This window comes from Patiria miniata, unplaced genomic scaffold (genome assembly GCF_015706575.1).
Source record: "Patiria miniata isolate m_02_andy unplaced genomic scaffold, ASM1570657v1 HiC_scaffold_7, whole genome shotgun sequence".
Lineage (NCBI taxonomy): Eukaryota > Metazoa > Echinodermata > Asteroidea > Valvatida > Asterinidae > Patiria > Patiria miniata.
Window position 1 is genome coordinate 1,969,423 of NW_024037074.1, and position 72,089 is coordinate 2,041,511.

The 72,089-nt window shown below is 39.7% G+C and overlaps 1 protein-coding gene, 1 long non-coding RNA gene and 1 pseudogene across 4 annotated transcripts; 1 reads left to right on the forward strand and 2 right to left on the reverse strand.

The window, feature by feature from the left end:
- Positions 1-18,267: 18,267 nt before the first annotated feature.
- Positions 18,268-20,092, reverse strand: LOC119718886. Its single transcript, XR_005269858.1, has 2 exons — positions 19,937-20,092; positions 18,268-18,357 (listed from the first exon to the last, which is right to left on the reverse strand). It is a non-coding gene; the product is annotated as an uncharacterized LOC119718886 (long non-coding RNA).
- A 9,843-nt stretch (positions 20,093-29,935) lies between these two features.
- Positions 29,936-53,237, reverse strand: LOC119718814 (tRNA (uracil-5-)-methyltransferase homolog A-like). Of its 3 annotated transcripts, none has more exons than XM_038188234.1 (6): positions 53,010-53,237; positions 36,378-36,453; positions 32,600-32,749; positions 31,092-31,140; positions 30,709-30,772; positions 29,936-30,032 (listed from the first exon to the last, which is right to left on the reverse strand). In XM_038188234.1, exons 3-6 carry the CDS (start codon positions 32,647-32,649, stop codon positions 29,956-29,958), a joined length of 240 nt encoding a protein of 79 aa, XP_038044162.1. In that variant the 5' UTR covers positions 32,650-32,749; positions 36,378-36,453; positions 53,010-53,237; the 3' UTR covers positions 29,936-29,955. The 3 variants fall into 3 exon arrangements, with proteins under 3 accessions (XP_038044162.1, XP_038044161.1, XP_038044163.1); XM_038188233.1 differs by lacking the exon at positions 53,010-53,237 and adding an exon at positions 49,020-49,060; XM_038188235.1 differs by lacking the exons at positions 36,378-36,453; positions 53,010-53,237 and adding an exon at positions 49,020-49,061.
- Positions 53,238-55,894: 2,657 nt separating this feature from the next.
- LOC119746121 lies at positions 55,895-61,241 on the forward strand (annotated as a pseudogene).
- The last annotated feature ends 10,848 nt before the right edge of the window (positions 61,242-72,089 follow it).

Genomic DNA, 72,089 nt, shown 5'->3' on the forward strand with positions numbered 1-72,089 from the left:
TGAAAGTGATATTTATGGGAGTATGCACTCTGTATGCCTAACAGCAACAGTGACAGGTCCCTTGAATATGGCCACTTGGTCATTTTGTCAGGCAACACAACCTACATAATGACACACTAGTAGGGCAGATTCATCAAGGCAACAGAAAGGGACATAGGGGGAAAAAGTGGCCTGAGTAAATCAAAGAGGACCAAGCTCTCGGTGAAAGATTGATTCAAACAGGAAAGAGGTACAAGCATATGAGGGCAGCCAGCTTCCAGACTGGACAAAGTGCTGGGTGGAAAGGTACATAGTTTACGATGGAAAAAATATCATGTTTTTACTGTTTACATGCCAACTTAGTTGGACGGAAAATGAACGAACATAGATATTGACTAGATGCGTATTGTGATTTGCAATGTTTCAAAGTCACGACAAGTAATCCACAGGACCAAGACAATTAATCCACAAGACAAAAACAAAAGTACAGGCCAACAAGCACTGTGTTATTCAGATGAGTTTTCACCATGGGAATTACACATTTTTCTTTCGAGATATTTTCTTTTAAGAATGATTAAAAAGTATGGCACAGTCTTACCTATAGCAACTGCAATTGGGACAAGCTCATGTTTCCATGACTCCTGGTCTCCATTCTGTGCATCATCAGTGACAGGAGATGCTAATGAGACGAGAGAAGCTGGGGCTATCCTTGAGGGCTGGATGACTCCTGACTCCTTGGCTATGGAGATGCTCCTCACAGAGTACAGTCAATCATTACTGCTCCTCCAGTGAAGGTAAACGAAGCAGGTCTATTGTCCCTGGGTCCAGCACAGGAGTGAGATGCCATGGGTATAGAAGACCCGTAGGCTTGCTAAAGTGGGGAAACATTGCTATGGGTGCCGAGTCCTTGGGTATAGGTGACCCATTAGACTGTCCAGTGGGGATGGGCCAAAACAGGGATCTTTATTCACCGAGTCTCGCATTGCATTTCACCACATTCGCAGCAGATTCTCTCAAAGTCTGCACCTCAGGTCCTGCTTGTCCTTGTGGGATTGTAAAACGCTGTGAATACTGATTAGTGTGCCCTTATAAAATAGCATTGCTAACCACCAAACAACTGGCCAGTGGTAAGGTGGTCTTCCAACTGACATTCAATGTGGCACAATGCAAAAGTTTCATTGGAGTCAACATTGATTTGAATTTGTTGACTCTCAAGCAATTTGATTGTCAGAGAAAGCAAACCCCAACTTAAGTATCCTGCGTGTATATATTAAGACCTGTTCTGTATACGAATACTCTAATACAGTAAAATGCCATTTTTAATATATTTTCAAAGAGGCAAATTGTTTTTAATTCATCAATGTTGGCAGTAGCTTTAATCCTTCATCATTGCCTTCAGTATTATTCCCATGAAATATTCACATCCTACTCGAAATTTCAAAGTTAAGCTGATGATTATTGATTCAGACATAATAGAGTTGACAAAGTATGAAAGGTTACACATGCTATGAATCATCAATAACATATGTGTATGAGAAAAAACTGTTCTAAAATCACTTGAGTATATATTATTGAAACATTTCCCGAGCTTTCTTATTTAAATGAATTAAATTCACAATTTACTGGTATTTTTAACAGTTCTTGATAGTCATGAAAACACAGAGTAAAATATCTTTGGTAACAATGTTGGCATCACATCCATATGTCACAAAAATAATAGATAGCCATTTTTATGTTTCAAAGTAGGCCTATATCGTGTTTAAATGAAATTAATTAGAGAACAGTTTCCAAATTACATTTTGATGAAACACTGAAGCACACAAAGTATGGTGGCATTAATGTTTAATCATTTTTTTGCAGTTACTTTAACCCTTCATTGCCAAAGGTATTATTCCAATGAAAATTTCAAATCCATTTGCAAAGTTAAGCTGGTGAGTACAGAATATTGATTCCGACACATTAGAGTTGTATATGACTTGAAGCTTTGCATGGCGAATGAGATAAAATAGAGCAATTTTTTGGGTAACACCATGTGGAAAGAAATCTCTTCTTGGAAGAAGTGTGGTTCTGAAAAGAACCGGTTGGTTGAGTGTAGAACTCGACATTTTGGACAGTGTGCTCTGTCCGTCCTCAGGAGGGTGAGTGATGAGATGTGAGTGATGAGTTCTTGGAAGAGTTGAGAGCATCACCATCGAGGCTGCAGACTTGAAACAAGACATACGACTACACTATAAGTGGACAACTCTTTCGTAGTGTGGCCACATGGCACAGAACAACTCCACACCTTCCTTGACCACATCAACCAGCAACACCCCCCTCATCGAGTTCACCATGGAACAAGAGCAGAACAACACCTTAGCCTTCCTCGATGTCCAAGTCACCCGGGAAGAGGATGGCTCCATCGATCTCCCACACAATTCACTGCAAGCCAACGCACACCGACTGATACCTACACAAGACATCCTTCCACCACCCACGCTTCAAGTCAGCAACACCCTCCTCCGCCGAGCCTACAACACCTGTGACCCAAGCCCATCTCAAGCAAGAGCTCCATCACATTAAGACATCCCTCAAGTTCAACGGCTACAAGAACATCAGCACCGACACTTTTGTAGTGTGGTCACCCTACCCTACATCAGCCACATAATAGCTACGAGTCTTCAGCCAAGCCAACATCAAGGTCTATCACACAGCTCCACACAAGATACAAGCTCAACTACAGACACACAAGGACAAACAAGACCTGAATACCATGGCAGGAGGCTACAGTATACCATGTGAATGCGGCAATGTTTACATCGGAGAAAAAAGACGTGACCTCAAGACCAAAATTAAGGAGCATCAAGCACACGGCAGAAAAGGAGAAATCGACAAGTCAGCCATCATCAAGCACTCACACGAGCAAGATCATCGCATCCATTGGGACCAAGCCCGCATCATCGCTCCAGTCACCCACTGGCACCCAAGACGCATCAGAGAAGCCATCGAAATTTACTGAAACAACACAGTCACTCAAGACATCGGATTCCACATCAAAGACATCTGGGCACAAATCATCAAAAAGTTTGCATCCAACACAGCTCAGCACACCAGCAACCAGCAGCATGCAACCAACAACACCTCAGTGCATCCAGCATCCTACATCCAACACCTTCTGATGCACCCCACTGCACACGCACAGCCATATAAAAACCTCCTCCATCATCCACATCTCATCACTCACCCTCCGGAAGAACGGAGTGCTGCATACACGTTTGTACTCAAATTGTGGTAGTAGCACATACTGTAAGAGGTGCGCAATCACTTCATGGTAACGTGGCTGTTTTTATTAACTTAAAGTTTGGGTATGTGTTCTCAAAGGGAGATGATAGCACTTTCATATGCCGAATTTATTCCATTGGTGCATCCATCTTTTTTTGTGTGCGTTTATATCTCATTAAAGTGGTCCTCTTGTTCGATAAGTCTTGCATTTGGCCGTGATTTATTCATGTGGCATCTCTCGTTAACTACTATAGTAGTTATGGTGGCGTGATGGCAGCATGTTGTTGTTTTAATAATTTATTATTTGTTATTTTGTTATTTATATTTATTTGGATTATTTATACTATTTGTTGATTAATTTAATATTTTTCCTTACTCAGTTTCTCATTATTGTTATTGATTCATAGACTCATTGTTCATTTCGTATAATAATCTGCAATAAAATGTTTTGTATGAATGTATGAATGTGTCACAGGTCAGCCTGATATTTTACGCCAAGTGTAAGTTCCTTAGGATTTGTTTGAATTACGTGTGGCGAAGTTTGACCTAGTTCCTTTTATATACACATTTTATGCAGATTAAGGTGTGGCCCTGCATAGTTTACTTTTGTGTGTGGCATGTGCAGGTAAACTTTCTTAAGGTTAAATTAGCATACTATACTGGCTCACTGAAGTGTGCACATACATGCATTGGGTGCAGTTTTTAGTCAGAAGCAGACAGGCTCGTGTTGCGATAGCACACTGTAGAGCGATAGCTCCAACATTTTGAAGATTCAGCTACTTTTTTGCTGAAGTCTTACTACTGAGTGGATGTTTGAGAATCCAGAGAAGGCGATAGCCTACCCTTCAGCAGCGTTAGTTGCAGATAGATTTTTCCTGCCATTTTGGCTGGAAGTTTGCCTGGTCTGAAGAGCTGTGTTTTAGACAGCGAATTTTGCATCCTCTGACGGTGGTCCAAGTTTTAGGAGCCAGTAATATACTGTAAGTTTCATTTTAATATTTGTTTCATTAGTATAAAGTAATTAATTCATTTAAACATCCGTGAATGTATCAATTTTGCTGTATTGTACCTTGTGCATACTTGAATGCGTTACGTTGCAAATCTGCTTTATGGGACACGCCCCTTTTGGGCTGATAAAAATATTTTTGTGTGATCAGTTGATTCTATAATTACAGCGTGAAAGTAGGGTAGGTGGTTATTATTATATTTAATATTATTTCAGGGCTCCTTTTTTGTGGAGTTGAGTCCACACGCCTTTCATTGTTGGATCCACCCATTGGTTGGGGACTGCGCCGATACATCCCACCGGCCGATACATCCCTGAGGCCCTTCCGCTCAAGACCAAGGTCGCGGACATCTGACCCTCCAAGCCCCAAGAATCGTCCATCCCTTCCTAGTCAAGCAAGGACCGATTTGTGGACCGCTGGAGAGAGACTCATCCTGAAGTGAACTCTTAGCTTTTAGCCTTTCAGTGATGTATGTATTAAAATTGGTCCTATAGGTCATGAAAATAGAGTATGAATCTGGTGTTTGCATTTTATCATTTACTTAGCTGAATTCTCCCCATTTGCTGATTATGATATATTTGTGTAGATAGTGTAAATAAATAGTTGTACCCTATAAATTTGCCTGCATTTATTATTTTGTCTGAGCGTTGTTATGATGAGACCGGGGACACATTGCGTGTGAGAGGGTAGGGGGGACCCGGGTTTGTGACAGAATGAATAAATGAATGATGAACAGGTACAGCCGACAAACACTGCACGGCTAAACAAAGAAATAACCATGATCGAGCTCATGCTGGGTCAATTACTGCCCAATCATCTCAAGAAACACAACTGTTAAGAACTCCACATCCACATCCAGTATTTGGCAGTCAATCCCATTACACTTCGGTTTCCAGTACTTACTAAAAGTCTTGAATGGTAAAACTGACAATCACTCATAAAGCTTTAAGCCATCACACTCATAAAGCTGATGCTGCAAAGCCTTCAACAATTGAGGGAAACAAACCAGGCCAATTTCAAGACCAAGCAAGACCAAGCTATTGAACAAATCAAGGGGCATCTCATCAAATATCAAGACATCCAGACGGGTCTCAAGATTTTCCACCACTTCCTAAGCAGGAAAACACCAATGAAAGGACAAAAGAGAAAACGGTGAAACAGTCAGTGGGTCAACAAAGACACAAACGGCTCTTTTCAGAGCCACTACATCTTCAAAAAAGAGACTTAATCTAATCTGTAACATATGATGGCAAATAGAAACTGACCAAAACCTGTGAGGCAAATAAAAACATAGCTCAAACTACAAGCTATACTCCCCACAACTCACAACTCCACTGAGTAAATAAAACCCAATCCCGAGCTTATTCGGCCAAAAACAAAAACAAAAACAATAAACATGTTATATTCAACCTATCGTAAGCTATCCACCTCTACATCAGAGAAAACAGCCCTGAGTAAAGGTTAAACTTAAACTCCCACTCCGGCCAAACCCGCCCAATGCTCACTCATTGATAATATTAACCACTACCAAAGACGAATGAGAATTGCATACCTCATGCAAAACAAACCCCTCAAACATACAAAGACCATTCAAACCTTTGTGAGGAACTTTTCAAAGTCTTCTTCCTACTGGAAGAACGAGATACACTCACTACAAGCACAGCCACTACGTACACTGTTTAACCAAGAAGAATCGTGATTTCATATGGGACGAGTAGTGTGACAGCTCTTTCAACACCCTCAAGACAGGATTGCAGGAGGCCCCTATCCTGGGTTACTCTCAACTGGAGGGCCAATACATACTCGATCTGATGCCAGCAGGGATGGGATCAGTGAGTTCTCTCACAAGTTTAGGAAGGGAAAGAAAGGGTTATCGCCTATGCAAGTCTTGCATTGTCCGAACCAGGTGCCTACCTATGTTGCCCAATACCTACATGTTCCACAACCCTAACCCTGGAAGCATCTGCATGTAACCCTAAGCATCTAACCCTAAGCATCTAACCCTAACCTAAACCCTAACCATCTAACCCTAACCATCTAAACCTAACCATCTAAACCTAACCATCTAATCCTAACCATCTAAACCTAACCCTAACCCTAAGCCTAACCCTGAGGATTTTGGGGAACATATATAGGTATTGGGGAACAGGTATTGGGAACATCGGGTAGACCCCGTCCAAACCCAAACCTTATTACTGTGTAACAAGGCGTAAATTGCTAGCTGTTGTCCAGCTTCCTCAAGCATCGAACGCAACACCTCTAGGGCCGAGTCACCTGTAGAAGAAGCCATGCAGGCGGGATCTCTACATGCAGAGCCAATCAAGACATGCAGAGCCAATCAAAACAAGCGAGGCCCAACTAAAGAACGACACCATAACCTGGGTTCTGAAGGAGAAAAATGCAGCAGTCGACCATACCAGAGTGCTGTATCAATAAATGGTCCAGCATCAAAAACTTACTGGTCCAACTGGGACCAGTTCGGGTGAGCTGGTGCCAGACATCGATCTTGAGGAGACATTGAGCTGGACTGCTACCAAGATGACAAAAACGTTCATCGTCACCAAGTTTCAGTCCGGCATAGCAACCAAGATCAGAAAAGGATGTGGATGTTTGACATCATCTTCAATGCCAAGCTTAAGAAGAAATGAACCATTAGGTTCCAAAATTTAGTTTTGTTCGTTTGAGCGACCAGAATGATTCAAGGTGTAACCATCAATGCTTGGAATGTTAAGGTGTGGCTGAATCACATTCCGTTCTTTATATTGTTTCCATTGAGATTTCTCTCCTCGTGTGCATTGATGCGTATTCTGATATAAAAGCGTCACGAAAGTCAAGCCTTTTCATTCAGGCTTAAGCTTCAACGCTGAGTATCTTTGCTAGACCAATGTGCATTACCACTTAATGTTCACGTGAAGTTACATGTAGAAAGATTCTGAGGCCATGTCTACCCAAGAAAACATACCACAAGCGTCAAACGTGAATGCTGAAGTTTTGTTTCAAAAACTTCAAACCTACTTCGATGAGAAGTTTGACAATATATCTAGTTCAAGTTCCAAAAGAGATGAATCCTCGCTGAAAGAACTGAGAAATAAATTGGACGCGCAAGAGTTATCCAGGCCGGGCAACACAGCGCAGTTTGTTTTTTGTGGGGACATCGAGATTGTCTTCGACAACATCAAGCTCGCTTTACTAAAAAAAAAAAAGCAGACGTACAAAAAGCAATTGACGCAATTCAAAAAGGAGAGGAGCTAATAGCTGCAAGAAAACGACAAATAAAGATCGCAGATACACTGTAGTAGCAAAGCAGGTTGGTTGACGATCAGCCAATTAGAAAAAGGAGACAAAAAACATCTGACAGCTGACGAGCACTAGAAAGTACAAATTGCAGAAGAGGCTGCCCTGAACATGCTTAAGGAGCTGGAAGGTAGAAAGTGGCAAAAGAGGTCATCCAGCGAGCGACACTATCAAGATGGTACTTTTATCAATAACAAGATTGGCGCTGATCGCAGTCTTTTTCAAGGTAGAGTTTCACTTCTTATGCTTTGTCTTGTTTCAGAGTGGCCTGAATCATAGCCACAATCCCATGCTTTAAATAAATATCAATAAGAACATTATCAGAAATGTTTGTTGTGTGATTTATTGAGGTTGTCACGTTAGAATCAAACTGCTTTTCATGCGGATGAGCGTAGCGAAGGAGCATGAAACTATTCTTTCCGAGTACTGCTCCCATTAGAGACGTCCAATAATTTAAAAGTGTTATTAAAGTGCTCTTAAAATATTCTAAAAGCATTCTTAACTTGTTTGGAAAAGGTTCTTAAATGGTTCTTGTGGAGGCTCTCTGTGGAGGCATGCAATCGAAGCACGAATCAATTTCCTACCCAGGCTGCTAAGGATTGCATCCATCGTGTTTTTAGCATTACGTTACTAATAAATGTGTTGAATCTAGTAACTGCTGTCACTATCTTTTTATTGTATTGTTCACTGACTCATTCAGTTTTCTTGCCTATAGATGGGGATATGTTTTCTCTAAACGGTGAGGATTACTGGTCACCAACTTAAAAATACTAGTTTCCTAATTCGTGTAACTGGAGGAACATAGGGAGCAAATTGCTAGTTCAGGAATATTTTTCAAGCAAAATAATCAATTGAAATAAATCATGTTACAGCCTAACATTGTACTGAATCATTTCTAAAAAGTCAAACAAACCCTTTTGAAATACTGTGTGCCTCAGTGTTTTATCAAAAGATATTTGGAAACTTTTTTCTAAATAATGATTATTCAAATGCTCATGTACGTTTACTGTTTTCAGGCATGCAACTGGGACTTTAGTGAAAAAAAACAAGGAAACTCCAAAAGTAACCACACAAGACTTTGTATGGTATTTTCAATTTGTAATAGCATTCACAAAAACTTAAAAACAAGGAAATCAGCAGATCCGAGGAAAACTTGTATGCCTGGGTGTTGACTTCTGTTCAATTTTTTTTTCTTGAATTTTAGTACCAAAATAAAATGGAAGACAAAGTTAAGTAATAAACTGCTGACAATTATTTAAATTCGGCCATTACTGTTAAGTATACTTCAACATTTATCTTTTGTTTGATCAGTCACAGACAGTCAAAATTTCACTTCTTTTCCCCTGCCATGCCTTTTACTCGGGCTTGTCACCAACAGTCAGATCTTGTTTATAGGCACTGTGACAGTCCATTCCATCAACAGACAAAAGTAGGAGATTGAAAGGTGTTCAAGTCACAGTTGGCTTATCAATATATGACAGTCAAAACATAACTGTATCAAGTTACATAAACAGTCACAGCCAGTCAATCCTGCTTTATGAAGACAGGGAGCACTAAACTGTTAAAAACAGTCACTTAATCTCATTTGACTGCTGGGCTGGACTTGCTGAAATTGCCCCCCCCCCCATAGAGGGAGGGTTCACTGAGCATTTGTTTATAAAATATCATGTCATTTTAAAATGTATTTGTTTTTGAAATCAGAAATTATGATTTGTTTTTGACATTTATGCCCTCGCACTTACTACGTGGACAAGCACAAAGTTTCGACTTGTGTACGCCTACTTGAGGCAACACTTACACTCAATTAATAAGCTAGTGAAAACAGCATAAACCTTCTTACATGTAGTTGGGTTTGCCTTCTCTGACCCCAAATTCTTTAGAAAATAAAGAAAAGTCAAATGACACCAACAAAATGCATATCAAAAGTAATTAACAATAAAAAGTAACACAAATTTGAAGTTAAAAGAAAATTGAAAATGTTGAATGTATTTAATAGTAGAATTAATTTTTTTATCAAGTATCAAAGATTTAACAAGTGTTGCCATGCCGAGTCACAAAGTCAAGGTTTAGGAAAAGGGGGGGGGGGGGTTCATAGACTTGTTTTTTCTTTGCATGATTTACCTAATGTGGGTGATGACCTGCTTGCAACAGCAATACTAGCATCCAGTACAATTAATTGAAATAAAACAACGTAAAGGGCTGTGGCTTTCAGTGTGAACTTTTACCCAATTTTCTTTATGACTAAACAAATTAGCAAGGGATTACTTTGAATTAATCTTGACCTAAAAAAACCTAATGAACTAGACCTTCAACCAAGCCATTGACTTGAAGTTGAAGGCAACTAACTGAGGTAAGAACTAGAATTGTGTGTCTAGAATGGGAGTGTACATGCCTGGCAAGGAGGGTTGATGCATGGCAGCTTTGATTGGAACAACATTTTGCACGTAGGACAGTATCGGTAAAGAAGGGATGTAATTATGGCAAGTGATGGCAATAGGCCTAGAGACATTAGACAACATGGCAAGAATTATCACTTTAGGCAAGAATTAATTGGCACTTTAGGCGAGAATTGGCACTTGAGGCAAGAGTTAGCACTTTACGCAAGAGATGGCACTTTAGGCGAGAGATGGCACTTGAGGCAAGAGATGGCACTTGAGGCTAGAGATGGCACTTTAGGCAAGAGATGGCACTTTAGACAAGGATTGGCACTTTAGGTAAGAATTAATTGGCACATTAGGCAAGAATTAATTGGCACTTTAGGCAAAAATTCATTGGCACTTTTGGCAAGAAATAGTTGGCACTTTTGGCAAGAAATAGTTGGCACTTAAGGTAAGAATTAATTGGCACTTTAGGCAAATATTGGCACTTTAGGCAAGAAAGTGGCAGGCAAGACAGGACAATTAACATAAGGCAAGAAAGGGCAATTTTTGTTCACTATAGAATGTCAAGTGAGTACATGTACATGAATGTTACTTACAGAGCTGAGTTTTGAGGACAGACACCCACAGACAAGCTAAAAGGGGAACTAGATGTTAACTATTGGTGGAGTGAGTATTGGAGGCCTGTGGAATATTGAGATGCTAGCACAGCAAAGGACTCCAGATATCACTGATGATGGAACTGATGTCCTGCAGAAAAATCCTGTGCCAGACATCCAAGGCCTTTCAGACTCGGCAAGGATTGTGGTACTCAATACTTATGATGAGGTGCTACCGATCGGTAAAATGCTGAATTATCAAAAATTTCCTGCAATCTCCCCAAAGAACCATGCGCCTTGTGTTCATGGAGTCCAGCGCTAAGATCCTCACCGATGTACCCAATGCAGACCTTTCTGTATTCACAGGTGTTACATCAGGTTAGGTCTCAGAGTCTTACTCATCCTTGTAGGCTATTGCAGATCATGTTAGGCATGGAAAACCTAGATGCCAGTGTCATTCAGGAAGGACTAAATGCAATAAGAGCTGCCTATGAAGGGAAGTGTAATGGACCAGATGAACCTGATGGGTAGACTTTGAGTATACGAAACACTTTAGTCAGTGAAATACTTCGGATCAAGTGTCTCAACTTGATGTACCCCAAATCGGTCGTGTTGGATTGTTGCCTTGACATAGCAAAGTTGTCGCAGCAAAGGATCGTGGTCAATGATGAAGGATTGCCAGACAAGGGTGCCAATGACTGATGAATAGATCCCAGGGCACTGGACAGAGTGATTGTGGAGATGCCTATCAATGTGTGGCTCTCTGATAGACAAAAGGGCTGAGAATACTGCCAGACTGTCTGGAGGCCTCAATATCCAGGAAGAAGATTCGATCCAAGGTGAGCCAGATGCTGCTGTGTGTGAACCAGCTGAAGTGTCTCAGGAACTGCTGGAGGTACTGTGCTGTGTGATAAAATGATGAAAGTGTCATCCACAAACTGAAGATAACTGTTGCTCTCAAATCCACGAAAGCTGTACAGAACTATATGATGATATTGGCCAGAACTGGAGATGGGGTTAATCCTGTGGAAGTTCCAGCTGACTGCTTGAAGAATTGACCTGTCCACTGGATGAAGGACGGCAGGATGTAGATGGGTAGGAGATCAAAAACCTAATCCAGAGAGAGGGTTTCACACTCACACAGCTTGTCTTCATGAAGGTTTCCTGACCGAGACCTTGAGACATGCCTCACCCATGGGATTGGTGATGAATACCTGGAGTCTCCACTGAAGCTGCACATGGCTTTGTTGGGATCACAAGTAAAGGTGTTCGCAGCAGCGGCGGCAGCAGCAGCAGCAGCAGCAGCGCAGCGCAGTGCAGCAGCAGCAGCATGATGATGATGGTGGTGGTGAGGGTGAGGGGGGTGGTGGCGGCCGCCAGTGGGGGTGATGGGGATGGTGAGGGTGATGATCCCAATGACACCATGAGCGCAACCTCACAGTGTTCCCAACGACACCATGGTCAACCCCGATGAAGGCTACCAGATATTCACTGCCATCCCCACAGGCTACTCATGCCTCGGTGCCAAGGGGGACTCCGACTTGACTACGCCCTGCAGAAATATGAAGCCCCACACTCCAAACCAGGTTCATGATCTGCGACCCACCTACATCCTGCTGTCTTTCTTCCAATGAACAGCCAGTTGTCCAAGCAGCCTTCTGGAACTTCCATAGGATCAACTCTATCCCCAGTTTAAGTCAATGCCTTCATATAGGAGTACTGCCTTCGTAGATCTGAGACCAAGAGTTTGTCTTCAGTACATGGATGAGACTCTCATCACTTCATCATACAGCATGGGACCTCCAGCAGGTCCTGAAAGACTTCAACTGGATTTACAGCAGCATCTGGCGCAGTGAGGATCAGGCGCCTTGAATCTCATCCCCGGATGCTAAGGTCTGAAAACAGTCTGACAACACCCTCGACCCCTGAGTCTATTAGAGATGACCGACAGACACTGACTGGCAACATCGACAACCAATCCTTCCTGCACCCGGAAATCCAAACACCAGTCAAAGAGCAACCTTGTCCAGGAAGCCTGCATCAGCAACCACAATCCTGGCCAGCAACAACTTAACCATATCAAGACAGCACTACAACACAACAGATTCAAGGCTCATCCAGTCAAGACGCAAGATCCAAAGTCTTTCACCTACCAAAGGGTCCCCTACACCCAAGGTCGAACCCACTAGGCTCACCCCGCCTATTACACAGCCCAACACAGGCAGTTCTCATCACATCCAGTACTTCCTAAATGACAAAGGTATCCGGGCTTTCCACACCCACAAGATCCACAATAGCCCACAGGACAAGCAAGCCTCCAAGACCGAACCTGATGCATCCCCTGCGAATGCAGAAGGTGTACACTGGGTACACCAGCAAGAGAACTCAACGCCAGACAGCACAAACACAGAGCACATGGCAGATGGGGAGAATTACAGGAAATCAGTGAACACCCAGCACTCACCAAAAGGGACACCATCATCATGAGTATCAAGCAGCTACATCCATGCTCTGTCCGTCTAGCAATGAAGGTCAGCAAACAGACGATAGCTCCGCAAAACTTCAGCATCACCATCAGAGACATCTGTTACCCTCTACATGTACGTAGTAGCTCAAACATCCACAGACCTCCAATTGCCTTCCTCCTCCAATTTCTTAGACCTCCTCCTCCAATGTCTTCTAAGGATGTGACGTTTCATTTTGTAAATGTTTAGCACACATTTAAAGAACCATCTCAATGTTGAGCCCTTTCACAAAGACTGACGACTGCCCATTATGCAGACCAACATGATCGACACAACAAATAATAAATGAGTAACATAATAAAAAGAGGGCTGTCATTGAAAACAATAAAAAGATGAGCACGCAGCCTGAAAGTAATCTAGTACTGCAGTTCTCCTTAGCTTTTAGCAAATTGAATAGGTTTGGATTATTTTTGTTATGTTTGCTCAACTCAAAGGAAGATAGCGGAAAATAGGTTCCTGTTTTTAAAATTTGAGTTTTGTTAAAACTTTTGGAAAAGTACGATTTAGAATTTTGTTTATTTTAAATGTGTAAATGTCACATCCATAATTTCCTCACTCCACCATTACATAGTTCCCCTTGCCTGTGGATTTCAGTTTAATGTTTACACTCAGCCTGCAGAGGGCAAAAATACTTTTTGATATCAGATTTTATATATTCATTGAATTTGTTAAAAGCACAAGTAAATTAATGTGCACAGTTTAACTGGCTAAATTAAATTTATGATATACATCTTTTTTCAAAGTGGATTTTTGTTAATTTCCACCTACTGCTTCTAATTGTTCAGCTTCTTTTAAAAAAATTCAATGTACCCACTGACACCCTATAGTGAACATAGTTAAACAGTACAACTGCCAATGCATCAACCTTACGCTAGAATCATTCGTGGGTTTATCTCTATCCTAAATGCTGGAGATAGTTTATCATGAATTTCTTCCCGCATGTACACTCCCAGCAAGTTCTTACTAAAAAGGGGCCTATGGGTCATTCTTCAGTATCAAGTGTCTACTTTCATGTCCCGACACTTTAAGGCACTATAATTCGAAAAAATATAGAATGAAAATAAGATTTTTGAGCAGTGAAATTAACTTCAACACGACTCCTATTATGTGCAGTGTTAAAAACTCTTGGACAAGATGCTCATTCTTTACAATACTCCCTCAAAACCCCCTCAAAATGCATGTTCTCAATATGTACCTACTGCCATAATTTGTAAAGTAAACAACTTGAAAAGGTAATTATACCTCCAAAAGCCAAGTAATATAATAATTGTCATTTCCGTCACAAAAGGTGTAACGGATATGACTTTTGCATTCTTTTCACAATCAATATTTCTTTGGGCCCTATTGAAAATAAAGGAACCCAGCATTATTTCCTGTAGAAAACTACTTCACATCACCACCCCAATACAATAGAGACTAAAATAACAGAGAGAGATATGTTGCAAGGATGAATGAAGTCCCTGAAAGCCATCAGCCCTGTTTTTGGTACATAATATTTGTCAATTATCAGATTGATCTTCGATCAGGCCAATTAAATATGTTGAACACTTCAAGTTATTCAACATGGGAAAATGCACATGACAAACGTGAGAAACCACTAGCTTAACTGTCACTTCCTTAACATGCTCAAAATCCAAAATGTTTAAATAGGATTATGTGAAAATTTTAGATCTACGGTTTACGGAAAATTGTACGTTGATTCGATTGCAAACCCCGCGCTTTGTGAATGCACATCGCCATGATCGCAACCTTGGTAATACGATTCTTTCCCCGTTAAATACTCACGACCAGGCCATGAACTTCTTGCAGTTTTTCAGGGGTTAAGAAAATCGAGTTGACGGCGGACGCACTGAACCAAGTACCTCACAAATTAGCAGAGAAACAACCATAAAAACATCCGGAGAAAGTGACCCAACATGGCGACGACACTTGCGAGACGGGCTTGAGTACAGGGTCTTTTCATTGTGACATGTGCATGCAGCACTGACATGACAACAAACCGCCACGTGTGAATTCTAACCATTCATTTTGCACCTGTCAGTGTCACAAAACAACACCACCTGTATGCGCCCTCACGTGGGAATTTTCGTAAACATTGGTTTCGTTTGAAAGATTTAGCTTTGACTTCCAGCGATGTTATTTTGTCACTTTCGGGATATACTGGTATCGGTCTTTGTTTTGCTTTGAACATTTCTTGTTGTTGACAGCCCAAATGTTATGACATGCTTGTATCGGACATGTAATTAGTTGTGGAAATGATTACGACACTGAGCCGAAGCTAGTCCGAAATTTCAAAAACGCCACTCTCAAAGATTTGTTTAGAGGGCGCTGTTAAAGTTACCGGTAGAAACTTTTTAACATAGACTTGGTGGCAGGATTACCCCCAGAGAGATTGACCCCTGAATACCAAAAATGCTACCTCAAAATGAAAAGAGTTCGAACAAAGTTCCTTAAGAACGGTGTAAAGATTATGTATGTTTTTTTGGTGTTTACTTATAATATATGTATAATATCCTGGGCAAATGGCAGAGCTGCAGCTCAGTTCATTATTTTTTACCAGATTGGGGTAAACGCAAGAAATGTGGCCTACTGAACCGAGATGGGCTAAGAGTCATTTGAGGGTACTCATCCTCAGATGCAATTCTACCGGGGGGGGGGGGGGGGGGGGGGCAGGAGCGCCCAAACTTTTGACGAGACCCCCCCCCCCATTAAAAAAAAAGAAATTCCTTACAAAAAAAAAACGGTAGCAAATGTTAGAATTAAGGTGATGTCACATTCGAACGGTCTCCCCCCCCCTAAAAAAAATAGTTGTGAGCAGGGGCCATGAATTGTACCGTACACTATTAGGTAATGTGCACGATTGTAGGATTTTATCGGCACTCCCCATTGAATATATGTACAATATTAAATTTGGGTTTGATTATTTTGCCTGAGTACTTTCCATTAGCCATGATATCTACTTGGAAAACATTGGGATTCTGTAACCAAGAAATTAAGCGTGACACGATGAAATAAGCCAGAGGAAAAAATGGTCAATCTTTCACACAGAATAATTTGACTCAAACAAGTAAATTGGGTCAGATCTACATGTATTTAATATAAAATTTGCCAATGAAAATACAATTTTATTAAAAGTTCAAAAGAGTTCATTTCTAACATCACGTTGCCAGAAAACCAGAACATTTATAGAATAGAAATTCTGATTCATTTCTAACACCGCATCCACTTCGATAATTTGCCATTGGAAATATAGTTTTATTTTTGAAATATGAAAGAAGTGACTGTTAATTTTTAAACCAAGTCACAAAAATCCAAAATGTACAGCACAGTTTAATAACTATATGGTGTACATGTATTATAAATGACAAACACAACTACATGTACATTAAAGTAGGTGAATCCTATCCACATCATCTACGTTCATACCAACATCCATGACAGAAAACCTTATCGCATTTGCATAAATAATCTCAACAAGGCAAATTTGCACTTCACTGTAACACACATTGTTTTGATGTTCCAATGTATTTCACTCTCGAAGGTTATACGAAATGACAAAACACTTCTAAATTGTATATAAATTCTTTGGAAGATTTGGAAACTTAAAGGGAAAATACAACATTTGCAAACATCAAAAAATAAAACTACCAAATCATTTTGAAATACCTTGCTGGACTGTTAGTGAATGACAGTGTAAAGCATCCTGTAAAATCATGGCACCTGGTATACTGTCATTTTCAAGAAAAGTGGTATTTTTGTATCAATTTCCAACGCTGATCGGCCGATCAGCGTTGGAAAAAACTGGCTTTTTTTCAAATACTGGCCCCAATTGACCATCGCACTTGTTTGCAATCGATTACAAACCTATGAACGGGAACGAGCCAGCTAGACTGGTTCCCTGACCTTACAATGTATGTACCCCAATGTATGTACCCCAATGCATGTAAACTGCTCTGTTTCTTCTTATATGGAGTCAGGGAACCAGACTACAGGAAAATGATTGTTTTTCTTGGTTTTTATAGCATTTTCGAACCCAAAACCTCAAAAAAGTCAGTGTAACTATATTTGCTATATATTTCCAACCCCCCAATTCCATCCATTTCTGAAAATTACAGCAAAAGCAAATGATGTATATTCCCTTTAAAACAAAGGGAATACAAATTCATCTTGATGTTTTCTAATTACACATTGCACTCAGATGAATACATGCCTTTCATGATTGCATGTGCTGTCCAAATCTGGTCTCAGATTATCATGATCATGACTAATCCTACACATGCAAGAGTCATTTGACCAACTATTCAAAATGTTCACATTTGATGTTTCCCATTTACCATCAGAAGCAATGAAATACACTTCTTGTATAATCCTAATGACTGCAACTTTCTTAAAAGGTACATATGATTATTTGCTTCTTGTGCCTTTACTTTCGTTTGAAGCAACAAAATTGCTAAAAGTCTGAAGCAGGGTGCATGACAACTAACCTGTTGAAGGTTGATTGGATAGTATACGTTTTAAGAAAACCGAGAAAATACATTCACTTTTTTGGGGTGTCTTGTAACTGGATTCCATTGCTAATGCATAATGTGCCGTGGACACCCTCTTGCGAAACCACCTCAGTTTTCATCCACACGAAACAATTTCAGCTGGAATATTTTCAAAGGGTATTTGGTACCACTCCTATCTTGACTTTGAGCAGAGTTTTGTCATTAAATCAATGCTTCTCCAGGTCATTGCAAATGATGCACATGGCTTTGAGTTGTTTCAATTTTATCTGTGAATGTACATTGGTCCAGTGAATAATACTTTCAGGTACTGTTGTCCACAAGATTTTCACACAAAATTTGAGCCCTGCTAACGAACTCATTGCACACAGCAAGATGTGACAATAGCTTGTACATTGACGACTAGTCTCTTTGGTTTTAGTAAAATATATAAAAAACCATGTTTACAAAATAAAATATGTATATTGCATTATTAATTTAGAGCACAAAATTGCATCATGACAAGTTCCAATTTATGAGTACCGATTTCAACAATGAATTAATCATTATTTTTTTTTTTAAATATAACACTGTCTCCTTATTTTGTTACTATTGTTAAATTATAATAATGCAATATATTTTATAATGCACTAATCGTCGGTCTCCCTTTTTGGTTTATTGGAACATTTGTTTGTTTATTTGAACAATCCTTTGTACTGATCCAGTGTAACCGGCACAAATTTGGACACCATGTATTGGTTCAGTTGAGCTTGCCATTTGGGGTCGAGATGCATGTTGAGAAGATGCCTGGTGAAAGATGTCTTGAGATCCTATGAGGAAAAAAAAAGAAAAGAATATTCAAAATGAGACGATCAAAATTGTGGTTAATCTAAACGCAGACTCAAAACGGCAGGTTCTTGCAGGCCGTTTAAAGTCTGATACTGGCAAGCGCGTAGATTGTCAGATCGACCTATGATGCAGGGTTCAACATTATTTAAATATCTAAATATCAGAATCATGAGGCCCTTGTATGTCCTAATGGTGGTCTGACTGTCTGAGGTACTTTCCTCTTCCACACAACATATATCTTTACGCAAAGTATGTACATGTGTATCACTAATTTTATTCAGTATTCATAACATGGAATTTTGCGTCGGGGTGATGTAAATTAAGTTAGGTTTTGCCCTTCACCGATGTATAAACAGTTGGTATAAACGGTCAGTGTGTTACCTCCCGAGTGAAAGTTGGAAAAAAATCACTCGGGTGGGACTCGAACCCAAGACCTCCTACTTTCTAGTGCAGATGTCTTATACCACTCAACCATCGAGCTATGGGAATCAGTTGGCTGGTTCGAATCTGATGTACATAGCAGCAGGTATAGCATTAACTATTCATAAGATGGAATTTTAGTTGGGGTTATGTAAATCAATTTAGGTTTTGCCCCTCGCCAACATTTTTTTCCCAACTTTCACTCAGGAGGTAACACACTCATACAGTGTTTATACATCAGTGTTTATACGTCGGTTATTTGATTAGAGTTTTATTCAGCATGCAGAGGCCTGTGGCCAAAAGGCTCCTGTGTTTGACTCATGCACGATGTTATGTTGAGTCAATCTTGACAGGGGACACGGTGCTGGTGTTCTTGGGCAAGATACATAACTACAATTGCCTCCATTGAGTACATGTGGGGGGGGGGGTGCAGACCAGATAGGGCTGATCTCGAGCTTATAGCAGGAAAGTGTTCTCATGGCCTGATGAACAGGGATAATAAGTGTGAGCAATCTGAGAGTGTTGTATAAGAGTGCTATATGAACACTGCACTATGATCATCAAATATCTTAACATCAGCACAAGGTGTTGGGCGACAATGCGTTCAAGAGGTCCACCTAAACCTTTTCTTAAGAGGGATTACTGGGCAGTGTTGTAGGACTCGAGTCTAGGACTCGGACTTGAGTTGGACTCTAGTCACATTGGAAAATGACTCGGACTTGACCATGACTCCTCGAACTCGAGCTTGGTGACTCGCGACTCGAGTCACGTAATTTCATCAAAAGTAAAAACCTAACGTAGGGATGGGAAAGGATCATTGAGGAATACTGTTTGGATGATAACACATGGAGGGAAGGGTTGGAGGAAGATTTTTTTAGGGATGGGAATTAAAAGGAAAACACATGTTGGCTCTAAACAACATGTACACACACAACTATATACACTGGGATTTACTTAAAAGACAGAATGGAGGGTTAAATTTAAAAAAAAAAAAATGATTAGTTCGGTGAACAACTAAGAACAAGTGACTTGTGACTCGGACTCGGACTCGAGGCTTGTGACTTGAGACTTGGACTCGGACTCGAGGTTGGTAACTCGACTACAACACTGGTACTTGGTCACAGAGTCCACTGTACCTACCAGGTAATTCTGAGTTGACCACCCCAGGGTAGATAGGCAAAGGCCCCCAAGAGGTGACGACATGAAGCTAGTCCCTCAGCTCAGGATGGCCCTTCATCTGTAAGGCTAGGGTGTTGGAGTCGATGCCTGTACCGTCTGCCGTCTTATTAAGGATCATCTGGGTGGACTTGAGATGGGAACCTGGGGAGGAAAAAAAAATTTATGAGAGGTAAATTATCCTTTTTTATACTTGATTTTTGTTTGCCCTTCGCTGACATATTTTGTAAACACTGTGCACTTAGTGTTGTCCGAAGGCTTAGGTGGGACTCAAACTAATGACCTCCTACACAAACAAAGTTGGGTTAAGTGCTGCTTCATCAGACTCAGAATGGCCAGCTTGCCACAGCAAGCTCAGTGGTCGAGTGGTTAATGTCTCTGCACTAGGAAGCAGAAGGTTGGGGGTTCGTGATCAACCAGAAGTAATATTGTTGATATTTTTTTTTGCAAACCCTCGGACAAAACTCAATGTGTACAGTGTTTGTAAAATACTTCAGGGAAGGGCAACAAAAAATTTCATATATGACAAGAAGATCAATAATTATATGGATGAAATCGAATAAAATTGATTTCTACTTTGTAATTCACAATTTTGAATTTCACAACTATCCACATAGAATTGAGATGCAGACCAATGCAAATGAGTCTTCACAGATGTTTGTCTTACCTGACTGGATAATTTTACCGAAGAAACTGGCCTTGTTCTCTCCTATCTTTTCGAGTCCTCGATGGGTAATCCCGAATCCGCTCAGTGAATGGATGTAGTTGTAGGCCCAAACAGATCAACGTAGGTCCTCAAACACTTTGTATCTATCATTGAAATATCATCAATACAATTATGATTAGCATTGAAATATTTACATAGAATCAGAGGCGGGGGGGGGGGGGGGTTGTCAGGGGAAGAAAAGGGGTTGAGATTATATTCCCCCCCAAACAAAAATGGACAAACACACTTTCCCCTTCCCAATTGTCACATTTGTGGAAGACAGTGTTCTAGTGAAGATTTGCAGTTTGCAGTAACACCATGTAGGCATGCAGAGTCTCTTTTGGGAAGATGTGTGGTTCTGAAAAGAACCACACATCTTCCCAAAAGAGACTTCTACATGGTGGTACTGCAAACTTTTACTAAACCATGCCACCACGTAGTTAGACCAAGTAGTTAGGGGCCATTCAGAATTTTCAATGTTTTAAAATTTCGACTTTTTTCCCAAATGATTTTGACCCACCCACCCACCCCTAATTTCTATTAATAAAAAACTGAACATGTACATGTACACTCGGACTCGGACTTGGGGCTACGGACTCGGACTTGGACTTGAACTGACTTGTGACTTGACGGAAATTACCGCACTGCACACGCGCACATATATAATTTGATCGTTTTCTTTACTGTGCAATACATGTACAGGGCGCTCGATGTGGTGCGTGCGTGGCCGTGGCCGGTTACCGATATATTGACTTATAGAAATCAATGTACTGAAACTTGTACCCCACAATCAACACGCAATACTGCCTTGGTGCAAGATTGATAGGGTAAGGTACCAGACTTTTCTTGTCAGACGTCCTGTCGTTCACATGTGTATTGCTGTCGCATCGCGATAACGCGATATGAATAGTCTGCTGATCTGCCCGTTTCGGTAACGTTACATGCAAGTTGCAACGTACGTAGATCATGATGGCATCCACTCCAAAAATTGTCAGTTTTGGATATCTTAACTTCAAGAGAAATGCCAATGGAAGATCAAGTGCAGAATGCAAGTTCTGCAGGAAGAAAATAGAGGAGAAAACCAGCACTACGTCCAACTTCAATTGCTACCTTTCACGTATATAGAAGTCTAAAAAAAGATATTTGAAATGCCTGAACTTTAAATGCAAAAGTTAGGCCAATACCAGTTTTGTCTGAATTGCCTTTATAACTGTTTTTGCAAATGAACTCCTCATTTCCAGAGAAAATTAGAGAAAAGCTGTGGGGAAAAATGAAAATTTACAGCACCTGAAATGTACGTATTTCCATACTACGTATATCAAAGGTGACTCTGAATCTCTGAATTCCCTAAAATGTACGTTTTTTGATACAAAGAGGTGACTCGTGACTCGGACTTGGACTCAACCTTTGTGACTCTCTGACTCGGACTTGACCTGGAGGACTTGGGACTCGGACTTAGCCTCGAGAAATATGACTCGGACTCGGATTCGATGTTTCGTGACTCGAATACAAGTCTGCATCTTCTTGACTATTCACTGTGAAATTTCACTTAAATTGCAAACTCTATTCCCAATTCATGTCTATTTCAATAAAACGATCACAAAACTTGGCTATCACCACTTGTCAATTACCGTGCTGCGAACTGATAATACATCTCCCAATGAGGATAATGAAACATCAATTGTTTTCCCACCTCCATGCATGAACGAGAACTTGCAAAGGAAAAGATACAAAAATCACCATCGATATTTCAAAGAAAAAAGAGAGTTAACTTGCTTCTCATATTCAAAACACACAACCCGATAGTAAAAATTCTCTTGATTTCAATTATTAAAATCTCATTTGTATTTGAATACTTGTGTGTAATCTGTAATTCTCACTTAGCTCATTTAGCTTTCAATATTATCGCATTCCTTGGACAGCTACACAAACGGGTTCTTTTTAGTAAAACATGCATAACTTTGGATGGCATGATCAAATTTAGTGATTGGGTTTTTTTTTCCAGATGAGTGGAAGAACATGCTCTTTTAAGACATATTTCTTCGGTGTATCTAATTTGATTGCTTAAAGTAAGAAAAAAAATCTTGAGTGCGGGTCACTTATTTTTCAATCACCCTGTATAAACACAATGTGAATATGCATCTCTCATACACACTAAACTTAATTGTCTTCATTTTCTATCACCCTCTTTCTTTTTCTGTCTTTTCTTCTTGTGCGGTAGCCCTCACATTGAGTGGCATTGATGCCTTGTGAAGGGATGACTTGCATAAAAAAAAACAATTACATGCACACAATACGCATGTTTAATCTGGAGCCAATCATTAAAACTGAAACAAATTTAATTCTCAAATTTCATGTCAGTGCAAGTAGTGAAACTGACTCACATGCATCTGCTTTGGTTACAGGAACTGATACCACAAGATAGTCACATGCATTAAAATCGGACAGAAATGTTGGGAGAAAAAGAAGGAAAGAACAAGAAACTTTCTGTTTCAATTACACTTTGCTCAAGGTCTTACAATCCCTGTAAGTATAAATCTGGAGTGATCTTGAAATAGAGGAGAACATTCTTTGCTGCATCTGAACAACATGTGGCTCACGGAGCTCAATGCTACATTGTGCATGAACTATGGGTGATGGCTACCAAAACAGCTCCACTCCATCAACTGGGTGCAAAACTGAAGTTGAAAAGCATCTTGAGAACTTTTACATGAGTGAAGGAAGAATTCATCAAATAACATTGTTAAGTGTTGAAATCATTGCACCAATCGGCCTCTGCTTAAACTTTGTCTTTCTCTTCACAGTCATTCAAGTGAAGTCCATGCGTACAATCATCAACATCTACCTATCCAATCTGGCTGTGGCTGACTCCCTCTTCCTTATAACTTACTTCATAATTGCACTGTTTTCACCTATAGAGTCCAACTTGTTGGTCAAAAAGGCAATATATAGTTTCCAAAGCACGTTCCTCGCTACTTCTAATTTCTTTGTGGTTACCATAGCAGCTGAGAGATTCTCTGCAGTGCGCAATCCTATAACGTTCAAAGAAAAGGCCTCTAAATCTCGAGCAGCAAAGATATCAGCAGGACTCTGGGTGCCAACAATTATTGTTGGTGTGATTCTGATTTTCGTACCATTAACAGACGCTGTCTTCGATAAAGTCTACTTTGGGATTATTTCCATTATCAATATTGTCTCTTTGATAGCAACTCTTGCTTTGTACATCTATGTAATATTGAAAGTACGCAGGCAATCAGCCCTGTTGCCGAACCGTCCCAAGCGAGCAGGCAAGGTCCTCTGCATGGTTATCATCAACACTGCTGTTTTCTTCATTCTGAACTCACTGGACACTGCAGTTACAATTATGACAATTCATGTACTTGTAGTGGCATCAAAGTATACTTCAACTGCTCAGACTGTTGCCAATCTGGAACTTGGAGCGACAATAAATATTCTGACTACATGCATTGAAATTTTGCAACTGATCAATAGCTCAATCAATTCCCTAGTCTACAGTGCCACAAATGCTGACTATCGTGAGGCTGTAGTCAAGGCTTTCTCATTCCTGAAACTGTGCTGTCGTTGCTGCCCAAGACGGAATCCCAGCCGACCATCGCAGCCAGAGAAGCAGATTGAGCTTCATGTGATTCCACAGGCAGAAAATGACCAAGAGCACCGTGCTGCCAGACCAAGCAGCAGCAAGCCACCAAGCCAAGGGCATGCACAACACAGAGAGAGTCAGCAGTCACAGGACAGCTGTCAAGAACAATGTTCCAGGCAAAGCAGCAGCAAGGCATCCATGCACAGTCAGCAGCATGTTCAAGTGCATGTTGAGGTACATCCAGAACCAGCAGAGAGCCAGCAGTCACTTGCAAGTACTCAGGAACAATGTCCTGGGCTGACTGGCACCGTGCCATCAGCACAAGGGCAGTAGTATGCACATCCAGAACCAGAAGGGAGACAGTCTTGGAAATTTGTCACGAGCAATGTTCTCTGGTAACTGATGAGTGCAAGCCATCTATAAGGGCAGCGGTGAGTAGAGTCAGTGCTGCTTTTGAACTTGCTGTGTTCAAAGTGTAGAGCAGATTTAAGGCCGTTTCATACATCGTCTTCATTGGAATGCCAAGTAGATTTGAAATTGAGAAATATTAACAGCAAATAATATGCTGGAGTTGAAATGAGTTTTAATTGAGCAGATTGCCAATACACATATGCAACAATGACATCAGTAATGTGCAGGCCCAGAGCACATTGCTGTCAGGGAACAGCTGGAACTCATTCAATGTATGTATTCAAGTGGTGTTGAACTACATGTACTTACAAATGATCTTCTTGGCAAATGAATTACACTTTCCATATCTGGTTCTTGTTACTTGATGACATTTTTGTAAATGAACAAGTTTGCTACTCTTTATTTGTGAAAATGCACATCTATTGGCACTAACATATGGATAACCCTGACATTTGTCCCACCTTAAGTACTTGTTTAAGTGCCTTTGAAACATATTTGGAGGTTTTAATTTTAGGAAATGCACCTCTGTATTCCAAGTCTTTGGATGTTTCAGGCGTTTACATATTTTTATGATGGTGCCAAGGTGCATATTCAAGAGAAATACAGTGATGTCATGAGCTGGAACTTCAGTTTCACTGATGATTGAGGACAAAAAAAGTTACAAGTGTTTTGATCGCGGTTAGCACATGGCAGGCAGTCAATGTGATACTGTAATGTACAAACTGCTATGTGTACATGTACAATGCAGAGAAATTTAGGTTTATAAATTACACAGAAAATTCCAAAGCTATAAAGTGAAAGTATTTGGACATTGTAAAAAGTGCACTTGAAAAAAAAGGGGGGGAAAGCACATGTAGTTGTTACTTTGATAAAACCAGGAGGCTATATTTTAAAATTTTAGTGAAATTCATTTCACAGCCCTTTAATTCTTTTATGCTATTGAAAGACCTTGAGAAAGTCCAACCATGGTTGGCAATAGGAACTCTCGATATGGCGCAAACTGTGTGTCAATTCAGGCGCAGATCTGGGGTGGTCCGCGTGGGCACGAGCCCCTGTCAAATTGAGTCCACAAAAAAAAAAAAAAAAAAAAAAAAGAAGTTTTTTTTTTAAGTAAAAGGTTTGACATTACTACACATTGCTGAAAATCCAAATCTGATAACTTTGGTACTTAAAAGGGATCTGTTTGTTCTTAGGACAAAAATCAGCAGTTATAGCGCAAAGGCAAAGTTTAGCACTCTAGACATGCTCTGGCAAGTTAGACAGAACACGCTGTGAGTTGCTTTCTCAAGTGCAAGCGAGGAATTTTTTTATTGGAGTTTGCCTGTGGCGGCCGCAGACCGGCGCCTGTCTGTGCCGGGTTGGGATAGGAATACACCAATTCCTGATGTCTATTTCTCAACGTCATCAATATACAATTATTTACTGTATTTTTTTACGTAACAAAATGACGAAAACACCTTCACAATGTATCGTACTAAATGGGAATTGCAATCATGGGGCCAAAGGCCCAATGACTATTTTCTGTTCTATAAGAGACCAGTCACATGTGTACAAACTATGATGAGTGTTTTATACAATTGTCTTGCTGTGCCGCCGATCTGCCGATGGTTTATTTACAAATACATGTACCTGTACATGTATTAACTAGGCCCTATTCTTGAAATTGAAACTGGACTGAATTAAAACCAAGAACATTGCTGTAAAATGTTTGGGCAATTACATTACGCATGCATGAGATTAGTCACGAGATAAATCTGAGCTGTGAATTTACAATGTGCATGGAGGCCTAATTGCTCCTCTGTTTTAATTTGATTAAATTACACTAATTTAAAACTTGAATTCAATGTACATGTTCAAGCGGTTTGTTCTTATTGATAAACTGAACAATTCAAAGCATCCTTGCAACAGTTTACAAACTAAGTCTATAAAATTCCTTTTTACAAATAAAATGCACAAAAATATGCAGACGAAAATACATGGTTATCACGTGAAGAACAGAAGAAACTAAAAAGGTTTGTAATAGTAAGAGTTTATTTTAAACCAATGAAAAATCCATATGATCTTAAAATGTTTTGCTCAAATGAGTCGGGGTAAGAGGGGCCAGGAATCGCCTCAGATTGCAATACAGATCATCTATAATCCAAAATTTCCCGCGCTCGCATAGTTCTCGGAGAAAATGTTCCAACAATGTGCCCTCCGTCTAAAAAAATCCTGGACCCCGCCTGATTATCATTATCGAGGGTTGAATGTTTAGGGAGCAAACTCACCGCAAATCCAAAATGTCTTGGGAGGTTTTGGATCCCAATCTTGAAGATCTCTGAGGTGAAGTGCTGTTGTGTCAGATAGTGATAAGGATCCGTTATGGCAGCACCAGTCACTGGTACGTCAGAGGTGCTGGTGGAATGGTTATCTTGTGGGTCAAGACCTGACTCCAATTAGAGAAGAAAAAAAGATTAAATTGGTATTTGTTGAGGTATATTTAAGTCTAATATGGGCAAGTGAGATGTCTATGGCTATTGTCTGTGTCTTCACCCATAACAATTACATGGGAACAATCTGACAATAGCCGTAGCCATAGCTCTAGAAGCCCGTTTCAGACACAGCCTAAGTAACAAATCAACAAAGTTGCAAGTTATGCATAAGGAGCATCTGATTCCAAATACATTACACCAATCTTTGTGCACACATCGTCGCTTTGCTCACGAAGTGACAAAAACCTCGAAAATCGATAATTATTTGATTTTGAGTTTTACTAGCCATTTATTTTACATGAAGTTGTCTCAAGGAACAATTTGACCAAGTTTCAAGGCAAAATATTGTATACTTTCTTAATTATTGTAAACAAACAATTGACAAAAAGCCTGAAATCGGTGATTTTCATTTTTACAAAGTGTAAAAAAGTGTAAAATGTTCTCATGAAGTGACAAAAAGTCACCTCTTGAGCAGGGCCGGAGGAATAATACATTGGTCTACACGCGGCAGGATGCATAGCTGCCAACATTTCAAAATCCCAATTAGTAATCAACCTGCGCGGTCATTGACAACTTCTCGTTTTATCAAAAGCTTTACCAACATCGAGTACAGGTACATGGTTTACATGTACACATACATGTGCATACCCTTCTTGTTGTGAATAATAACGAGATGCACACAAATGACACACCATTGACAAATATTTTTAGTCTGGTCCTCAAGTACTCCACTGCGCACACTGCATTGATGTCTATCAGGTGCTTGACTGCATTCTTATTAGACTTGTCACCAGTCCATCCATTATCGCGACATTTCGCCAGAAGTTTTCGGTCAAAAACGATACTTTACATTTTTTTTTTTACGTTAGGTAGAAAATGGGAAATTCGTAATGTTTTAGTGGCAAATCATATTTTCGTAATTTAACAAACAATTCGTAATAATTACGAAAAAATCGTACTAGTTGGCAGCTATGAGGATGGGAGCATACACGCATGCGCGAACGATGTTGAAAAAGAACAGACGCGTGCGCGCTCGAATGTCCTGATGCGCAAAAGTAACAAGTTTGCTGCGTCGAAAAAAAGTACAAATAAGTAAAGCCTCTGCGATTCATGATCCCACGAAGTGACAAAAACGATGTACAAAGTAATTGGCAAAATATGGGAGCCAAAGTATCGATGTTCTCACGAAGTGCAAAATAGTTTTATTAATGAATTACTGTTTAATAACGAACTACATGTATTTTTTAACAAACAACTATGAATTAACAAAGAGCAAATCATATCCTATCGGACAATGCAAAAAATTCCGGATTCTGTTACTGCAAAGTGGTCCAAAATGTCTTTTGAAAAAATGAATAACTTCAAATACGATTATCTCAGGATGAACTTTTGTCAAATTTTGAGGTTTTTGTCACTTCGTGAGCAAAGCGACGACATGTTGCACAACGTGGAAAATGCTTTTTGAAGACCATTCTATCTTTAGCAAGGAGAAATCCATTGTATAGACTTTTTGCTGCAGAGCACAGATATATAATATACGACACCATTGTAGGCTTTAGATGTACAGTATGGGATTTAAGTCTGGTGTATTAAAGGTGTCTACACAGCTACTAGCTGGAAAAAATGTAGTTGATAGTTAAAGTCAGCAATGTGTTCCCCACTTCTGTCAATAGAGCGTGCAAGTTGACTTCAAAAACCTAGGTGATTTTACTAGGTTTATCCAGTCAAGGGCAAAGAATGGGTTCTGAACAAGAAAAAAATCATTCCAATTTACAACACATTCAAAAAATATTGCAAATTGATTACTATAGTAAATTGAAAAAATGTGGACCTCCACTTCCGTTCATTGGGTGAATTCAAAGACGGGAGTCTGTGGCTAGACTAGTCAGTGTTTGGTACCAAGATGTTCACATGAAAAGTGAATGTGAACTGGCGAGACTTGCATGCTCTATAATTGTACATAATCTGTGTAGCACCACTAGTCTGTTGTATTACATTATGAGCTCCAAGTCTGTATGATGTTTAAATGCAAAGCAATATTCTAATATTTCTTTTAGATGGACTCAAGGGTACCTCGAATTTGGGTAATTGAAAAATCAATGCTGTAAAATATGAATGTCGTTGTAAATTTAGCATCATACAAGATGTATCTTAATTTGCACAGTATCCGAGGAATTGCTGCTTTTTATATGTTCATTAAAGCTGCAATTTCCTTGTGTAATTTAAAAGTCTAAACACAAATGATACAGAAATGTACTATCACCAAATCGGTGTTTGAGCTCTTAAAAATTGCAGGGCAAACCATGTTTCTAAAAGTCACATACTTTTTTTAGGACAAGAAAATTTGCGTGTAAAAGTATTATCAGTGATAAAATAAATAAAAGTGTACACTAGCAACATTTAAACAAATCGTGATTTTCCTGAATTTTGTGTTGAAAACCTAATTCTTGTTTGTACAAATGTAATTGTTGAAAAATCCCTATTGAGTAAAAGAGCTTGCTGGTCAATGTTAAAAGTACAAACATATACCCTCAATATTCATGCCACAAAAGTAAGCCAACATATTGGTTAGCAAAGGGGATGACAAGGGTTTAAGTCTTTTATGGCTTGTTTCTTTCTTTTCAATAATTAATTCCTGACAGACATAGTAGACAATGCACAATATGTACATCTGTCAATCTTTCTGTGTGTTGCATTCTGATTGGTTGGAATTGATCAGGTTAGGGGTTAGGGTTAGGGTTAGGGTTAGGGCCACGCCCCTTGACAGCCGATCCAATCAAACATAAAAGCTGATCTACGTCTTTTGCAAAAAGGAAACTTCAGAGGAAATACTTACCTTTGTATGCGCCAAACCGGAACCAACAGTGTTATCTGTCAATGAAACTAATAAGACATGAAACTGAAACGTTTGCACAATTTATCCTGACAAGAATTTAGGGGAATAACTGAGAAAAAAAATTCCTGAAACTTTCGGTTGCGATGTTCATAACAGGCACATTGTATGAAATGTTATGTCCATTCCAGGCAATGTGCACTTTTAACTTAATGATGCAGTGCCTTGAACACCAATACTGGTGGATAGGTGTGCTCTATCTTAAAAAAAAAAACCAAGAAAAGAAATGCTTTGATGTTAAACTTTACTTTCATTTAAGAGTGCCTAGGGTTGCTCTTCGCTTCCCTCAGAACTACTACAACTTCTTTGTAAAGTCATGTTGACAGGATTCAACAAGCAGCATTTTTCCCAACACATGATGATGCCATTGCCCATCCCCCCACCTCTGGTCCAAACATGGGAGGGGTGGTGGGGATAAATCCCTACCCTCTGGTGTTTATGCTGTGAGAGAGACCCAGTTTGTCAGTAAGTCCAGGGACAGTTGGTCTCAATCTGCCCCTAAATGAGAGAGTTTCTATAAGCAGGGGGTTGGGGTTCACATCCCGCCAATGACACTTCAGAGTTGCCCAGAAATCATCAAATCCAAAGGATGCAGAACCACAAAACGTAGAGGTTGGATAAATAAAAAAAAAAATGAATGCCAGTTTCACTCACCGATGCCATAGACACTCTTTCCGATGGTAAACTCACACTTGTTGCGATAACTCTCTAATACTGGCTGTTGATGAGGAAACAAACAATGAAAATTAAAGGAACAAATCAGACATCTCCCATGTCAGGAATATTTATCCCACAAAAGATTCACACACCGTAATGTTACTCTATCATAAAATCCTGGTTGAAATATTAATTTAGTTAAAGGTGACTCTATCTAGCTGCCCAAGGTCACATCAGTCAAGCTAACCTAACACTAACTATGTGCCAAAGTAAACTTACGCTGAGATTTTAATTCATAGAACCATTCACTATACTACAGATGAATTAACATAAAAATCAAGTCTTTGTAGTCAACAAACATGATCTCTTAGCTTACTCACCGATGGCTTAATTGGCTGCAACTCACATGCCATCCCACTGTGGTTCTTCCTGTCAATCAAATGAAGAGTGCACTATTATTAAACATGAGGGTGTGGGTTAAGTCCCTGCCAAGCTAGCTTGTGAATTTGTTCCAGTGGTTCTCACAGCTATATACGTACAAGATTCAAACTGGCTCTCCAACCTTGGCAAGCTCTTTTGTCAAGTTGTTAAAGGCCCTGTCACGCTGTCACGTCCATGCACGGCGTTCATATTGCGTAGTTGAAATGCTTAAAAATGTAACAAAACACCATAAAGATGCAGGATTCATGGCACCAGTGGCTTGCAATGCGTTTCTGTGAAGTCCACCGGAAGTCTACGACGTCCGTGTGGCGTTCCATAGCGTCTATGCGGCGTTCTCTATGAGTTCCATTGAAGACCAATTAGAGGTCTGTGCAGCGTCCTCTGTGTCCTCGCTGTGTCCTCATGGCGTCCAATAAGTTCATACCATGCTCTTGGAGTTCTTATCGTGCGCTTGATGCGACCTTAAAACATACGTGTAACATCAGCAGCCAGAAGCGCGTCGTGTATAAATACTCGGGCCACAATTGGCGATAGTCATTGAGTCTTCACATTTTGAACGGCATAGATGCAGGAGACGCAGAGGAAACGCGCAGTCCTGATGCATGCACGTCCGTGGAGTTCTCACAACGTTGCTCACGTCTGCCTGCGCGTTGCCAGTACGTCGCGGCCATTCGTGAGGAGTTTGCACAGAGTCGTTGCCGCGTTCTGGTCAAAACGCCGAGGTGCAACGTTTGTTTTGTGCATATCCAAAACGAACACGGCAGTTTGGTGTTCAGCGAAGTCCTTGGAATCTTCTGAAGTCCTCAACTAGTATCAATGAGTCCCCACGCCGTCATCTGCGTTCCCACCGCGTTTTAGTCAATTTTCTTGGTAGCAGTACAAACTCCATGCCAGAACGTGACACTGTGAGAGGGCCTTAAGATGTCTGCACTAGTAAGCAGGAGGTCATGGGTTCATATCCCACCCAAGAAAGCTTTCAAATTTGCATTGGTGAATGGCAAACCAGATATTAACATTCACAGGTCCTCTACTCAAACAATCCATTAAACTCATTGGTTGTGGCACCTGCTATATCAGATTGGAACCAGCCAGCCAGCCCCAGCAAGCTTGGTGGTCAAGTAAGACATCTGCACTAGTAAGCAGGAGGTTGTTGGTGCAAGTCCCACTCAAGCAGCTTTTGTAAACTTTTTCTCGTGAGCTTTTTCCTTTGTTTTGTGTGGTTTTTTTTATTCTACAAGACTTGTGTGTGTGGAGAAGGGAGCTTATTTCATAAAATTTGTTAAAACCTTAACTGATTCTCCAACAAATGGGCTTCCTTTTTCTGGGGTTTTAACAAGTTTTCAGGGCAGCTCGCCATAAAACTGTGTTTCCAAACAGTTACTTGTCAAGGAAGATCACATTTCCATTCTGGCCCACAACCATCCCGTGTCTTTGGCGAGTAGCTCACCTTTGTTGCTTCAGACAGGGAGATATCTCCCCAACATTCCGTTGCAGCATCTTGGATAAATTCCTCAGAAACTCCCTGGTGTTGGTCTATTTGGTGGATAGCTGGTCCTCATACGGCTGGTTCCACAGTGGAGTCACCGTGTTGTTTAACCTGCAGATTGGGAGAAGAGAAAAAGCACACTCAGTATTTCAGAGTCTGAAGAATTTCATAATTGTGAACGCTTCAACTGCTATTACCCTTTTTTGAGATATGGCGGACAAAATCGGAGGGTGCCATTTGATTTGGGTAAATTTGGGGTCAATACAAAAGACTCATCCAAACCAAATATCACCCTCGTATTGTGTCCGCCACATCTCATAATGGGTAATGGATAGTCAGTGGAACTTGTGATCTTTCTACATACAACCATTCTCATAACTTCAGTTCGTAGTTCTGGTGGTGCGTGTGTAAAGTAAATTTTAGACTTGACACACTGAGGGAAATGTGTTCAACTTGAAAAGTTTATCAGATAAAATAAGTGTCATTAAATACGTGAATCACAAACTCTACACAGACATGCAAGCTTTGATGCTGTCCCGTCAAGGAGAATAAATGACAAGGAAGAGAAAACTGACCATGTAACTGTTTCACTCAAAAAATTTCATGTTCACAATTTCAAATGGGCTATGGAACTGACCGCTTGGGCTCTTAAAAAAGTAATCTCTGGATGTCAGAATGGTTTTCTTGTGATGATCATGAACTACAGGATGAGTCGAACTACAGGATGATTCAAACAAAGCAGAACCCAAACCCCCAAAATTAGATTTCATATTAAAAAAAAATATGTAGCATCAAACATTATAATGACCGGAAAGCCAATTTCATAACGTACTTTTAGATGAAAAATGACTGAAATTGAACAATCCGTTCAAAGACTATCACCATTTAAACACAATGGCCACAAAACCTCTTTCGTCTAAAAACGCGTTTTCAGGAATCGTCACAATTGTCTTCAAACATCAACAGCGATAATACTTCAGCTTAAAAGTTAAAAGTATTCAACAAAGTCCTTTTCAGGCCAGTCTTTTAAAAAACAGTGGATTTTATCAATCAGAATACACAATAAACTGGTTTTAGGGTCATTGTGTTTAAATGGTGATATTCTTTACACGAATTGAGCAATTTTATAAAAAAAATTTCGTCTAAGAGTAGTTTATGAAATTGGCTTTCCAGTCATAATTATGTTTGGTGCTACATATATTTTTAAATATGAAATACATTTTTGGGGGTTTGGGTTCCACTTTTTTGACTTGCCCTGTTCTTGAGGTAACACATTTCCTTTCCCTTCCTCAAAAAATCTACCACAGTGAAGGCAATCACATTCTTTGATAAATGGTAGTAGGCTGAGGTCTACCTTCCTACAAATGTATAGACCGCTTGCAGACCCGATCGATTGACACGGGAAGGTGCGCGACGCCATGTTGTGGGACAAAATGTGCATGGATAGATATACGCTTGTCCCACAACATGGCATTGCGCGCCTTCGCGTGTCGATTATCGAACGCATCTGCAAGCGGTCTATAGCCGACAAAATCATCAAAAAAATGGACTGAACAGAATTCATGAATTCCATAAAATGAGCCATTTGTTTCTACCCTTGCATAAAAGAAGAAGTGAGTGTTGTGATGATTTCAGAATCCAGCCCAACCAAGCAATAGCAGCCACAAGACCCCTTGCACTGATAGCCAATGCTACGGCAGTTCTTATTCATTTAAATCCAATGTGCCAACAAAAACTGGTGTCAATAATAAAACCAGTGTTGGAGGTCTCAAGGCCAGCCTCGGCCTCGAGGCCAGCCTCGAGATCGATTTTCATGGCCTTGGCCTTGGCCTCGGAATGCATGGCCTCGGCCTTGGCCTCGGAGTGCATGGCCTCGGCCTTGGAGCCTTCTGGCCTTGGCGAATCGGTCGAGGCCGGCTCGAGGCCGCCAATTTTGATGGGTTTTCTATTTCAACTAATTTTAATTTTTTACCATATCAAACCTTCGAGATTTTGCCGAACTGGTTTCTGTGAAACGAAAGCATACAATGTACGCACGAATGAACACTGGTAATGGTTGCATTGAACGTACTTATGTACATAGCATTTTCGCCTAGGCTGCGCTATGGCCGTATATGCGGGTGTCATATGAAAATCGGACTCGTATGAAAATCGGACTCTTTTCCCCTTTTATTGGTTAAACCCTCTCACGTGACCGGTCCCGTTCCTAATTATCTATGCATGAGCATGCGCAATACCACCAATGAGTCTGTATTTCAAAAAACCCTAAATTCATGCTACATGGGCACAAAATTGCATCCGGAGATCAGAACAGCCAATCACAAGGCACCTCGATTATTTATGCTGAGTAGTACATGTAACTGCCGCCGGATCAGTATTTCATTCGACATACACAGTACGTCTGTAGACCAAGGGCTGTTGGCTGTTCTACTCTGCATTAATAATATGATACGGTGCTGTGATTGGCTGTTGGGAGTGATCCTCAGATGCGAATTTTAATGAACCGAGGATTTTTTTGTACACGACTGGAAGTTGCACCGAAAATATCACTTTCTATCTTGTTTGACTTAATTCTTTTCGCATTTTGCATGGATCCTCTGCTGCAATACATGAAAGGATAAATCTACAGTCACATAGGGGACTTTTCATTTGTAATTTGAACGGAAATTGAAAACATCTGCAAAAATAACAAAAACCGCTGTCTAAATCAGGGGCTTCATTCCAGTGCTACTGGCGAATCTCGTTGGGCGTTTTCTAATCCCTGTTCTTGACAACACTCGGGTTAACCCGACATGAGAACAGCGGTCTCAAACGTGACGAACAGACCCGAGAGGGCATTCGCGGATCAATTTTTTCACTCCCCGGTTGATGGAGGGTTCGGCGAGGTGCCGCTTGAACAAAATGGCGGACTGTGCAGATTCGCAGTTGTTTTGTGGGGTTTTTTTTGGCTAATACCCTAATGATTGGAATAAGAATACCATTATAGTGCAGGTCTGCAATTTCATCCCCGCATGTCCGGTTTTGCAACAGTCGTCCTCATTCATTTGGAATAGGCCTAAGTACAAATTCAGACGATTGTCAGCTATTTTGCATTGCTTTATATCGATGCGATACGCACCCGCGCGTTCCTAACAACCAGCTCGAGAACACGTTCTCGTGTTACACGCGTGTTGTCAAGAACAGGGATTCGAAAACGCCCTCAATGTCATACCAATGACGTCTTTATGCAATTGCATTATGCAATTAACCAACCCGTTCTTCACATTCATGCGTGCTCGCGCAACGTATGCAAAGCATTGCCTATCCTGCACTTCAGCTTTCCACATGCGTGCATGATATCACTCAGTTTATGAAAATGACAATGTATACTCGGATCATCCGATTTGGACGCAATGGTTACGAAGAATGTGAAGATCATGGCAAGAAGAAACACATTGCAAGCTGTAAATTTTGTAAGCCAGGCACTCCAAAACCCAGTGAATTCAACTAAAAAGATGTTAAAAATCCAACAAAATCTTAGCCTTGTTTTAGTGATTTACATTTTATTACGTGTTTTAATAGCTGGCCTCAGCCTCGGCCTTGGAGGTGGTGGCCTCGGCCTTGGAGGTCGTGGCCTCGGCCTCGGAGGTGGTGGCCTCGGCCTTGGAGGTGGTGGCCTCGGCCTCGGAGGTGGTGGCCTCAACTACAACACTGAATAAAACCACAATAATGACTCATACATTGTAGGGTATACATGTACCTTGGCTTTGAGCACTTGTCCTTTCCATTTGTGTCCGTTGAGTACTTTCAATGCCTCCTCCTTATCTTCTTGGCAGCTGAGGGATGAAACAAACAATTGGATTTCCATCAGTTAATCCATCGCAAGCACTGAATGTAACAGGAAAGGAGACGAATATTTGTAAGATGGAATGTTTGTGTTGGGGGGGGGGGGAGGATTGAAAGTTGTGTTCCCTGTGCTTTTTTTCGAGTGTCATCCCAAAAATTAGATTTCTTTTCTAAATTAATATTTGCTTTTGCCCTTCACTGACGTATAAACACTGTATACTCAGTGTGTTACCTCCCAAGTTGGGTTGGACTTTAACCCACAACTTCCTGCTTTCTAGTGCAGACGTCTCACCACTCAAAACACTGAGCTTGCGGGATCGGATGGCTGGTTCCAATCTGATGTACATTGTACATAGCAGCGAGTACCGCATCTAACTATTCATAAAGATGGAATTTTGCGTTGGGGTGATGTAAATCAACATTAGGCTTTGCTCTTCACCGAAGTATAAACACTGTATATTCATTTCTGAATTGCTTTTTTTCTAGCAATACAACAGATATTCACTTTTGAACACAAAACAATCAGCCAATGTTTAGTTATTGAATTATTACTTTACAATTTCAAATTATTGGCTGACAGAAGATATTTCTGTTCTCGAGAGGCTGCCTGGTTCCTGCCCCACAACCAGTATCGATAGTGCTTGGACGAGGAACCAGTCTGCCAGCAAAGTGGATCAGTTTGTCCCGAAACCAAAGAGAAAAGTTCATGAATGCTTTGTAAGTATAACAATTGAAAACAGAAGTCTAAGTACACTTTCCATTTCAAGGAGGAGAGTGTGGTTTCAATGCTATATTGATGTAGTGACTATTTATATCTATATTTTAAATTTTTTTCTTGATTATCCAAACATCAAAACTAAAACTTGTATCAAGTTTCCCTGTGCTCTTATTTGTGTTGCATTACATCAGCACACTCAACTTTCACTCTATAAAAAGCTCCCATGTCACTCACTCCTGACTAGGATTTTCTGGCGGCAGGTTTTCTTTCATGTCTCAAATATTCATCCCTATCTGGCTGATTATGTGTGCTGACAAGTCTCCTGAGCACTCCAAATTGCAACTCTGTGTAGTAAACCCATGGCACAGTCTTTGCAATAATCATCATTAAATGAAAGACAAATTAAGAGATTTCCTTTTTGCTGGGAAGCTCGAAAATAAAACCTTTTCCTTCCATTTTATAAAGAACAGAAGAATTAAGCTACATTGTCCATTTGTGAAGATTTAGTACAGCTTAAAATAGACTACAGCTCCCTTGTGACTTTTGTCAGAACAAAAAGAAATACACACATGGGCAATTCTAGCATTTTGACAGGAAGTGTAACCTCCAAGACAGAGCCAGTTAACCGTGATATCTAGTGATTCCTTTCTTGATCCAAGACTCCTAGTTAGTAATCTCCATGGCCCCTCCCCAAAAAAAACGAACCCCCCTTTTTTTTTTAATGTGACGTTGCAAAAAAAGGCAGGTACTGCGTACACCATCATCTTTTTCTCAAAAAGATTTAATTTAAGTTGTCAGAAATTGACTCAGATCGCACCACAGATCAGAATCAAAAAAATGTTTGTGTCCCTGCAGGCCCTGAACCCCACGCCGTAAATTTTGGGACCAACTTTTTTGGAGGACCAAAACATTTTTTTTGCCCCCCTTCAAAAAAATTTGTATTCTGGATCTGCCCTTGCCTGGACCATAACTACATGTAGATCATGGATGTGTAAGTTTTTAAATATTGGTTTTTAGGTTAAATCACTGAGCTTAATGCTGAAATTACCCTAAACTGTATCATGTTTGATTCAGAGCAAATACTCCTGCAATATTTGCAACATTTTGCCGAACAGATTGATTTACAACACAGTTTCAGTTTACCATCTTTTCAAATATGGACACTCGACTGGATGTACATAACTTGGTTCCATGACGCCTTTCGCAGTGTGGTCCATGCAACATGCGCACGCACAGTATCATGCGATTCAAATGCTGAATACCGCAAAGAATGTCTTGAAACCAAGAATACCACATCGTCCGCATCACAACTGCTAAACGACCTTCTCGGCTCTCACCGCGCGCACAGTGGTTCCGAATTGGTGCACAGGCAAGCCGTCTGTCATGAATTATGCATCACAGACATGATAGAACGATATTCCATTGTATTCCATGTACGTGTACATGGTGTATGTATTATACACGATTTTCTGTGTGCCCCACAGCCGCGTGCGTGCGTTGACATCTAGAGCGAAACTTCAAGTGTTGTTTGTGATCGTGGTTTCTGTTTTTTAAGAAACCCGAAGAACATGGAAATTTCAATGTTAAGAAAACAGATTTTGATTTTAGAAAACGAGAAACTTAATCCTGCAAAATTATCAATTATTTCTAGAATGGGGTAACCACTGCCTCAATCCTGCAAAATCCTCCGGCAGTCACTGTCAATATGTTGAGACAGAGCAAGGGACATCCTGGAGCAGTGTGGAGGATTCTAAGTATATTCTAGACCTAAATTTATGCACGGCTGAGCATACACAACACAAGGTCCAGCCCAAGACGTTGACACAGTGCATCCATAAAAAAACAGCCACACATTTTTTTGCCACACAGCCTCAATCCTGCAAAATCCTCCATTTTGCAAACAACATTTTAAGGGATTTGGGAAAGGTTAGGGTTAATCCAAGATTTAACTCTTTATCTCTATTAAGCTTTATCAATTCTCCAAAATCCCAACAAGACTAAACTATTAAATATCACATTATCTGTACATCTATAGCTACAGAACACATGTGTTCTGAAATTCTGAATCCATCAAAGTACAATTTTATTCAGGGGCTGGGATTTTGTGGCTTCGGGATAGTTTGGGTTGGAGAACAAGGCGCACATGTGTAGACACAAAACTAAAAGGATGTATACACAAACTACAACAAAAATGGCAACTATCATGCCAATGTCAATTATGAAACTGTATTGATTATGTTTGTAACACTGCTGTCAAAAACAAAACCAAATAAGATTACAAATGCGAACAATTATGGAAATTTCACATAAGAAATATGCAGTGTACATTTTCGGTTAAAAGGCAAAACAGGAGTGATCTTCCACAAAATGTTCGACATGACGATCAATACAACACTGTAAATGAACTATGGGTGATGACTACCAAAACAGCTCCACTCCATCATCTGGGAGGGAAAGTGACATTGACAAGCTTCGTGACAACTTTGATGAGAGTGTACACGGACTTCTTCAAATAAAATGGTTAAGTATTGAAATCATTGCACCAATCGGCATCCTACTCAACATGGTCTTTCTCTTCACAGTCATTCGAGTGAAGTCCATGCGTACAATCATCAACATCTACTTGTCCAATCTGGCCGTGGCTGACTTGCTCTTCCTTACATATAACCTTCTATATGTACTGTTTATTCAACCAATAGACTTCTTGCAAGTTGCAGCCCGGGGCGTTCGTTATATGTTTCTCACGGTTTGTAATTTATTTGTGGTTACCATAGCAGCTGAGAGATTCTCTGCAGTGCGCAATCCTCTGACACACAAAGAAAAAGCCTCTAAATCTCGAGCAGCAAAGATATCAGCAGGACTCTGGGTGCCAACAATTATTGTTGCTGTGATTCTCATATTCTTACCAATAACAGACACCGTCTTCAATGAAATAATCTTTTGGATTTCTCACATTATCAACGTTGTCTGTTTAATAGCCACTCTTCCTTTGTACATCTATGTAGTAGTTAAAGTGTGCAAGCAATCAGCCCCGTTGCCAAACCCTCCGAAGCGAGCAGGCAAGGTCCTCCGTTTGATAATCATAAATACCGCTGTTTTCTTCGTTTGGAACTCACTAGACATTGCAGCTGCAACTATTAGAATCGTACGTAACAGTTATACCAGGCCGGCTCAAGAGGCTATATACCTAAAACTTGCAGAAAAACTATATGCTGTGACAATTTGTTAATAAACATTCTGCAACTTATCAACAGCTCAATCAATTCTCTTGTCTACAATGTCACAAACACTGACTATCCCGTGCAGCTGTCGTCATGGCTTTCTCATTCCTCAAACTGTGCTGTCATCGCTGCCCAAAACGGAATCTCAGCCATTAAACCCAGCGAAGCAGATGACCAAGAGCACAATGCTGCAAGGCCAAGCAGCAGCAAGCCACCAAGCCAAGGGCATGCACAACACACAGCGAGAAAGCAGCCACTGGACAGCTGTCAAGAACAATGTTCCAGGCAAAGCAGCAGCAAGGCACCCATGCACAGTCAGCAGCATGTTCAAGTGCATGTTGAGGTACATGCAGAACCAGCAGGGACCCCAGCACTTGCAAGTTCTCATCAGGAACAATGCTCTAGTCTGACTGACTGCAAGCCATCCATGCAAAGGGAACAGTGTGTACATCCAGAACCAGCAGAGAGCCAGCAGTCACTTGCAAGTACTCAGGAACAATGTCCTGGGCCAAGGCCGTAGGAGGCGGTAGGACGGCTATAGCCGTACCAATAATAACAGCCCTATTTTTAAAAAATGTATACAAGGCCTTGCATGGCCGGCCCCAAGGGCAGATCCAGATCACATTTTGTTTGGGGGGGGGGGGGGGGGGGGGGGGGCGGATTTGGTTCCCCAAAAAGTGGGTCCTAAAAAGGGCCCCCAATTTTTTTTAATTTGTTTTTCGTTTCTAGATGCTCTGCGGTGCGATCTGAGGCAATTTCTGACCATTTGAACCATTTTTTTTAAAGGAAAAGATGGTGGTGTACGCAGTGTCTGCCTTTATTGCGACGCCACTAAAAAAAAAAGGGTTCATTTTTTAGGGGGGGGGGGGATGGGCCCCGTTACCCTCCCTCACATTTTTCTTTTCTTTTTGTGTTTTGTTTTGTGTTTGTGTTTAAAGGGAAAGCGTAATCATACATGTTGCCACTAGGCCTACATGTTAAGTTAAACGGAATGGCGTTTGGCCGCCACCGTGAATTTTAGTTTTCCTCAGACTTGTACTTGTGTTTTCTTAAAAAGAAGTGGTTTTCTAAATGAGAAAATAGCAAGGAAGAACCGGTTTTGTGCAAGCAAAATTCAGGGAATAATCCGTTGAAGTTAATATCTTGTTGGAAAATTCCAAAATCATCCAAAGAAAGTAATTACCGCTGTGAATCAGAGTTTATGAAGGGACGGAAAGTGGAATTTGCTATCAACAAGGCCGTTTGTCATTCTTTAGCTTATGGGATGTGAATCAATTGGAGAACGAGAGACTCTGGGAGCTGATGTATTTTTCTTAGAAAGAGAAAAAAACTTAACAAATACGCTCGGAAGCTCAATCATTGTACATACAGTGATACACTGGTATCCATACCGGTGAATTAAGTCTTAAATAAACGGAAATCTTCCCTACAAGCTGGTTGCCAAAAAAAAAATATCAAAAAAATACATTAGCCCGCAGAGCCTCTCGTCCTCCAATTTGATTCACATCCCATAAAAGGTAAAGAAAGAGGAATGGCTTTGTTGTTGCTGATAGCAAATCCCACTTTCCTTCCCCTTCATTAACTCTGATCACGGCGGCAACTTTCTTGAAATGATTTTGGAATTTTCCAACAAGATATTTAATATCAACGGATTATTCCCTGAATTTTGCTTGCACAATACCGGTTCTTCCTTGCTATTTTCTCAGCTAGAAAACCACTTCTTTTTAAGAAAACACAAGTACAAGTCTGAGGAAAACTAAAATTCATGGTTAAATTCCATTTAACTTAACGTGTAGTGCATGGCGACATGTATGATTACGCCCTTTCCCTATAAACACAATCATGGATCAAGCTAAAGAGCACAAATCTAGAAAGAGAGTCAAGCTACAGTTTTGATGTGATGCTTGTGATGTAATTTATCATCTTTGATGACCCACCCACCAAAACACGAATACATTTCATTCAAAAAGTCAGGGGAAAGTGGCCAGGAAATGCCTCAGATGCACTACAGAGCATTTAGATCCAAAAAAAGTTTTGCGAGGAGCAAATGTCCAAAACTTTTCACTACGATAGGCCAAATTTTGACGATTTCATTTTGACGATTTATGTAAAGTTCATAAAGTGACATTTACTGGTTAAACTTGCAGTTGTGCAGTGCTCCAAAATGTGTCTTGTACAAATTAGTGAAATTACGAAGAATAAAATTCCTATATTCATGCACATGTATTTCTGTACAAATATTGATAGTGTTGGGAGGGGGAGTGGCTTTTGGTTACATTTAATTTGGGAGGGATTGGGTCAAATCCTGGATCCGCCTCTGCAGGCCTGCCAACTCTCACACATTGAGCATAAGACTCACATATTTCAGGTTATTCTCATGCTTTAACGCCGACATGGAGTTTCTCACGCTAAAAAAAATTTAAAAGATAATTGACTCCAAACTTGAAAATGATGTTTAAATGATGATAGCTCAAAAAAGGTTAAAGTGGTCAGAAATTGCCTCAGATCGCACCACACAGCGTCTAGAATCCAAAAATTTTCGGGGCCCTTAAGCGGGCCCCAACCCCACGCAGTAAGGGCTTCGCACTGCGCGCTCGCATCAACTGAGCTCTCTGCCCTGAGATGAGCCTGACCAATATTTTTTAGCTTCCTACGGGCCTGTCCTGGGCTGACTGGCACCGAGCCATCAGCACAAGGGCAGCAGTATGCACATCCAGAACCAGAAGGGAGTCAATCATTGGAAAGTTAATTGTCAAGAGATGCATTAGAGATGGATTGGAGATGGATTGCAGATGGATTGCAGATGGATTGCAGATGGATTGGGGATAAAATGGAGATGGATTGGAGATGGATTGGAGATGGATTGGAGCAGGATCGGAGAGGGATTAGAGAGCGTTAAGGAGGGATTGGAGAGGGATTTGAAAGGGATTAGAGAGGGATTGGAGAGGGATTGAAGATGGATTGGAGATGGAGTGGGGATAAATTGGAGATGGATTGCAGATGGATTGGGGATAAATTGGAGATGGATTGGGGATAAATTGGAGATGGGTTGCAGTTGGATTGGGGATAAATTGGAGATGGAGTGGAGATGGAGTGGAGATGGAGTGGAGATGGAGTGGAGATGGATTGGTGATGGATTGGTGATGGATTGGGGATAAATTGGAGATAGATTGGGGATAAATTGGAGATGGAGTTGAGATGGAGTGGAGATGGATTGGAGATGGATTGGGGATAAATTGGAGATGGGTTGGATAGAGATTGGAGATGGATTGGAGATGGATTGGAGATGGATTAGAGATAGATTGGAGAGAGATTGGAGATGGATTGGGGATAAATTGGAGATGGATTGGGGATAAATTGGAGATGGGTTGCAGTTGGATTGGGGATAAATTGGAGATGGAGTGGAGATGGAGTGGAGATGGATTGGAGATGGATTGGGGATAAATTGGAGGTGGATTGGAGATGGGTTGCAGTTGGATTGGAGATGCATTGAAGATGGATTAGAGATGAATTGGAGATGAATTAGCTTCCTACGGGCCTGTCCTGGGCTGACTGGCACCAAGCCATCAGCACAAGGGCAGCAGTATGCACATCCAGAACCAGAAGGGAGTCAATCATTGGAAAGTTAATTGTCAAGAGATGCATTAGAGATGCATTGGAGATGGATTGGAGATGGATTGGAGATGGATTGGAGATGGATTGCAAATGGATTGGGGATAAATTGGAGATGGATTGGAGATGGAGTGGAGATGGATTGGAGCAGGATCGGAAAGGGATTAGAGAGCGTTAAGGAGGGATTGGAGAGGGATTTGAAAGGGATTGGAGATGGATTGGAGATGAATTGGAGAGGAATTGGAGAGGGATTGGAGAGAGATCGGAGATGGATTGGAGATGGATTGGAGATGGAGTGGGGATAAATTGGAGATGGATTGGGGATAAATTGGAGATGGGTTGCAGTTGGATTGGGGATAAATTGGAGATGGAGTTGAGATGGAGTGGAGATGGATTGGAGATGGATTGGGGATAAATTGGAGATGGGTTGGATAGAGATTGGAGATGGATTGGAGATGGATTGGAGATGGATTGGAGATGGATTAGAGATAGATTGGAGAGAGATTGGAGATGGATTGGGGATAAATTGGAGATGGATTGGGGATAAATTGGAGATGGGTTGCAGTTGGATTGGGGATAAATTGGAGATGGAGTGGAGATGGAGTGGAGATGGATTGGAGATGGATTGGGGATAAATTGGAGGTGGATTGGAGATGGATTGGAGATGGGTTGCAGTTGGATTGAAGATAAATTGGAGATGGATTGAAGATGCATTGAAGATGGATTAGAGATGAATTGGAGATGAATTAGCTTCCTACGGGCCTGTCCTGGGCTGACTGGCACCAAGCCATCAGCACAAGGGCAGCAGTATGCACATCCAGAACCAGAAGGGAGTCAATCATTGGAAAGTTAATTGTCAAGAGATGCATTAGAGATGGATTGGAGATGGATTGGAGATAGATTGGAGATGGATTGCAGTTAGATTGGGGATAAATTGGAGATGGAGTTGAGATGGAGTGGAGATGGATTGGAGATGGATTGGGGATAAATTGGAGATGGGTTGGATAGAGATTGGAGATGGATTGGAGATGGATTGGAGATGGATTAGAGATAGATTGGAGAGAGATTGGAGATGGATTGGGGATAAATTGGAGATGGATTGGGGATAAATTGGAGATGGGTTGCAGTTGGATTGGGGATAAATTGGAGATGGAGTGGAGATGGAGTGGAGATGGATTGGAGATGGATTGGGGATAAATTGGAGGTGGATTGGAGATGGATTGGAGATGGGTTGCAGTTGGATTGGAGATAAATTGGAGATGGATTGAAGATGCATTGAAGATGGATTAGAGATGAATTGGAGATGAATTAGCTTCCTACGGGCCTGTCCTGGGCTGACTGGCACCAAGCCATCAGCACAAGGGCAGCAGTATGCACATCCAGAACCAGAAGGGAGTCAATCATTGGAAAGTTAATTGTCAAGAGATGCATTAGAGATGGATTGGAGATGGATTGGAGATGGATTGGAGATGGATTGGAGATGGATTGCAGATGGATTGCAGATGGATTGGGGATAAATTGGAGATGGAGTGGAGATGGATTGGAGCAGGATCGGAAAGGGATTAGAGAGCGTTAAGGAGGGATTGGAGAGGGATTTGAAAGGGATTGGAGATGGATTGGAGATGAATTGGAGAGGAATTGGAGAGGGATTGGAGAGAGATCGGAGATGGATTGGAGATGGATTGGAGATGGAGTGGGGATAAATTGGAGATGGATTGGGGATAAATTGGAGATGGGTTGCAGTTGGATTGGGGATAAATTGGAGATGGAGTTGAGATGGAGTGAAGATGGATTGGAGATGGATTGGGGATAAATTGGAGATGGGTTGGATAGAGATTGGAGATGGCTTGGAGATGGATTGGAGATGGATTAGAGATAGATTGGACATTGATTGGGGATAAATTGGAGATGGAGTGGAGATGGAGTGGAGATGGATTGGGGATAAATTGGAGATGGGTTGCAGTTGGATTGGGGATAAATTGGAGATGGATTGAAGATGCATTGAGGATGCATTGGAGATGGATTGAGAGATACATTGGAGATGATTTGGAGATGGATTGGAGATGGATTGGAGATGGAGTGGAGATGGATTGGGGATAAATTGGAGATGGGTTGCAGTTGGATTGGGGATAAATTGGAGATGGATTGGAGATGGATTGGAGATGGATTGGAGATGGATTGGAGATGGATTGGAGATGGATTGGAGAGGGATTGGAGCGGGATTGGAGAGGGATTGGGGATGGATTGGAGAGGGATCGGAGAGGGATTGGAGAGGGATTGGAGATGGATTGGGGATAAATTGGAGATGGATTGGGGATAAATTGGAGATGGGTTGGATAGAGATTGGAGATGGATTGGAGATGGATTGGAGATGGATTAGAGATAGATTGGAGATTGATTGGGGATAAATTGGAGATGGAGTGGAGATGGAGTGGAGATGGATTGGGGATAAATTGGAGATGGGTTGCAGTTGGATTGGGGATAAATTGGAGATGGATTGAAGATGCATTGAAGATGCATTGGAGATGGATTGAGAGATACATTGGAGATGATTTGGAGATGGATTGGAGATGGATTGGAGATGGATTGGAGATGGATTGGAGAGGGATTGGGGATAAATTGGAGATGGATTGGAGATGGATTGGAGATGGATTGGAGATGGATTGGAGAGGGATTGGAGCGGGATTGGAGAGGGATTTGGGATAAATTGGAGATGGATTGGAGAGGGATTGGAGAGGGATTGGGGATGGATTGGAGAGGGATTGGAGAGGGATTGGAGATCTTTTGGGGATAGATTGGCGAGGGATTGGAGATGGATTGGATAGAGATTGGAGATGGATTGGAGATGGATTGGAGATGGATTGGAGATCGATTGGAGATGGATTTGAGAGTGATTGGAGATGGATTGGAGATGGATTGGAGATAGATTGGAGATGGATTGGGGATAAATTGGAGATGGGTTGCAGTTGGATTGGGGATAAATTGGAGATGGAGTTGAGATGGAGTGGAGATGGAGTGGAGATGGATTGGAGAGGGATTGGAGAGGGATTGGAGAGAGATTGGAGATGGATTGGAGATGGATTGGGGATAAATTGGAGATGGAGTTGAGATGGAGTGGAGATGGAGTGGAGATGGATTGGAGAGGGATTGGAGAGGGATTGGAGAGAGATTGGAGATGGATTGGAGATGGATTGGGGATAAATTGGAGATGGAGTTGAGGATAAATTGGAGATGGAGTTGAGATGGAGTGGAGATGGAGTGGAGATGGATTGGAGAGGGATTGGAGAGAGATTGGGGATGGGTTGCAGTTGGATTGGGGATAAATTGGAGATGGAGTGGAGATGGAGTGGAGATGGATTGGAGATGGATTGGAGAGGGATTGGAGAGGGATTGGAGATGGGTTGCAGTTGGATTGGGGATAAATTGGAGATGGAGTGGAGATGGAGTGAAGATGGATTGGAGAGGGATTGGAGAGGGATTGGAGAGAGATTGGAGATGGATTGGAGATGGAGTGGAGATGGAGTGGAGATGGAGTGGAGTCCACGACTTGCGCAATAATTTGTGGAGTAATTTGCGCAATCATTTTAAGTGGCGTAAGTTGTGGCATAGCGACTGAAAATGGCATATTTCACCAGCAAATTGGGACTGTCGTGGAGCCCATTAATGCACAACTTTTCAAGGTAGATACAAGACATTCATAAACATTATGTTTGAAGTAAACAAATTTCTAATTTTTAGAGTTGCCGATCGATTCCGAAGAAAGTCAGACAAAATAATCATACAGTCTTCATAAACGAACAAATTAACACACAAACAGACGTCGTAAATGCTGCTTTTATCCTCGTCCAAGATGTTTAAAATTATTTAAAACGTTACGCAGCTACGCCAAGTTTCGTGAAATCGATGATAAGTTTATTGCGCAGCTGCGCAACAAATTTGTTGCGTATAAAGTCTTACGCATGGCGCATCACTTTTTTGTGAAATCGGCAGCTGCAGTTTTAGCTTAGGGTAGCAGCTCAACAAATCATCATGTCTCTCTGTTAGTCCGTTAGTCTGTTAGTTAGTAACAAACACTGACATTGTCTATTGGTCCAACATATTTTGACCGATTTCAACCAAACCTTAAAAGTCAAAAGTATCAGGAGCCTAGCCCCAGCAACATGTCACATGACCAACTTGGGTCAAAGGTTATCCTGGGGTCCAGGACAAAATTGGTCAAATTTCAAAGGAGCTCAAATGGCAAAAGTAGTCATCAACATGTTGGCCTTGGTCAAACATTAAAAATGACTTCGACATCAGACCTAAAGCTATGGGGCCAAAGATTAAAATCAGGCAAACACAAATGTGTTGGCCTGAAGCTTCTGAGATCCGTTCAAGCTTGTTCCACTGCAAAACTTTTTCAAAAAAGTGCCTTTGAAACAGATTTTGAGGTTTTTATTTGATGAAGGCGTACGACGCTTCACGTTTTTAAACATTTCTGTGAAAGTGCCAAGTCATGAGCAATACAGTGATGTCATGAGCTGGATCTTCAGTGTCACTGCTGATTGGGAACAAAAAGTTACAAAAAAGTTTTGTTCAAGGTTGATGTGACTATTTTGTTCATTTAGCATGAGGCACAGAGTCAGTGCGATACTTTAATGCACAAACTGCTATGTGTACTTAATGCAAAGAAGCTAAAGTTCATAAATTATTTAGAAAATCCCAAAGCTGTAAATGTTACATCCTAAAGCGATATCACAGCAATATTAGAAATAATGATTAAAGTGTACATGGAACAAGTGCACTGGAAGAAAAAAAGATTACAAGTATCTAGTTGTCTACCATTACTTTAATATCGACACGAGGCTAGGATATTTGCATGTTTTTTTGTGAAATTCATCCAATGGCCTTTAAATTATGCAAATAATTATGAAATCCTAACCATGGAGCACAATATGAACTCTCAAAGAGCACAAACTGTATGATTATCGTTATCGAGGGTTTAGTGCTTAGAGAGCAAACTCACCGCAAATCCAAAATATCTTGGGAGGTTTTGGATCTCAATCTTGAAGATCTCTGAGGTGAAATGCTGTTGCGTCAGATAGTGATAAGGATCTGTTTTGGCAGCGCCAGTCACTGGTACGTCAGAGGTGCTGGTGGAAATGTGGGTCAAGACCTGATGGACAAAAAGGAACAAATTAAAAGACCAACTCCTACCGGAAGAAAATAAGTTTACTTTGATTTTTTTAAGCATGAGATATTTGTAAGTTTAATTATGAGTTTCCAAGTGAGATACTGCACAACAAAAACAGTTCACAATAACAACCAGATTGATCAATAAATTTCAAATTTTGAATAAGGAGCATTCCAAAGTTGTCTTAATAATACATGTAGTCTCAACACTGTAAATTTTAATTGAAAAATCAATGCTACAAAATATGAATGTATTTGTAAAGTTAGAGATAAACCTGTACAAATTTAAATTTGGTTGGTTCCCCAAAATGACCAATTTCTACAGTTCATGTAAGCTGGTATTTTTTTTTGTATGCGTAATTAAAAACTACCAAATACATATATGTACAAGTAATGCTTTGTTCAATCACCAGTCTGGTATTTGAGCTCGGGGTATGGTTCTCTGATGCTTGATACTTTGTTGATGCCTCATAATATTTTGATATTTTTATTTCCCTTTTTGTAATGGCTTTGTATTAATCAATCAAAGAATGAATGGCTTTGTAAACTTGGATTCACAAGGCCGCGGGCTGACGGCTCTGGTCAAGTCCGTAGCTCGGCACCTCGGGTCAAGGCATGGTCGATGACTCGGGCCAGTCCGTAGGACGACACCCTGGCGCAAGGCCGTGGGCCGACGACTCGAGCAAGTCCGTGGGACGACACCCCGGCGAAAGGCCGTGAGCCGATGGACGACTCGGGCCCGTTCCGAGGGCCGGCACCTCGGGGGTTTGCCGTGGGCCGCCGACTCGGGCCAATTCCGTGGGCCGCCACTAACTCGGAGCATGGCCGTGGGCTAAAGACTCAGGCCAATTCCGTGGGTCCGCACCATTGGGTCAAGGCCTTGGGGTCATCAACTCGGGTCAAGTGTTCAAGTGTTCAAGTTGCACAAGGCCGCGGGTTGACGGCTCTGGTCAAGTCCGTAGCTTGGCACCTCGGGTCAAGGCATGGTCGATGACTCGGGCCAGTCCATAGGACGACACCCCGGCGCAAGGCCGTGGGCCGCCACCTCCACGGAGCATGGCCGTTGGCTAAAGACTCAGGCCAATTCAGTGGGTCCACACCATTGGGTCAAGGCCTCGGGGTCATCAACTCGGGTCAAGTGTTCAAGTCTTCAAGTTGTAAACTTGGATTCATTCATCAGAATTTGACAAGTTTGACAGTTCAACAAGGTGCAAATTTTTACGAAATTGAAACAATGAAACCGTCTTGCAGCAAATTAAGTCATTTGGCCAAAAGTATCAAGTTTTGCAACTGGGCAATTCCACGAAAAAAGAGGAAACTGTATGAAATCTTCCGAACTACAAGCATCACAACGTCAAACGTGGCGTCAAATTAAAAGGTGCATATCAAGATCTTTCATTTGAGTGGTGTGCCGATGAGATGAACTGTAGTGAGTGATTTTTGGACAAAAAACTGGATTTTTGGTGGTCATTTTGGCACTTTGTTTTAACATGCAAAATGTGACTGTTATTGAGAGTTTTTGTGCTTAAGGCAGAGACAAAGGTTCATATATTATAAGAACAGAGTTTCATTACGTTGCAGTTCATCAAACTCAGATTTTATGCCGTGTTAGAAACCATGAAGATGAAGTAACATGAGTGACATAACCTGAGTGATGGTACCTCCCTGAAATCTAATGTCCCTAACTTCTAAAACACACACTTATTTGATTTGCGAAATGATAGTATGCGCATGCGTACAAATGCAAGTACCGTACCCCCCGCGACGCGCTCCGAGCGAACCGAAAATCAACAATCAACCATAATGCCTGCACATTTCAAGTGTCAGGTTGGCTCACTGCGGAAAAGGCATATATTCTTCATAATTTTGGCCAAAAAACCAACAGAATCCAGCGATGTTTGCTCTACGCACATTACGTTAGTATGTCATGAGGTACAAAACGGAGTTTAGGGGCAAACTGTGAAGCAGTTCTGTGAAAAATGTCTGTGTTTTGATGGACATTTTTGTACTTACAATCTTGCGGAGTTCTGTGTCTATGAGGCTCAGCTCACGCGGAGCATCATAGTTCTAGGAGTACAAAAGTCAGATTTGAACAGAACTCGTAAAAATAGAGGTGTCCTACAGATAAGGATTACCATATGTTCTCAATGTCACCAACTAGTTGGGGTGGTCGGAAAAAAATTCCATACTGGGCCACCACTCAGAGCTCCTGCACAAAGTCTATGGGCCATGACAGAACACATATTACAGTCGTTTTCCTAGTTCCAGATAGCAAACATCCTTTAGGCTGCTTTCAGCTCAATTACTCCACGAATTCAAGTGACAGTGGTTCAATAGTTTACCTTGAGTGATGGAGATACGACATTAATAATTTTCCGAATTTAGGCTGTTTTTATTTTGGCTTTACGACGTCAAAAGTACTAATGTCACTTTTCCTAGTTCCAGATTGGTTCAATCTGTTCCGAATGGATCCAAAAATCCTTTGCGTTTAAAAAATAGAATCACACGAATGGTTCTGAAAAGAACCAGAGGTATCACTCGACATTCCGGTCAGTATGCTCTGACCATCTTCAGGAGAGTGCCTAAACTCTAAGAAAGTGAATACTTAAGTAGCAAAAGGTGAAATCAATGAAGTGTGAAGTTGCATCCTGTGAGGATGCCAAGTAGAGGGGATCCTAGAGCAAGCTTGGTGCCCACTGGAGTGGGACAGTAGGGTTGCGGTGTCAGTAGAGGGAGGACCTAGGGTATAGGAGACCCTTCAGTCTTATGGTAGCTGAGGACCTAGGGTATAGGAGACCCATCAGTCTAAGTCGGAACGTCGAGTTTATACCTCTGGTTCTTTTCAGAACCATTCTCCTAGTTGAGAAATTATTCGCACATGGTGTTTCCGCAAACCTTTCATTACTTAATATCTCCACCTCAAATTTTACTTAAGAATCACACAAGCGAATCAATTTTTTTCAGCCAGAACTTACCAAATTAAGCATATTTTCTGATAAAGTATTATTTCATTTTCCCAAAATAGTTCATTCAAGAGAATTCCACCAAATTTAACAAAGAGAAAAACGTAAATGATTTTGAAACGTTTGTCTGCAGCGCAACGGCACGAACTCACGCACAGACCGAATTTATTTTGACACAGCACACAGAATACGTCACACAAAATCCATTAATGCGCATGTAGTTGGGTCATAAGGGACGAACAGGTACACACGTAAACATTCGATGGAAGAGTTTATACGACTTTAGTGTATAAACAAAATATTCAAAATCACACAGTTCGAGTGATGTACCGAGGAGAACATTTTTTGTCGGTTCGCTGCAGCAGCTCCCACGAGTTTCTACAAACCATCCAAACAAGTCAAAGTGCAAGTCGAAAATCTGGCAGAAATTACTCTTCTTAAGATTTTATCGAAAAGATCTTCGTTTATCAAGAAGCTTACATTTACCTTTTTAAAATGCACTTCGTCAGAAAAAAATATTGGACTCCAATTTGGAGACTAATCCAAAAAAAGGTAGGTTTTTATTTGAAGCTATCTGGAACTACTGTAGGAAAAATCCAGAATTTTTGCACTCCTTAATAGTGTTTTTCCATCAGATTTACAACTTTTGGTTCTTTTCAGGTCATATTAGTGGCCCAGTATGGACATTTTTCCTTTTTTAACTAAGCATCTCAAACTTTTCACGAACACACACGACGAAACATCATAACAAGTTACGCTATAAACGCAGTGCGTCTACGGCTACTTCTGCAGTACATTTCACTAAATAAAATAATGCAGATTTCACCAATAGCTATTAAAAACAACCAAATTAATGTTACCTTTAATGAAAACAAACTTGTAGTACTGATACTGACGTAATACTAATAAATAAGAAAGTTTTCAGCCACTCAGACCAGAGTCAGAAGAATACGGGTAGCGGCAGATTTACACGAGTCGCGTGTTTATGTTGTTGTTGAATGCTGCCCTCATGTGTCGCTCGATTGGCAGCATGCAAGCTGTTTCGAAACCTCGGTCTATAGGGTGCATACCTGCAAATAAACTCCCATAGACACTAGTGCTAAATGCCCATACTTCAAAATTCTTTTAAAAATACTCAAAACTCTCACAGGTATTCAAGCTGCACAGAAAAATGATGATCAATGTGTCATCTTTCATTTTCTTTTCAATTTATGGTGGGTTGACCATTGACTTTTCGAGATATTTTCACGCAAAGAAGACGACCCCTATTTTCCCCAAAGCGGAAAAGTAGCCATCTTGAAAAACGATCCCTCCACAACATGGCAAAATAGCGCCACTTTCGAGCCCAATAGCATCCAAAATGCTCAGAATTGAAAGCCCCAAGTCCGGGCCAGAGGTTCACTACCATATCTCTTCAATTCCCCAATTTTACGGCGCTCAGAACTCTCTAATATAGAATAACTCTCTAATATAGAATATTTTGAGGGTATAACTTTTATTCATGAGCTTGGCGGATCGATTTACCGGTATGCACCCTTCATCGCAGACTCGCAGATTCATCATTGATCTGGCATCCGTCTTTTTTTTTTTACGAGACGCATACGTCTCCCGTAACGGAAGCCTAATAACACCTATTGTCTCTTCTTATTAGACAACTCACGCTTTCTGAGTAGCTGTGTGGAAATTTCATAATCTTCAAATTATTATAACAGACGAAGCCGTAGCTGGCTTCGAATTTTGGAAAAACCCTTTAAACCACTTTTTTTCCTGGAGGGCGCTGTTTACGCTGAAAACTAGTTTTTCCTCTTACTTAAGGGGAAGATACAACATTTGCAAACATCAAAAAATGAAATGATAAAATTATCACGAAATACCTTACTGGATTGTTAAGGAATGACAGTCTGAAGCATCCTGTAAAATCGTGGCTCCTGGTGTGCTGACATTTTCAAGAAACACTGTATTTTTCCAACACTGGTCAGCCGACCAGCGTTGGAGAAAACTGGATTTTTTCAAAAACTGCTCCTAATTTTTTATATTTAGTTATTCCGCATTTTCTTTGCAGTTGATTACACACCTGTAAAGGGGTACAAGCCAGCTACACCGATTCTCTGAACTTACAATTCCCCCCAGTCTATAAATTGCTCCGTTTCATCTTAAGTGGAGTCAGGGAATCAGACTACAAGAACATGATTGGGTTTCTTGGTTTTTCCAGCATCTACAACCCCAAAACGTGAAATAAGTCAGTTTAACAATATTTGCTATACCATACTAAGCCTCCAAATCCATTTATTTCTGAAAATTGCAGCAAAAGCAAATGTTGTACATTCCTTTAATATTTTCCCCCAGAATGTATTTATGTGATTATTCAAGGCAAAGGAGTTATTGAACATGGCTATTCATATGGTAGGTACCCAAGAGATTCTGAAAAATTATTTATATTTTTTAGTAGGACACCTCGTCGTAAAAATAAATATAAAAAAAAATAAAAAAATTAAATCGCCCAGTTTCCGGACACTTCACAATACTGAATGGCTGCTGCTCGCTATGGCTAGTGCTAAGAGGCTTTTTCGGAAAGATTCCCATATCTGGCCATCACTAATGTTTTCCTTCAACGACTTATCAGCCATCAGAAAGTGATAATAATAATATGTCCTAAAAAGGGCGATCGTGAATTGAAGGGTCCGGTTCCTATAAGGGAACATTCCCCTTTAAAAATTATTAGACCTACCAAACTAGTTGGCGACATTCTCAATCAACAGGTATGTCATAGATAGAGGGCAGGGTTTTTTTTTTAGGGAAAAACATGCGACCAGAAAATCAAGATGGCGATCATCATGCGATGTACCGTGAGCACGCACGGTGTGCTGAATCGCAAGGCACAAACCGCGCAGGAAAATCATGTTTTCTACCCCTAGAATCTGTTCAGAATTGCAAAATGGGTCTCACTAGAATGAATTGAGAAAAGTCTGTTTTGATTGTAAAGGTGATTTTTGAGCAAAAAAAACATATTTTTGACTCTAATTCAATCAAAATAAAACAGGGGCCCTTCACTTCACGATCAACCTTAAAAGTCAAATTTAGCAGGGAATTTATTGGGGTATTTACTGAGAAAACACACATTTTCAGACCAGTCTCATTCTGCACAGGATGACATTGACAAGTGGCCGGATACGGGAATCTTTCCATTCCAAAAAGAACATGCTTAGGGGGAGTTAGGGTCCTGCTTTTTGAAGAAAAAAAAGGAAGCGGGAGGCCCTTGTTTCTCTGTCCTCCAAAATGGTCGCCCGACAGGGCTATTTTTTAAGATGGCTGCCATTTGGGTTTTTTTTAAAATGGCTGCCATTAAATTCAGAAAATTACATACCAGCTTTATATCGAAATGTGTTTATAGCTCCATGATGCAACAGATACAATGCAAGAGGCCAAAATTTAAAAAAAAAATGGTTAAAAAAAGAGAGAAAAAAAATAAAAGGAGCGAAAGGAGGCAGCCTCCAAAAAGGAAGCAGGCAGAGACGCTTAATATGTTTTTGTTTTTAATTTTTTTATTTGGCCTAATTTGTTCCCCCCCTCCACTTTGAAAATTTCTGTGAAGGTTTTGATTGAGTAGAAAATGAGGGTTTTTTTACTGATTTTATCGGCATTGCTGTTTTATACATTTACATATTTTTTTTACATTTTGTACATCATACATATAAATTTGATTGTTGACATTTTTTCTCAATTGTTTTTTTTTTTGCAACTGTGGGCGCATCCATCAGTGCGGATGAAAGGCGCTGAGGCAGACTGGACGCCCATACAATGCACAGACAGGGAGTGTAGCCACTCCTTGATGAAGGCTCCGCATCTGCACTGTCCATTCTGCTCCCAGGACAGTCTCTTCACTGATGAGATTCTCCTCAAGGCGCACTACAGGGTTAAGCACGTGGATAAAGGCATCAACTTTGGGGGTGAGTTTGCATTTGGGAACAAGACCAAGCGCTCGCATACTTGTGACTGGATCCCCAGAAATAAGTCTTAGGTTTTGAAAGGAAAATGTTTTCACTTTCTCTTCACAAGTCATGCTACAAGATGACTTGTGGTCCATGTTTGTGAAAATGTTTGTGAGTGAATTAAGATAAGTTGAAGGTAGTGGACAGCAGGACAAGATAGTGGCATTTGTGGAAGTTTTATGAAATTGACAGATACCTGGGCTGGTTATTCTTAGCAGATACCAGTGTTTGATAGACTCAATTGTCACAGGCCATGCCCAAGCGCCGGCTGTGTCTCAGGAAAAACTTTGCATCCGGCCTGCCTGAACAAGAGTCCTAACTCAGGTCAATAGCTTACTTGTGCCTCTTACAGCAAGAGAACCATATAAAAAGATCCATAGTTCTTTTTTTTTCAAAGTGCATATGGCTGTCAGCTTTTGTCAAAATTGCCAAACCAATCCTCTACTGTATTCCTCCCCAGATCTTAAAATGTTGCGGTGTTGAAGATCCTGCATCGTCCACGGCATCATTCACGGCCTACGTCCCCTGCTGGGATGGCGAGTGTGAAGATCTACTTTGCACCCATAAAGAAGCAACGACCAACGAAGACAGGGATGAAGCAGCCACTGATCTTTTCGGTAGGCTAAACGAGAAACGTAGGCAGAGATGGACAGAGACTGTGGAATCGATCAATTTCACCCATTCCAGCTGTCGGGCATGGCAAACCATCAACAACTCACGGGTAGGTCCACAACCCCAACACAATGTCCAATTACTGCAAATTCCATCGCATCTCAGTTGTTGAGCAAGGGTCACTTCCCCTACGTGGACAAGAACTTTACTAGAGCCACGTCGGCGAGAGTCAAGGAGCTACACCATGCGCAGGGGTGTGATCAAAACCTTTCAGGCGACTTCACGGCACACAAACTCCAGTTGGCCATCCAACGGCTAAAGACCGGCAAGGCTCCAGGCTGTTTGCCACGCATGCCCACAAGCTGCTCACGACATCGGCAGACGTCTCTAAGGCCGCCTGGGTAAAAACCAGCTGGAGAGTCCGGTAGACCTCAGCAGAACTACCTAGGCTACACCACTTCATAAACGACCCTATGTCTGGTCAAGACCTCCCACGAAAGCAGTGGACGACCCTCAACCGTCCGAGGGCTGGAGTCGGACGTTATGGTGCATCCATGAAAAGCTGGGGACTGGCAGACAGCACTTCCTGCGACTGCAGAGAACCAATCCAGACAGTAGACCACATCATCACCGCCTGCCCAAAACACCGGCCGCCTGATCAACCTGGAGGATGACACACTGGCCTGGCTCACCCTGACAGAGCTGCAAGTCTAAGGACATACATGTACGACAGAAGAAGAAGTCCTAAATTAACAACGCAATCTTCAGGTGTGTTCTGCGCGACATCACGCAGTACCACGAATGCGCGCGCCAATCTCCATAAAAGGAGTTGTGTACATCTTACTTGCAGGCTGGACACTCCATTATTTAGCTATAGATGAAAAAGGGGTGTTTAAAAAACATGAAGTGAATTTTTGTGAACAAAAGCAGGGTTTTTTGACCAAAAAGTATTTATGAATGGGAATAAATATGTGCTTGGTCGGTATTAATCACTCTGTTTAAAACTGGTTGGAGTCTGGGTGCTGATAATTATCGCACTTTCGGCTCGGATTAAAACCGACCAAGCACACATTTGTTCCTTTTAAACAGTAATAAGCTGATCAATGTTTGCACATGTGGTTAAACTACCATGGTTCACTCAGAAAATGTTGTAAATTCCTGATGCTTGAATTCCTAAACTCATTGGACTTATTTATAGCTTTAACCATAACAGAACTCAACCCATCAAACCCCAACGACATGTTTTGTTGGAATCTGTCAGGATGGGTACAGTACCCCTAAACTGACAGTCTTTTACATTGGGTTGGCACACCTCCAGAATCAAAGTCAGAAATATGTGTGTGTGCAGTTTCCCATATGGTGTTGGAATTTGCCAGGATGGGTATGGTTCCTAGTAAATCATGCTAGGGATTTAGGGTCAAAAGACTCTCTGAAATAAATTTCACAATCAAACATTTGACTCAAGTATCCATTCTTTTGAGAATGATTAGACACACCTTTTTGGTTTAATGTGTTTGAAAATGCACTTATTTTTAACCTTCACAGTTTCAGTGCTGCTTCAAGACAACTGAGTATGCCGTTGCTGTGATGTAATGGTCCCCTTGTATAATCTGCATGAAAAAAAAAACCATCAAATAAATTTAATCAGTTTGAATTTATGTACCTTGTGAGCAGGTATGGTAGATCAACAAGGATTTGGGTGGATTATATCAAATGCCAACACTTTGTGCCTTTTAAAACAATTAATTGTGAACCTAAATTTATCACTATACGTTTGTGTCGTAAATTGAATCTTTTGCAACCCTGCAGGTTTTAGTCTCATTTTATCCACCTTAACGACTTCACTCCACTATTTTACCCAGGATGTCAACCAGATCTTCACCACATACACTGACCCAGCACCCAACAGTACCAGCCTGGTAACACACCTCATAGTCCCCCAGTCACAGCAGCCATCGGAGACAGACACATCATCCCCGGGGCTATGAGCAGACTGACGGGCAGCAGCCGCAGATCGAGTACCAGTACGCCTGCATCAATGATCCGAGTCAGAGCACTGCCAATGGGGAAGGTAAGATGGTAAGAATATTAACCCTGACCCTCCAAGAATCCTGCAGCATCTACCCAGAGGTTAAGGTGGATAATGCCACCAGCAGTGAAGGATAATTAGAAGAAGCTGACCAAAAAGCCAAGGGGGAGGCATTTGATGCAAGGAAGAACTCTTCCCCCCCCCCCCACCCCCCCCCCCTCCACCCACTTTGTTTTCAATTGATATATCGTGAATCCATATGGAAGAAGGGAATGGGTAGACAACAGCATGTTTAATACAGTTGTCTTCACTCCTGCACTTGTTTGGTCAATAAAATAAATAAAACAACAACCAAAAGTTCAGCATTTTTTTAGGGGGTTGGGGTGGATGAGGGCCAATATTGACAGAGGATTTTACAAATTGAAATTACAAGGTGCAAAGGGTGTGCCATTGGTGTTATTTAAGTATATTGAATTTTGGAGGATTCAGGAAGGTTCTAAGCAACAAAAAAAATCTAATAAGTCAGGGTCGCAGTACATTTTGAGAGCTGACTTCAACAATTAATTAAATATTGGCATTTGTCCTTCACCTTGCCCACCTAATTTTAGGAATAAGGTTTGAAAAAGTGAGGGATTGCTTGCACCCAGTTACAAGGAATTACATGTTCTTGACACACTGCATCACTTTGGACTTTCTTGCCTGTATCCTGTTTTTACCGCTACATATCATTTGTCCCATTCAAGCGCAACACATATGTCGACCTTTCTACTCCATAAACTCCTCCCATCATTTGCCCTCTTTGTGTAGCCCACACCTGGAGTGACCTTTTGATGACCGACTTTCATTATTACAGGAATTATTATCCAGGATAATTACTCAACCTTTCCCTCTCGTAAACAGTTGTCCTTATTGAGATACCAGACGAAGGAAGCAAAGAGGATTTGGAGGACGAGACTTGCTACACAGAGCACAACTTGTCGCTGCTGCTGCAGGAGAAGGAACGTCTGGAGAAGACTCTTGAGCAGGAGCGGACCACGTGGGCCCAGACAGAGCACAGGATGAAAGGCACTATAGAAAGGCTTCGTACAAAAATGAGTGGGCATTCCATCTGGTCTTGGTCTAAGAATGAGTTTGGATCTTGTTCCCTGCATGCAACAGGTACCAAGGGCGTCAATCGCTTCTCAAAAGTGGGAGGGGGGACATACCTTGATCAGAACTAATGCAGGCACACTAATGCGACTGCGTTCTTTCAGTGGTCAGATTTCTGTCAGGATGCCAGCTGTCATGGCTGTGGACGATCATGGTGTGCACTGTTGTTGTCATTGCTCTACATTTTCTACACGTTCTACGTTGTTTTATGCACTGACGCTGCTTATGATAAATGCAGACAAATTGTTGCACACATTTTGTACACAAGCTCAGATGTGTCGTTTATCCTTGTGTAGAGGATTCGTGGTTTCACTCAAACTCTAGTTGCACTAAATAACTGGGTAACAACACATGTGCCTTCTTAAGCATTCATGCTCCAACTGCACACATCATGAAGTGCATAAATGTCAGACTTTGGTGTGCGCTGTCATGGTTGTGATTGGTTACACATCATGGGGCAGAGCCTAATGGATTGGTCTATTAAAATTCCATCTGTAAACAAATAATTTCTCTGCCCATCCGTCTTGCCCTCCAGGTTGAGTATTTGTCCAACACAAACATGTCACTCAAGCAGCAGCTGTCCATGATGCACACGTCCAGTTTGAAACATCTAACCAACGACAGCGAGAACCAGTCCATTTTGCAAGAGTTACTGCAACACATGTCTGAGGAGCACACCCAGCTGCTGCACCACCATCTAGCACAGCTACGGCTGTACGCTCAGGCCTGCGCATTATCCAAATCAGCCCCCGAGGAATCTGCAGCTGAATCTACAGTCTTGGTACCAGACCTGGCTGACCAATCACAGGACATCTCACACATGGCCATGATGTCGTCCTCGGAGGGCACCCTTGGGAACATGGAGCAGACAGTCGTCATGACGATAACGTCTGAGGAGGATTCGGAGCCGTCGGCAACATCGTGGATAACCCCGGAGATACTGTGGGACATGACTCCTTGACTTTGGATAAGGACGTTCACTTGTCACCAAATGACATTCTGTACCAACTGACAAGCGAGGGACTGTCATCAAGACATGCCACCTCTGAGTCGGGTCACGTTTATCAATCAGGTAGAACTCATTCACATCACAACACAGGCTGTGATGTCACGCAACAGGATTTTCACAAGAACAAAAGTTGTAAATTGGTTCTTTCCAACAGCATGCCAAAAATATTCTGCCCCGATGGCTTTGACAAAAGAACGTTTGATGACAACATGTCAAATGAGGGACCACCATTAAAATGTGGAAGAACTAACAGCCTGAAAGCCACTTAACTAAATAAAACCGGACATATTTTGTAAACAGTGTACACTCAGTGTTGTCCGAGGGCTTAGTTGGGGGGGGGGGGACTTGAACTAATGAGTTGAGTCTTCATGGAAGTTTGTCTTACCTGAATGAAAAATTTTACCAAAGCAACTGGCCTTGATCTCTCCTATCTTTTCGAGTTCTCGATGGGCAATCCCGAATCCGCTCAGTGAATGGGCGTCGTTGTAGGCCCAAACAGATCCATGTAGGTCCTCAAATCTATTACTGAAACATAAACGATGCAATTATGATTAACATTGAAACATTTGGTCGTATGTATAAAAACTAGCATTTGCTTTTTTTTTACTACATATTTTTAAGCATAACTTTTATTCGCATGAATAAAAATGAGAGTAAATGCTTTCACTATTTGCTTCAAGCTAAAAGTATTTGCTTTTTTACTTTTTGGCTTTTGCTAGACTAGAAGTGTGGACTGGTTTCAAACTTGAAAAAAATATAAATTTCAATTGACCTCAAAATTAATAAAATTTTAAAATCTAAAACTCCACTGTGGGACTTGAACCAGCAACCTTCAGAAGTTCAGATTTAGGGTCATCAGTCCGTATTACTTGATTAAGCACAACTTCACACTATTTTGTGGTTACAAAATTAACTGTAAAGTTTCAATTGACCTAAAAAGTAGTAAAATTTTGAAATCTAAAATTCCCAGGGTGGGAATGAACCTGCAACCTTTAGATTTAGAGTCAGCAGTCTGAACCACTGCACTAAGCATAATTTCATGCTTTTTAGTGGTTACGGAATTAACTATCAAGTTTCAATTTACCCAAAAGAAATAAAACTTTAAAATCTAAAATTCCCACCCTGGAATTGAACCCACAACCTTCAGATTTCAAGTCAGCAGTCCATACCATTGGACTAAGCATAATTTCACACTTTTTAGTGGTTACGAAATTAACTATGAAGTTAAATTTACCCCAAAATACATACAATTTCAAAAACCAAAACTCCACACCTGGATTTGAACCCACAACCTTCAGATTTCAAGTCAGCCGTCCGTACCATTGGACTAAGCATAATTTCACACTTTTTAGTGGTTACAAAATTAACTATCAAGTTTAAATTTACCCAAAAAGAACTAAATTTTAAAATCTAAAATTCCCCCCTGGAATTGAACCCGCAACCTTCAGATTTCGAGTCGGTAGTCCATACCATTGGACTAAGCCTAATTTCACACTTTTTAAAGGTTACGAAATTAACTATAATGTTTTAATTTACCCAAAAAGGTAATAAAATTTTAAAATCTAAAATTCCCACCCTGGAATTGAACCCACAACCTTCAGATTTCGAGTCAGTAGTCCATACCATTGGACTAAGTGTAATTTCACGATTTTTAAATGTTACGATATTAACTATGAAGTTTCAATTTACCCAAAAATAAATAAAATCTAAAATCAAAAATTTCCAAACTGGATTTGAACCCGCAACCTTCAGATTTAGAGTCGGCAGTCCATACCATTGGACTAAACATAATTTCACACTTTTTTGTCGTTACGAAATTAACTATAAAATTTAAATTTACCCAAAAAGACATAAAATTTTAAAATTTCCACCCTGGATTTGAACCCACAACCTTCAGATTTAGAGTCAGTAGTCCATACCATTGGACTAAGTGTAATTTCACAATTATTAAAGGTTACGAAATTAACTATGAAGTTTAAATTTACCCAAAAAGACATAAAATTTTAAAATCTAAAATTTCCACCCTGGATTTGAACTCACAACCTTCAGATTTCGAGTCAGTAGTCCACACCATTGGACTAAGTGTAATTTCACAATTTTTAAAGGTTACGAAATAAACTATAATGTTTTAATTTACCCAAAAAAGTAATAACATTTAAAATGTAAAATTCCCACCCTGGAATTAAACCCACAACCTTCAGATTTCGAGTCAGTAGTCCATACAATTGGACTAAGTGTAATTTCACAATTTTTAAATGTTACGAAATTAACTATGAAGTTTCAATTTACCCAAAAATAAATAAAATCTAAAATGTCCAACCTGGATTTGAACCCGCAACCTTCAGATTTAGAGTCAGTAGTCCATACCATTGGACTAAGTGTAATTTCACAATTTTTAAGGGTTACGAAATTAACTATAATGTTTTAATTTACCCCAAAAAGTAATAAAATTTTAAAATCTAAAATTCCCACCCTGGAATTGAACCCACAACCTTCAGATTTTGAGTCAGTAGTCCATACCATTGGACTAAGTGTAATTTCACATTTTTTAAATGTTACGAAATTAACTATGAAGTTTCAATTTACCCAAAAATAAATAAAATCTAAAATTTCCAACCTGAATTTGAACCCGCAACCTTCAGATTTAGAGTCAGCAGTCCATACCATTGGACTAAGCATAATTTCACACTTTTTTGTGGGTACGAAATTAACTATTCAATTTAAATTTACCCAAAAAGACATAAAATTTTAAAATCTAAAATTTCCAACCTGGATTTGAACCCGCAACCTTCAGATTTCGAGTCAGCAGTCCATACCATTGGACAAAGCATAATTTCACATTTTTTAGTGGTTACGAAATTAACTATGAAGTTTAAATTTACCCAAAAAGACATAAAATTTTAAAATCTAATATTTCCACCCAGGATTTGAACCCACAACCTTCAGATTTAGAGTCAGTAGTCCATACCATTGGAATTAGTGTAATTTCACAATTTTTAAAGGTTACAAAATTAACTATAATGATTTAATTTACCCAAAAAAATAATAAAATTTTTAAATCTAAAATTCCCACCCTGGAATTGAACCCACAACCTTCAGATTTAGAGTCAGCAGTCCATACCATTGGACTAAGCATAATTTCACACTTTTTAGTGGTTACGAAATTAACTATAATGATTTAATTTACCCCAAAAAGTAATAAAATTTTAAAATCTAAAATTCCCACCCTGGAATTGAACCCACAACCTTCAGATTTCAAGTCAGCAGTCCATACCATTGGACTAAGCATAATTTCACACTTTTTAGTGGTTACGAAATTAACTATGAAGTTAAATTTACCCCAAAAGACATACAATTTCAAAAACCAAAACTCCACCCCTGGATTTGAACCCACAACCTTCAGATTTCAAGTCAGCCGTCCGTACCATTGGACTAAGCATAATTTCACACTTTTTAGTGGTTACAAAATTAACTATCAAGTTTAAATTTACCCACAAAAAACTAATTTTTAAAATCTAAAATTCCCCCCTGGAATTGAACCTGCAACCTTCAGATTTCGAGTCGGTAGTCCATACCATTTAACTATAATGTTTTAATTTACCCAAAAAAGTAATAAAATTTTAAAATCTAAAATTCCCACCCTGGAATTGAACCCACAACCTTCAGATTTCGAGTCAGTAGTCCATACCATTGGACTAAGTGTAATTTCACAATTTTTAAATGTTACGATATTAACTATGAAGTTTCAATTTACCCCCCCAAAAAATAATCTAAAATCTAAAATTTCCAATCTGGATTTGAACCCGCAACCTTCAGATTTAGAGTCGGCAGTCCATACCATTGGACTAAGCATAATTTCACACTTTTTTGTGGTTACGAAATTAACTATAAAAATTAAATTTACCCTAAAAGACAAAAATTTTTAAAATCTAAAATTTCCACCCTGGATTTGAACCGACAACCTTCAGATTTAGAGTCAGTAGTCCATACCATTGGACTAAGTGTAATTTCACAATTTTTAAGGGTTACGAAATTAACTATAATGTTTTAATTTACCCCAAAAAGTAATACAATTTTAAAATCTAAAATTCCCACCCTGGAATTGAACCCACAACCTTCAGATTCCGAGTCAGTAGTCCATACCATTGGACTAAGTGTAATTTCACAATTTTTAAATGTTACGATATTAACTATGAAGTTTCAATTTATCCTAAAAAACATAAAATTTTAAAATCTAAAATTTCCACCCTGGATTTGAACACACAACCTTCAGATTTAGAGTCAGTAGTCCATACCATTGGACTAAGTGTAATTTCACATTTTTTAAGGTTACGAAATTAACTATAATGTTTTAATTTACCCCAAAAAGTAATAAAATTTTAAAATCTAAAATTCCCACCCTGGAATTGAACCCACAACCTTCAGATTTCAAGTCAGCAGTCCATACCATTGGACTAAGCATAATTTCACACTTTTTAGTGGTTACGAAATTAACTATGAAGTTAAATTTACCCCAAAAGACATACAATTTCAAAAACCAAAACTCCACCCCTGGATTTGAACCCACAACCTTCAGATTTCAAGTCATCCGTCCGTACCATTGGACTAAGCATAATTTCACACTTTTTAGTGGTTACAAAATTAACTATCAAGTTTAAATTTACCCAAAAGAACTAATTTTAAAATCTAAAATTCCCCACCTGACATTGAACCCGCAACCTTCAGATTTCGAGTCGGTAGTCCATACCATTGGACTAAGCCTAATTTCACACTTTTTAAAGGTTACAAAATTAACTATAATGTTTTAATTTACCCCAAAAAGTAATAGAATTTTAAAATCTAAAATTCCCATCCTGGATTTGAACCCACAACCTTCAGATTTCAAGTCAGTAGTCCATACCATTGGACTAAGCATAATTTCACACTTTTTAGTGGTTACGAAATTAACTATAATGATTTAATTTACCCAAAAAGTAATAAAATTTTAAAATCTAAAATTCCCACCCTGGAATTGAACCCACAACCTTCAGATTTCAAGTCAGCAGTCCATACCATTGGACTAAGCATAATTTCACACTTTTTAGTGGTTACGAAATTAACTATGAAGTTAAATTTACCCAAAAGACATACAATTTCAAAAACCAAAACTCCACCCCTGGATTTGAACCCACAACCTTCAGATTTCAAGTCAGCCGTCCGTACCATTGGACTAAGCATAATTTCACACTTTTTAGTGGTTACAAAATTAACTATCAAGTTTAAATTTACCCACAAAAAACTAATTTTTAAAATCTAAAATTCCCCCCCTGGAATTGAACCTGCAACCTTCAGATTTCGAGTCGGTAGTCCATACCATTTAACTATAATGTTTTAATTTACCCAAAAAAGTAATAAAATTTTAAAATCTAAAATTCCCACCCTGGAATTGAACCCACAACCTTCAGATTTCGAGTCAGTAGTCCATACCATTGGACTAAGTGTAATTTCACAATTTTTAAATGTTACGATATTAACTATGAAGTTTCAATTTACCCCCAAAAAATAATCTAAAATCTAAAATTTCCAATCTGGATTTGAACCCGCAACCTTCAGATTTAGAGTCGGCAGTCCATACCATTGGACTAAGCATAATTTCACACTTTTTTGTGGTTACGAAATTAACTATAAAAATTAAATTTACCCTAAAAGACAAAAAATTTTTAAAATCTAAAATTTCCACCCGGATTTGAACCGACAACCTTCAGATTTAGAGTCAGTAGTCCATACCATTGGACTAAGTGTAATTTCACAATTTTTAAGGGTTACGAAATTAACTATAATGTTTTAATTTACCCCAAAAAGTAATACAATTTTAAAATCTAAAATTCCCACCCTGGAATTGAACCCACAACCTTCAGATTCCGAGTCAGTAGTCCATACCATTGGACTAAGTGTAATTTCACAATTTTTAAATGTTACGATATTAACTATGAAGTTTCAATTTATCCTAAAAAACATAAAATTTTAAAATCTAAAATTTCCACCCTGGATTTGAACACACAACCTTCAGATTTAGAGTCAGTAGTCCATACCATTGGACTAAGTGTAATTTCACATTTTTTAAAGGTTACGAAATTAACTATAATGTTTTAATTTACCCCAAAAAGTAATAAAATTTTAAAATCTAAAATTCCCACCCTGGAATTGAACCCACAACCTTCAGATTTCAAGTCAGCAGTCCATACCATTGGACTAAGCATAATTTCACACTTTTTAGTGGTTACGAAATTAACTATGAAGTTAAATTACCCCAAAGACATACAATTTCAAAACCAAAACTCCACCCCTGGATTTGAACCCACAACCTTCAGATTTCAAGTCAGCCGTCCGTACCATTGGACTAAGCATAATTTCACACTTTTTAGTGGTTACAAATTAACTATCAAGTTTAAATTTACCCAAAAGAACTAAATTTTAAAATCTAAAATTCCCCCCCTGACATTGAACCCGCAACCTTCAGATTTCGAGTCGGTAGTCCATACCATTGGACTAAGCCTAATTTCACACTTTTTAAAGGTTACAAAATTAACTATAATGTTTTAATTTACCCAAAAAGTAATAGAATTTTAAAATCTAAAATTCCCATCCTGGATTTGAACCCACAACCTTCAGATTTCAAGTCAGTAGTCCATACCATTGGACTAAGTGTAATTTCACATTTTTTAAAGGTTACGAAATTAACTATAATGTTTAATTTACCCAAAAAAGTAATAGAATTTAAAATCTAAAATTTCCAACCTGAATTTGAACCACAACCTTCAGATTTAGAGTCAGCAGTCCATACCATTGGACTAAGTGTAATTTCACAATTTTTAAATGTTACGAAATTAACTATGAAGTTTCAATTTACCCAAAAATAAATAAAATCTAAAATGTCCAATCTGGATTTGAACCCGCAACCTTCAGATTTAGAGTCAGCAGTCCATACCATTGGACTAAGCATAATTTCACACTTTTTTGTGGGTACGAAATTAACAATTAAATTTAAATTTACCCAAAAAGGCATAAAATTTTAAAATCTAAAATTTCCACCCTGGATTTGAACCGACAACCTTCAGATTTAGAGTCAGTAGTCCATACCATTGGACTAAGTGTAATTTCACAATTTTTAAGGGTTACGAAATTAACTATAATGTTTTAATTTACCCCAAAAAGTAATAAAATTTTAAAATCTAAAATTCCCACCCTGGAATTGAACCCACAACCTTCAGATTTTGAGTCAGTAGTCCATACCATTGGACTAAGTGTAATTTCACAATTTTTAAATGTTACGAAATTAACTATGAAGTTTCAATTTACCCAAAAATAAATAAAATCTAAAATTTCCAACCTGAATTTGAACCCGCAACCTTCAGATTTAGAGTCAGCAGTCCATACCATTGGACTAAGCATAATTTCACACTTTTTTGTGGGTACGAAATTAACTATTCAATTTAAATTTACCCAAAAAGACATAAAATTTTAAAATCTAAAATTTCCAACCTGGATTTGAACCCGCAACCTTCAGATTTCGAGTCAGCAGTCCATACCATTGGACAAAGCATAATTTCACATTTTTTAGTGGTTACGAAATTAACTATGAAGTTTAAATTTACCCAAAAAGACATAAAATTTTAAAATCTAATATTTCCACCCAGGATTTGAACCCACAACCTTCAGATTTAGAGTCAGTAGTCCATACCATTGGAATTAGTGTAATTTCACAATTTTTAAAGGTTACAAAATTAACTATAATGATTTAATTTACCCAAAAAATAATAAAATTTTAAAATCTAAAATTCCCACCCTGGAATTGAACCCACAACCTTCAGATTTAGAGTCAGCAGTCCATACCATTGGACTAAGCATAATTTCACACTTTTTAGTGGTTACAAAATTAACTATAATGATTTAATTTACCCCAAAAAGTAATAAAATTTTAAAATCTAAAATTCCCACCCTGGAATTGAACCCACAACCTTCAGATTTCAAGTCAGCAGTCCATACCATTGGACTAAGCATAATTTCACACTTTTTAGTGGTTACGAAATTAACTACGAAGTTAAATTTACCCAAAGACATACAATTTCAAAAACCAAAACTCCACCCCTGGATTTGAACCCACAACCTTCAGATTTCAAGTCAGCCGTCCGTACCATTGGACTAAGCATAATTTCACACTTTTTAGTGTTACAAAATTAACTATCAAGTTTAAATTTACCCACAAAGAACTAAATTTTAAAATCTAAAATTCCCCCCCTGGAATTGAACCTGCAACCTTCAGATTTCGAGTCAGTAGTCCATACCATTGGACTAAGCCTAATTTCACAATTTTTAAGGGTTACGAAATTAACTATAATGTTTTAATACCCGAAAGAGTAATACATTTTAAAATCTAAAATTCCCACCCTGGAATTGAACCCACAACCTTCAGATTCCGAGTCAGTAGTCCATACCATTGGACTAAGTGTAATTTCACAATTTTTAAATGTTACGATATTAACTATGAAGTTTCAATTTATCCTAAAAAACATAAAATTTTAAAATCTAAAATTTCCACCCTGGATTTGAACACACAACCTTCAGATTTAGAGTCAGTAGTCCATACCATTGGACTAAGTGTAATTTCACATTTTTTAAAGGTTACGAAATTAACTATAATGTTTTAATTTACCCGAAAAAGTAATAAAATTTTAAAATCTAAAATTCCCACCCTGGAATTGAACCCACAACCTTCAGATTTCAAGTCAGCAGTCCATACCATTGGACTAAGCATAATTTCACACTTTTTAGTGGTTACGAAATTAACTATGAAGTTAAATTTACCCCAAAAGACATACAATTTCAAAAACCAAAACTCCACCCTGGATTTGAACCCACAACCTTCAGATTTCAAGTCAGCCGTCCGTACCATTGGACTAAGCATAATTTCACACTTTTTAGTGGTTACAAAATTAACTATCAAGTTTAAATTTACCCAAAAAGAACTAAATTTTAAAATCTAAAATTCCCCCCCTGGCATTGAACCCGCAACCTTCAGATTTCGAGTCGGTAGTCCATACCATTGGACTAAGCCTAATTGCACACTTTTTAAGGTTACAAATTAACTATAATGTTTTAATTTACCCCAAAAAGTAATAGAATTTAAAATCTAAAATTCCCATCCTGGATTTGAACCCACAACCTTCAGATTTCGAGTCAGTAGTCCATACCATTGGACTAAGTGTAATTTCACAATTTTTAAAGGTTACGAAATTAACTATAATGTTTTAATTTACCCAAAAAGTAATAGAATTTAAAATCTAAAATTTCCAACCTGAATTGAACCCACAACCTTCAGATTTAGAGTCAGCAGTCCATACCATTGGACTAAGTGTAATTTCACAATTTTTAAATGTTACGAAATTAACTATGAAGTTTCAATTTACCCAAAAATAAATAAAATCTAAAATGTCCAATCTGGATTTGAACCCACAACCTTCAGATTTAGAGTCAGCAGTCCATACCATTGGACTAAGCATAATTTCACACTTTTTTGTGGGTACGAAATTAACAATTAAATTTAAATTTACCCAAAAGGCATAAAATTTTAAATCTAAAATTTCCACCCTGGATTTGAACCGACAACCTTCAGATTTAGAGTCAGTAGTCCATACCATTGGACTAAGTGTAATTTCACAATTTTTAAGGGTTACGAAATTAACTATAATGTTTTAATTTACCCCAAAAAGTAATAAAATTTTAAAATCTAAAATTCCCACCCTGGAATTGAACCCACAACCTTCAGATTTCGAGTCAGTAGTCCATACCATTGGACTAAGTGTAATTTTACAATTTTTAAATGTTACGAAATTAACTATGAAGTTTCAATTTCCCAAAAATAAATAAAATCGAAAATTTCCAACCTGAATTTGAACCCGCAACCTTCAGATTTAGAGTCAGCAGTCCATACCATTGGACTAAGCATAATTTCACACTTTTTTGTGGGTACGAAATTAACAATTAAATTTAAATTTACCCAAAAAGGCATAAAATTTTAAAATCTAAAATTCCCACCCTGGAATTGAACCCACAACCTTCAGATTTCGAGTCAGTAGTCCATACCATTGGACTAAGTGTAATTTCACAATTTTTAAATGTTACGAAATTAACTATGAAGTTTCAATTTACCCAAAAATAAATAAAATCTAAAATATCCAATCTTGATTTGAACCCGCAACCTTCAAATTTAGAGTCAGCAGTCCATACCATTGGACTAAGCATAATTTCACACTTTTTTGTGGGTACGAAATTAACAATTAAATTTAAATTTACCCAAAAGGCATAAAATTTAAAATCTAAAATTTCCACCCTGGATTTGAACCCACAACCTTCAGATTTAGAGTCAGTAGTCCATACCATTGGACTAAGTGTAATTTCACAATTTTTAAAGGTTACGAAATTAACTGTGAAGTTTAAATTTACCCAAAAGACATAAAATTTTAAAATCTAAAATTTCCACCCTGGATTTGAACTCACAACCTTCAGATTTCGAGTCAGTAGTCCACACCATTGGACTAAGTGTAATTTCACAATTTTTAAAGGTTACGAAATTAACTATAATGTTTTAATTTACCCAAAAGAGTAATAAAATTTAAAATGTAAAATTCCCACCCTGGAATTGAACCACAACCTTCAGATTTCGAGTCAGTAGTCCATACCATTGGACTAAGTGTAATTTCACAATTTGTAAATGTTACGAAATTAACTATGAAGTTTCAATTTACCCAAAAATAAATAAAATCTAAAATGTCCAACCTGGATTTGAACCCGCAACCTTCAGATTTAGAGTCAGCAGTCCATACCATTGGACTAAGCATAATTTCACACTTTTTTGTGGGTACGAAATTAACTATTAAATTTAAATTTACCCAAAAAGGCATAAATTTTAAAATCTAAAATTTCCACCCTGGATTTGAACCCACAACCTTCAGATTTAGAGTCAGTAGTCCATACCATTGGACTAAGTGTAATTTCACAATTTTTAAGGGTTACGAAATTAACTATAATGTTTTAATTTACCCCAAAAAGTAATAAAATTTTAAAATCTAAAATTCCCACCCTGGAATTGAACCCACAACCTTCAGATTTCGAG

Bases quoted from the DNA above. Each gene is read 5' to 3' on its own strand.
- LOC119718814 (XM_038188234.1), bottom strand. From the start codon at position 32,649: ATGCTGCAACGGAATGTTGGGGAGATATCTCCCTGTCTGAAGCAACAA. The intron at 31,141-32,599 runs GTGAGCTACTCG...TTTGATTGACAG, and splicing joins CCCTGTCTGAAGCAACAAAG to GAAGAACCACAGTGGGATGG. The intron at 30,773-31,091 runs GTGAGTAAGCTA...CCTCATCAACAG, and splicing joins TGCAGCCAATTAAGCCATCG to CCAGTATTAGAGAGTTATCG.